Here is a 72,089-nt window from a genome sequence, read left to right on the forward strand (position 1 = left end):
TACGTAACTGCTACTGGATAATGCATAAATGTCACCCCTCTATCTAAGCCCCAGCCACCTTAATGGGAATCTAAAGGCTGGGCTATTTACCCAGTTACTTACTACAGTTTTTTGAATTTAAGTCCACCAAGCTTCCTGGTTAGAACTGACTCTTCAGGATAGACCATACAAAAGACCAACAATTTTTTTCCTTTCCTGAACTATTAAGTAAATAATTTAATTCATTACTAGTGATATGCTACAACTTACTTATGCCTTTTCATAGGTGTCTTTGGGTTCCGTACAATCTCCATTCTTTAGAGGCTGGGGGAATTACATGACTCACAGGCAAATGATGATGTCACTGGAAGAACATTGATGTCATACAGCAGCTTGGATTTGTCAAAAGTGCTGCACAATTTCCCCAATGCAATCCAGAGACACATGGTAGGTAATGAAGACATTTATGAGAGGTGGAAATAGGACCACATAGGCTGAAGCATGTGACCAATGATCACTTGCATGCAAGAAGGAGAATAAGGCATATCAGTCAGGAAAAAATATGATTGGAAGTTGGTCACATATTGAGAGTGACAGATAACCCATTGGTACTCATGAAATGTTAGAAGACCTAGAAGAAATCTTCTAGTGCATTAAGTGGAGCTAGTGGATGATTTTGGGGGGAAGACATAGATAAGAAATGAACAAGATGAGAAGAAGCTGATGGGCTATACTTAGTATAATTGAAGGGAGTACTCACATCCGTGAAATCATGGATCCTTTGACAATGTAGACAATTTCCAAAGTTCTCAATTTACATGGATCCAAGTTCATATCTTAGAGATTCCTCAATAATTGATACTCTTGGATTCATGGTTGCCCTCATCTCTTTGGGAATATCTGAATTTGACCAATTTTTAGCTTCTCCCTAGAGATATTCAGTTCCTCTGGAAAGCAACTGAGGGTACAAAGACATGGAGCATAGACCAACTTTTATAAACACACAACAAAGAATCTAGGATGGACTTGAGCTAATAGACAATCCAGGAAATGTTCTTTGGTGTCATCCACATTCCCCAGGGACCCAGAGAGTTGTCCCAGACTTATAGAACCACCATGAGTTTATTGGTCAGTCATGTCCAACTCCTTATGACCCCATTTGGGGTTTCTTGGCAAAAAATACTGGAGTGGTTTGTCATTTCCTTCTCCAGCTCATTTTACAAATGAGGAAACTGAGACAAACAGGGTTAAATTACTTGCCTGCCCAGGGTCACACAGCCAATAAGTATCTGAGGTTACATTTGAATTCAGGAAGATGAGTCTTCCTGATTCTAAGCCCTGTGTTCTATCCACTGTGCTGCCTAGCTTCCCCATGAGGTTGAGGGCCTCTCTTAAGCAAGAAAAACACTCTGGATCACTAAAGAATCATTACCTAGTCCCTGGTTCTGCACAATCCATATTGTTTATAGTAGCACTGAAGGACAAGATCCAAGTTTCCTCTTCCACACAATGAGTTTGTGCCTTAATGCTCCTTGATTCTGGTTGGCATGGTTTCTAGCTTGAAGTAGAACTCCTCCATCATGGTGCCACTGACATTGCTCAGCAGAGTATTTTTGTCCTTTGTCTGATGCCCATTGCTTTCGTGCACAGCTGCTACTGCCATCTTTTCCCCCTTCTTCAGGATAGTGTTTCATCTCTTGCAAAGAGATAGCCTGGGTCAATATGCCTTTGGACTAGTTAACACTATTTCCCTCTTTTGTTGGTTAACGTTCTACCCAGTTAACACACAGAAGGGCCACTCAGGCATCTATTAAGATGTTTTGACTAACTTGGTTCAACTGCTTGAACCTAGTTCTTTGGCCCTACCTAAGATAAGGTGACTCACTTGTACAATTTATTTAAAATAGATGATGACATATTGACCTTGTTTCCTCTCTCATTGATGAATGAGAGATCTCTGTGGGCGTTTGTAGAATGGTGGAGATATCTCTGTGGTCTGATGCTCTGTCTACTACTTCCAATGGTAGATACTTGACCAGTTAGCAGTCACTCACTATAGGAGATGAAGACTGAGGAGCTGGTAAGATACCAGAATTTCCTAAAGGAAGCTCTTTTCATTAACCACAGTTCTGGTAGTATCTACAACATCTCTCAGTTCTTGAACAGCAACATCAGATCGTACATCTTGAATAGTAGATCTCATAGGTAGCTTAAACTTGACATGTCTCAGACCGAACTCATTATCTTTCCCACCATGTCCTTTCTTCCTAACTACCCTGTTACTGTAGAGGGCACCATCATCGTCCCAGTCACTTAGGCTCAAAACCCAGGTGTCATTCTCCACTTCTCTCTCTCTTTCCCCTGCCCCCAAGTCCTGTTGGTTCCATCTTTGCTATGTCTCACCTATGTCCCCCCCTTCTCTCCTCTCACACTACATCACAATGGTATAGGTCTTCATCCTCTCACTCACAGACTATTTCAATAGCCTTCTGGTTAATCTCCCTGGCTCAAGTCTCTTTTCATTCCCCATTCAGCTGTCAGAATGATCTTCCTAAAGTGCAGATCTGACTATGTTACCATTTTATTTGATAAACTCCAATTACCCTATTACCTCCAGGACCCCGTTTGACTTTCAAAACCCTTCATTATTTGGACTTTTCCTACCTTAACAGGCTTCTTAGACCTTACTTCCCTCCACACACTCTTCAGTCCAGCAACACTGAACTCCTTGCTGTTTTAAACAGAAGATGTTCCGTCTCTTGACTTCAGGCACTTCTCTAGCTGTCCCTTTCCCTTGGAAAGCTCTTCTTTTTAATTTCTTCTTCCTCTTAACCTAACCATTTGAGTTCTGCTAGTCACTTAACCTCAGGCTACCTCTGTTTTCCTAACTATAAAATGAGGACACTAATAGCACCTACCTCCCTGGGGTAGTTGTGAAGATAATATAATAGGAGCAGGCATTGAATGAATGCTTGTTCCCTTCCTCTCCCCACCACCCACCCCTGACCCTTTTAGACCTTTAGCTTCTTTTGCTGCCTAGTTCAGACCCTATGCAAAGGATTCCCAGAACCCTTCAGTTATGGATACACCCTCCTACTCACATTATCTTGTATTTACTTCTCTGTTTTCCTGTTGTATCCCTTATGTAAGATCATTAGGGGTAGGGATTTTTGCTTTTGTGTTTGTCTGTATTCCCAGATCTACATATAGTTCTTTCGTATAATGTTCAAAATAAATAATGCACATTTGCTGGATTGAATTTGTTGTTGGATTGAATTGGAGGTCTCAATTCAAGTAGGTGCCTTATTCAAAAGGAATAAGAAAGATAAAAGGTAGTGAGTGTCAGGGGAGGTCAAGTGCAGAGAAGAACTATATATTAAGAAGATAATATTCACAAAGGAAATCCAGGAACCAGAGCAGGAAAAGCATAGTAAAGACTATTCAGCTGAAGATCAGAGGTAAAAACAGAAATGAGATCAAAGTGTAGATCACCTGGACAGAAAGAGGAGATAGATGGGATGTTTGGGAAACAGATCACAACCCTAACATGGAGCTATGAGAGGATAGTAATAGGGGATTTCAGTGATCCAGACATCTGCTAGAACTCTCTCTACTAAAAACAGGACAGTTAGTAATTTCCTGACTTTAATGATTATGTCACTCTTTGAAAGGTGGAGAAACCAATAAAGGGAACTTCCATGCTAGGCCTGATTCTCACCAATAGGAAGGAACTGGATATTTGGGTCTAAATGAGGTGAACCTTGTGGGTAAATAACCACTCCATCTTAGAATTTGCAATAGAGGAGAAAAGGAAAGCTAGCCAGAGTCTGACATGCATCCCTGATTATGTTATGGTAGGATTCCATAGCCTAAAATTCTACAGAGGAAACCTGGAGAGATGGACTGTTCTGAGGGATGAAATTCTATAGATAAGAAGAGAAATATTTTAATTAAAGATGAAAAGTCCAAATAATGAAGGGCTTTGAAAGTCAAACGGGGTCCTGGAGGTAATAGGGTAATTGGAGTTTATCAAATAAAATGGTAACATAGTCAGATCTGCACTTTAGGAAGATCATTCTGACAGCTGAATGGGGAATGAAAAGAGACTTGAGCCAGGGAGATTAACCAGAAGGCTATTGAAATAGTCTGTGAGTGAGAGGATGAAGACCTATACCATTGTGATGCAGTGTGAGAGGAGAGAAGGGGGGGATATAGGTGAGACATAGCAAAGATGGAACCAACAGGACTTAGGGGCAGGGGAAAGAGAGAGAAGTGGAGAATGACACCTGGGTTTTGAGACCTGGCTAAAGAGACTAATGTGGATACGTAGGGACTTCATCAATCCGTGTAGATTTATTTTTAAATGTATTATTATCTTTTGTTTTTAGATTTTCTTTATTTCCAAATATATGTCTTCTCCCTTCCCTATCCACAATGCCATCTCTTGTCACAACAAATAAATAAGAAAGGGAAAAAAAAAACAGTTCTGCAAAACTGAACTACAGAGCCAGGCAGTATGTTCAATATTCCATACACATATTCTCCCACAAAAGAAAATTTTTTTCTCATTTCTCCTTTGGAGATAACTTGGTCATGACAATTACACAGTGTATGTTTCTTTGTGTTGTTGTTGTTTATTTTGTCATTTACATTGCTGGAGTCATCATGTTTATCGTTTTCCCAGTTCTCCTTATTTCACTTTACATCAGTTTGTGTAAGTCTTTCCAAGTATGCTTCTCTGAATTCTTTGTGTTAATTGTTTCTTATGGCACAATCATATTCCATTACTTTCATGTATCACAATTTTAGTTCAGTGATTCGAGAATCTATTGGAGCCTACTTTGTTTGCTGCTACCACACCCACCTACCCCCTCACCCCACCCCCAAATATTGCTGTAAATATTTTGGGATTTTTCCAACCTCCTTTCAGTGGAATTTCTGGGTTAAAGGGTGTAAACCTTTTCATTCTTTTTTAAGCATACTTTCAAATTGCTTTCCAGAATAATTCAGGGGTGGGGAACCTTCGGTCTCAAGGCTACATGTGGCCCTCTAGGTCCTCAAGTGTGGCTCTTTGAATCCAAACTTCACAGAATAAATTGGGACAAAGGCATGGCTGTATCCACAGTATATTGGTGTACTTGGCTTTCCACAGCTGAGCTACCCTTCCCTTCAAAAAGTGGTTTTCCCTTTTAATACAAGTGGGAAGGGGTGAGTATATCTTGTCAGTTCCAACATCTATAGTTTGGTTGTATTATGGCTGTATTCTTTATAACTCATCTTTTTTGAGGCATCCTAATAATTTAAAAAATAAATGAAAAGTTGAATATAAGCAAACTATCAGATTTTTTTAAAAAAATGTACATATCACCAAATAGCTCAATTGCCTGAATTTTGAACTTTTAAACTAATCATTTTGAATAAGCTTTTGAGACATCTCCTTTACCAAGATATGGCAAAAAGTTGAAAAAAAAATACAGTGGGGCTGCCTTTTGTTTCTTGATAACCACACCTCACCTTTCATCCCATGAGCTCAAAGCCTTTCCTCAGACTCATTAATTCTTAACCTTTCTTTGAGGCCAGTGGATGTCAAGTATTATTAGCCCCATTTTAAATATTATGAAACTAAGGAAAGCAAAGATGTCTATTGACTCAGACATGTTCACACAGGGAGATAGGGCAGAACTAAGTGAGGGGGCAAGTTCAGCTTTCCTTCTCTCCAGGGCACCTAGCCAAGCAGCTTCTCAACTGTGCTTGAAATTAAGGAACTTGAGTGGGGTGGGGCTCCAGGAATGTGACATTGAAAGAAGAATCATGTCTTTTCTTCATGTGTTCTTCATTCAGACTGCTCTTCAGAGGGCAGAGACTGTATCTTATTTCCTCATGTTTTAGAACCTAAGTATTAATAAATTATATTTCTATAGAACTTTCTTGTTCATAAGGTACTTTTACTTACATTCATTTTTAACCCAATAAGAACTTATTAAGCACCTACTCTGTGCATGGAACTGCTTTAAGCATTGAAATTTAAAGGTGAAAAGTTACACGCTGCCTTCTATTAGAGGAGAGGCAGCTTGGCACAGTGGAGAGAGAGCTGGCCTTGAAGTCAGAAAGACCTGGGTTCAAATCCCATTTCTGACACGTACCGAATAACTTTGGCCAAGTCACTTAACTTCTCAGGGGTCTAGGCAATTCTCCAAATCTATAAGTTGCAGAGAATTTGTAGACCTCATTCGTAAAGGGAGCTCCCTATACCAATGAAATTACAAGTCCAGTCCCTGCCCTGCTATTTTCTATCAAAGAATGAGTTTAATGTGAGGAGGGAATACCGCATACAGAAATATGCAAATGAGGCCACATATTATAGAAGGAGAAGTGATTTCTGGACTAAATGATTTAAGAGTTTTGAGGAGGAAGAGGCTGCTTTTAGCTGTGGAGATGTCTGAGACAGCTTCATGGAGAAAGTAGCACCTGAGCTGACCCTCCTAGGGAAAGATGCCAAGATGTAGAAATGAAGAGAAGGTGCACTCCAGGTAAGAAAGAGAGCCTACGGGAATGGAGGAAGGGGAAGGAGCACAGGACAACATGGGAAACATCAGCTCCTAGTTCAGTTTGGGTAAAATGTAGCACATGGGAAGTGGCATGGGGGAAATCATCCTGTAACGGTGGGTTAGTCAGTCCTGGAAGGGTTTCAGTGTTAGACAAAGGAGTTCATATTTTGATCCCATGGTAATGAGGTAGGGAGGAGCTACTCAAGCATGAGCAGAGGAATGAAGTGATCAGACTTGTGCATTCAGAATACTATTTTGGCAGCTCTATTGTAGAGGGGTGAGACTTGCAAAGGCGTGCTGGAGCCAGAACCAGTTCATTCTGGCTAGAGAGAGCTGATTGTTAAATTTTCAGTGTGAGCATTTATATCTCAAAAATTGAAAAACACGACAGGACAAACAAATCATGGCTTGATTTATTTGTTTTTGTCAAATATCTAGACTTAAGAAAGTGTTAGAGGAAATATAGATTATTTAACATAGAATTTAAAATACTTAATGTAGGTTAAGTTTAAAAAGTACATAATGGGTACATCGTGGAGGCAGGGAGTGGCAGGGCAAAACTGATTGTTAAGCATTTACCAGCATGCCCTTGGGTGAAAATAAAAGCAAGGAAACCAGCTAGAAGTCTATGTCACAGTGGTTCAGATGAGAAGCGATGAGGGCTTGAACTAAGGTGGTGACAGTATGAGTGGAGAAGAGATATTGTGGAAGTCACACCATTCAGATTTGGTGACTGATCAGATGGAGAACAGGAAGGAAGGAGAACGAGAGGAAAGAGACAAAGATGACTGAGTTTTAAGCAAGGGTGATGGAAGAATGGTAGTGCCATGAAAGGGAAAGCAGAAGTTGGGCTGGGGGAGTTTTATAGGAAAGACTAAGTTCAGACATGTTGAATATGAGAGGCTTGCAGGACATCTAGGTGAAGACGGATAGTAGGTTGACAAATGAAGGCTTGGATGTCAGGGGAAAGATAGGAACTAGATGGTAGATAATAGGAGTCATCTGCATAGGAATGGAACTGTGAACAGATAAGAACTGAGAAGAAATGTTCAAAGAGAAGAGGCCTAGGATAGCACTTTGAAGGGTGGCCACACTTGGGGAGGAAGAATGTATACTGAAGGGAGGATATCAAGAAGAAGTAGTCAGAAAAAGGAGAACCAAGATGCAGCAGTGTGAGAAAAGCCGAGCAGTGGCAGGGGGTGGGGGTGAGGTGTAAGGGAGGGGGATGAGAAGGGGGTCAGTTAGTGTCAGGAGATGCCAAAACTTCAAAGAAGGGAAAGGCTGAGAAAAGGTCATCAGATTTAGCAAATAAGAATTATTTGAAGTTTCAGGGAAGTTTCAGTACAGTGGTGAGGTTGGAAGCTAGCTTGCAAGATGTTAAGGAGTGAAAGGTTGGTAAGGATGTGGAAATAGCACAGATCGGTCTTTCTATGAGTTTATCGGTGAAATGGAAGACAGAGAGGAGACAATAGTTTGAATCTATGGCAGGGTCAAAGGAAGGTTATTTTAGGAATAGAGAAGACTCAAGAATGTAGGCAACAATGAATGAACCATTAGATGGGGAGAAACTGAAGAAGACAGTGGAGGGAGAATGAGAGAGAGAGAGAGAGAGAGAGAGAGAGAGAGAGAGAGAGAGAGAGAGAGAGAGAGAGAGAGAGAGAATGATCTAAATTGCAAAAGCCCACAAGCAATAGGAGAGAATAGCACCAAAGATACAAATAGAAGGATTAGTCTTGACCAACTCTTCCACAGAGAAAGAAGTAAAGGAAAAGAGGATATGTAAAGACATAGAGAGGTTTTTAGATATAGAAGAGAAGAGGTAAATGAGCTCATGATGGGTGACTCAATCCTCTTCGTAAGTAGACAAAGTTATTTGCTGACAGGTAGAACTGAAAGCCTGAGGGGAGAAAAAAAGAGTCACTGTTAGGAGGCAGCTAGGTGGTTCAGTGGATAGAGTGCTAGGCCTGGAGTCAGGAAGACCTGAGTTCAAATCTGGCATCAGATACTCACTAGCTGCATGACCCTGGGCAAGTCACTTAACCTCTGTTTGCATTAATCCACTGGAGAAGGAAATGACAAACCACTCCAGCATCTTTGCCAAGAAAGCCCCAAATAGGGTCATGAAGAGTCAGACATAACAACAGCAACCAGGGGAGAGGAATTTTTAAGACAAGTGGATATTCCTGAGCACAGGGATTAGAGGAACAGGAGGTAGGAATTTGTTAGACATTGAGCAGGAAAGGTATATGGAGAAGCTGGTAGAGTCAGTAGGTCTGCAGGTTCTAATTAGAACAGAATGTCTGTATGAAGGGGCCTCTGCTGCTGATATCCCCCACATAGAGCACACACTCTTGATTGTAGCAGGAGAGACAAGAGCTGAGGCTTATAGTATACAGGAGGAGATGAAGGAGCCCTCTGTCAAAGGAATGGAAATTCAGTAGAAGGTCTAAGTCAAATAAATTCTGTAGGCTCACAGACACAGAGACTAGGACAATCTGAAACTGATTAATTTAAAACACTGTAGAGAAATGAGTCACCAGGCCCAACTATATTATATCTCAGGTTTCTGAAAGAATTGGTAGCTGTGATTGCCAACCTACAGTCCAAGATCTTTAAAAAATGATAGAGGGTAGAAAAAGTGCTGCAGTATTAGAGATAAGAAACTTGCTGTCCCCAGGGTAATAGGAGAGGATAGATTTTTCAAGTTATAGATTTGTGAATTTAACTTCAATTTCTAGAAAATTTTTGAATTATTAATTAAATTAATGGGTTTTTATTAGTATGAGCCAGAATGAGTTCATCAGGAATAGGTTATGTCAGACTAATAGTCAGTCAATAAATATTTATTAAGAACCTACTTTGTGCCAGGCACAAAGGGTTAAGTGCTAGGGAAACAAAGAAAAGCAAAAGATAGCTCCTGCCCTCAAGGAGCTCACAGTCTAATGGGGAACACAACATGCAAACAACAATGTACAAATAAACCACAGACAGGATAAATTGAGGATAATCAATAGAGGGAAGGTGTTGGCTTTAAGAAGAATCAAGAGAGACTTCCTATAAAGGATAGGATTTTAGTTGGGACTGGAAAGAAGCGAGGGAAGCCAGAAGATAGAAATGAGGCGCTAACACCATTTCCTTTAGCAGCAGGTTTACTTATCTGACAGATTGTTATAGATGTACTCTACCTAGAGTTTTTTTGCAGTTTAGGTGAAGTCTCTAACAATAGCATTTTGGACAAGATGAAGAGTTACGCAGGCTTGAGGATAGATGACATAATGAGATAAATTAAGGATTAGTTGAATGGATGGACCCCAATGGAATTTCTTTAGTCATTCAATGTCAGTTGGGAATAGAGGTTTTGGGAAAGCCCAAAGTCTCTGTCCTTGGCTCTATGCTACTTATCATTTTGATCAATGACCTGAAGACGTAAATGGCATACTTATCGAATTTGCAAATGATGTAATGCTCATAGGCAAAGCAAATACCTCTAGACAATCAACAAAATAATAAATCAAGTCCTGATTTGGAGTAGTTGCTGATTTCCAAGGTGTAACTGCTCACACTCAAAATTTAACAATCTCAGCCCAATGAGCTGGCTCCAACAAACTTCCCCAAAATGAAGGTCGTTAAGCAGAGATTGAATAACTTGTATTGTGGTGTAGTTAGAAGGGTCTTCTGACAGTTAGGGCATAGGTTGGACTAGATGATCTCTGAAGTACCCCTACCCCTGAAATTATGTAATTAAAAAAATGCCAAGGGCTACAAAAAGATCAAGGAAGGTCAAGGAAGATGAGGCTTAAGAAAGACCCATTGGATGTGGCAGATAATAAGAGGTCCTTGATGACCTTTGAGAGAGCAGTTTCAGGAGAGTGGTAGGGACAGAAATCAGGCTTTTAGGAGCTTGAGAAGTGCGTGGGTGGTTAGGAAGTGAAGGCAGTGAGAATACTCTACTCCTAAAAGTTTAGCAATGAAGGGGAGGAGAGATATAGGACAATAGCTTGGGGGGTATTTCATTTAATTATCACAACCCTGTGAAGTAGGTAGAATGGTAATTATGATCTTCATTTTATAGATGAGGAAACTGAACTCATAGAGGTTAAATGATTGGCCTAAGGTCATCCAGACAATAATTGGCATTTTTCGTATGAATACGTGTCTTCTAGTGTTGGGTTCATAGATTTCATTTCTCACTATTGTGATAGGCAAGACCCAGCGATTCCATATAAATTTTCAAGTTGTTCATTGTATGTTATCATTTGAAATACAAATGGGGGTATCAATCTGCAGGATCCCCAAACTGGATGGCTCATTGCATCATTCAGACATTGAGCAATATGCGTTGCAGAAATGGTCCTTTCCTCCATCCTATCACAGCTGTTTATAGTCAGGATTAGTAAAATGTGAGAAATAAAGGAAAGAGGGCAAAAGGGCAAGTCATATTTTTTTCAAAATATGGAGGTAAGGGAGAAATAGACCAAGTAGGTGGAGAATGGCATTTCTCAAAAGCAGAAGATAGTGAGGCAGTGAGCCAAAGAAGACCAGAGTGGCAGAAGTGGATGGGATAGCAGTGAACAATTGAATCTATCCGCCTTATTTGTCTTTTGGGTCCATTCCTTTCCCTTCCTCCAATTCAACAGTTCAATTCAATAAACATTAATTAAGAGCAGGGTGTGAGACATTTTTGCATAATGCCAAAAGTAGTTCAGTGGATAAAGAGTGGAATCAGGAAGACCTGAGTTCAAATTCTGCCTCAGACACTTACTAATTGTGTGATCTTGCACAGTCATTTAACCTCTATTTGCCTCAGTTTTCTTCATCTGTAGACTAATGATGGCATCTACCTCTCCAGGTTGTAGTAAAGATCACATAAAGTGCTTTGCAAGCCTTAAAGTGCTATATAAATGCTATCTATTATTACTAGTTATTAAGTCCCTGGCCTCCAGGAGTTTACATTCTAGGAAAGGAGAGCATATAATGGTGCACAGGTAAATAAATACAAAGTATACACAAAGGAATTTCAGTGGAGAGTGCTATTAATTGAGAGGTTCAGGAAAGGCCTCCTGTGGGAGGTGACCCCTGAGCAGGCCTTTGAAGGTTAGGCAGGCATCCTACAAGACAGAGGTGAGGAAGGAGTGTGTTCCAGACACAGGAGACCATTTCTGCATTATAAGGGTACAGTTAGCAGGCCAGTTGGCCTGGAATGGAGAGAGTATAATGGGGAGTGATATAAAATTTGACTGCAAAGGTAGATGACAGCCAGACTGTAGAGGGCTTTAAATATGACAAGTGAATTTGATGAGAGGTGACATGAGTTAAGGCTTCCTACTACCATCTTCACCTTCGTTTCATCTCAAGGCAACCCATCCCATTTTTGGACCACTCTAATTAGTACAAAATCTCTCTCTCTGTAACTTCTACCTATAGCCTGTTCTGCCTTAGTCTTCTCTTGTCCAGTCTAAATCCATTCTTCAATTAATTGTTATAAGGCATTACCTTGAGGTCTGTCATCATTCTGATTGCCTTCCTGTGGACAACTACTAATGCCCTCCACTCCAAAATTATCTTCTATTACTATGCATGTATGTATATAGTAATGCAAGATAATATACTACAAAATAATATACTTCACTCCCAGTTCCTATGTTTTTAAGATCTGTTGAGATGTCAGAAAGGGGATAAACTAGGGGCACTGCAGTTGTGCCATGGGCATGAAAACATTTATGAGAGAAGGGACTCTATAGGAAAGGAGGGAGCTTGAGAACGACAGTCCTGTTGGCCATGAAGATGGAGACGGTGAATGGGATCTGGGGCAATATACGTGCTAATAATCAAGATATAACACGCTTCACCAAAAAGGGAACAAAAAATGGTTCCTGAGCTTCTGTGAAATAAAGAAACCTGAAAACCAAGGAACATAGAACAAATGACAGAAAAATAGCAGTACTTGAGACTTCTTATAATTTTAGCTGAGGAGAGCTGAGGATAGAGGATGGTGAGTCATGCTCTTCAGAAGCCATCAGTCACTCTGGTGTAATTTGAGTTTCTTTTAAGGCCTGGCTTGGACACAGGAGATAGGGGAGTTCAAAGCCCTCTGCTGGTTGCTGAGCACTTAGTGGTATTAGTGCTGCAGACTTTGCTAAAGGCAATCAGACCGCCCCCAGACAGAGAACATCACGCCTTAGCGCATCTTCCTTTTGTCAGACTGAACAACCAGCCCGAAGGATTTATATCATCAGGTATTCAAAATTAAGGTAGGGGAAAGGGGAGGAGATAGGAAGAATAGAGAGCCAGGTTCATGTCTTTTGGTGACAAATCAGAGTTTATTAGCTAAGAAATCATCCATTTTCCTTTATTCAGTACAACAAATACCTCTTACATATCTGCTGTGAATAAAACATTGTTCTAGTTGCTAGGAAGATAGGGATAGGAGAGAACCTGTGATTTCATTGACATGGGAAATCCTGGGTAAGAAAACTGTCTCTACCAATGCAAATTGGCAATTATAGACTTAGAGAGATGCCTAGAGCCCGGAGGGGTCAAGTGACTTGTCACACAGGGTCACATAGCCAATGTGTGTCAGGCATGGAACATGAACCCAAGTCTTGCAGGGTCCAAGGCAAACTCTCTATCCACTACACCAAGCTGCCTTTCTGCTGGGGGAGAAATTCAGTTAAATAAGGCACAGTTCCTGCCCTTGTAGAGCTCAGAGTCTTGTTTGGGGGGGAATATGACAAACGTGTAATATAGTCTAGTCTAGTATATAGTATAATAAGTATAGTATAAAAGAATATAAAATCACAGACTCTTGGATTTGGAAGGGACCTCAAACAGTATCCAAGAAGTCTTCTGTAAAACATACCGAACAAGTGGGCATCTAGCCTTCCCATGAAGATTAGGGAGAAGGGGTACCTATTTCCTTGCAAGGCAACCCTTTCCATTTTGGACCACTCTAATTGGAACAAAATCTTCCTCTCTACAACTTCTACCTATATCCCTTATTTTGGCTCTTTGGAACCAAATGGAACATAAATAGTCCTCCAGATACCTGAGGACATCTATCATGTTTCCTCTTTACCTTCTCTTGTTCAATCTAAGTCCATTCTTCAATAAATTGTTGTAGGTCATTATCTCAAGGTCTTTCATCATTCTGGCTGCCTTCCTGTGGATAATCACTAATGTCCTCCCCTCCAAAATTATCTTCCATTACTATGCATATATGTATATGGTAATACAAGATAATGTACTACATATATAATGTACTTATTGTATATGTTGCTTCCCCTAAACAACTGTGAGCTCCTTGAAATCAGAGACTGTTTCATTTTTGTCTTTGTATAAACATTAGCTAGCACAGTGCCTGGAACAGAATTGTTGTTCATCCTTCATTTCAAAGAGACCAATGACATCATGGATAATGTTTTGACTTATGAGAAAATTGGATTTAAGTGAGGCAGGGTTGCACAGTTATCAGCCTCACTCTCTTCCTGAGTCATCAAAGTCCAGTAGCAAAATGAAAGTAACATGGCCTTTGCATCTTCCATGCCTGACCAAGTTCTAAACACTCCGCAGCATCTGTGTCAGCCACTTTGACGACCATTGGAACAAATTGTGCTTATCCTCTCATTCTGTGAGGTGGGGTGTGTGTGTGAGGGGGGGGGGGGTCTTCATATGCTTGGGCTAGACATCTCCTTATCTCACCAATGGGTCTGAGGCCTGTTGATTGCCCTCAATCTGGTTTAGCCCTTCTGCCAAGACAGTTTTACTGGGGTGTAGCTGCTACACATGTTACAGCATCTACATGTTACACAAAGTAGACGCTTAATAAATACTTTTTAATTAATTGATAGAGCGACACTCTCCAGCTTTTCAATATCATCTGACCTGTTATTTAGCCAGACTTCCCTCGACTTTTAAATGTAAAAAAACTCCGTGGCTGGTTTTCTTTAACTCATGAGAAATGGACAAAAATAGGGCATCGTGTAATACTAACAGCTGTATTCAGGCTGAATGAAACATCTGGGAGCATTAGCATTTTACCTTTACTATATAATTTCTCACTCCTTTGTTATACTTGTGCTAATCTTGACACTTAGTGCAGGCATAACTTGCCTTATGAATTGATGTGTTTCTGAAGATTTCTATATGAATTATAGTTTTAATAATGTATCACCATATCCTCCTACTGATTGAAATCATCATTTCACAGATACCTATTGCTGTGGGGTGTCAACATGACATGTTGATGTTCTGAAAGAGTCCAGAGAATATGATCTAGGCAAGAGGGGAAAGACTGACTAATATATACAAGAGTCAAGCAAAGCGAACCTCACCACCACAACAGGTGCAAAAGATTTAGTGAACAGCAGCAACAATGATGTTAAAAACAGACCATTTCCTCTGTATTTTCAATGCCAAGAGCTTTCTCCCTGATCTTGTTCCATTACTTTTCTCTGGCTTTGGCCCTTTGAGCCCTAAAGGGGTGTGTTGGTAACCCGGAGCAACCCTAAAATGCCTACGTGGGGATTCAAGGTGACTTCCGGGCTAACCTAAAAAGCAAATTTGTTCTGCAAAGGGAAGTACTAGGATCATGGCTTATACACACACAGATTTCATTTGGACATAAGAGAAAGTTTTCTAAGTGTTAAGAACTATCTAAAAGTAGAATGAGCTTATTTGGGAGGTAGTGAGTTTTCTACCACTGAGGATCTTTAAGAGACTGGATACCTTATAAACATCACTGATCTTCTAAAGGGTATGTCCATATTTCTCATATGCATTTTATATTGAGCACTGTATGTTATCCTTAGCACTTGTGTTTTTAACAAGCCACAACAAAATGGACAAAACTTTTCTCATCATAATTTTCCATCAGGAAGTCACTAAATGTCAATACCGATCAACACAGTTTTCCCATAAACTGACCTTGACCTCCAGGAATCTAACAGGACTAGATGAGCTTTGCTAAAGTCAGTCCAGATAAATTCTTTTCTGTGAAGCCAGGCAACAGTGCCACATGACTGCCTAAAAAGCTAATCCACTGTGGCTTACATGGGAATAGCCATAGTGTCCAGGGATAAGGAAGAGATAGTCTTCCTGTGCCCTACCCTGCTTAGAACACATCTGGAGTTGCGTGTCCATTTATGGGCATCCTTTTTTTAAGAAGGACATCATTAAACTGGAGAGTGTCCAGAGGAGAGCCAGCAGATTGGTGAAGAGTCTCCAGTTCAGACCATAAGAGGGTCAGTGAAAGAAATTAGTGGTATTTAGCCTGAAGGACAGACTTGGGGCACATCAAAGCCATCTTCAAAGTATTTGAAGAGTTGTCACTTGGAAGAGTAATTAAACTGGTTCTGTTGGTCTTTGAGGGCAGAACTGATATTAATGGGTGGAAGTTGCTTAAGGGCAAATTTCAGCCTGTAGTAAAGAAAAGCTTTCTAATAATTGGAGCCATCTGAAAGTGAAATGGGTATTTGAAAGTGGTAGTGGATTTCCCCCTCAGTGTGGGCTTTCAGGAAAGTCTGAGTGACTGGTTGTTGCTTATCTCCTTCAGCGAATTCTTGTTCAGGTACCGGTTGGGTGAGAATTGGGCCTTCCTACTCTGAAAGTCTATAAGTATCAGTCTAGCTACTATTAAATACTGAAGTGGCATGGGGCATAGTAAAGAATTGAGTCTGCTTTGCCCCTCACTGATTTACTTTGTGTCTCTGGACAAGTTTCTCTATCTTTGCATGCATCAGTTCTTCCCCTTGGTGAATTTAGGTTAAATTTAACCTAAAAATTAATTAAATTAATTAAAATTAACTAGGATTTTGTGGATGAAAGTGTTATGCCCACCAGTCTAATGAAGAAGGGCAGCAGTGTAGATAACCTTGGGTTCCAGTCCCAGTTCTATGCCCTGTGGCTATAAGATTCCCCAGCAATGTACTTTTTCTCTCCAAGCCTCAGCTTCCTCACCTATGAAACCAAGGTGATACTTGTACTACCTGTCTCACAGTACTGTCATAAGGAATTCATTTTTTTAAACCTTTAAAAAGTGCTAAAGAAATCTAAGACAACGATAATACAAATCCCAAATACTAGATTATTCAAAACTTATTTGTATTTGCATGTACAAAAAATTCCTTTCCTAATTTTATTTTGTTGAGGATGATGTTGAAATTTGCATTCCTCAAAGATACACCATCCTGCCAGCCAAAGGAAAAGGAGATCCAGAACTCTCAGGGAGCAGGGGGAAGCCTGCAGGGAATTAAAATTTGCTCCTGATGAAGCCATTTGCACATAGTGGGCATACAGTCTATGTTTGCTGGGTGGGATTGATAACTCACAGGCAGATAGCCAAAAGCTAATAATGAGGAGAAGGAAGAACCAAGAGCAAATGGAGACCAGCAGAAATCAGAATCCGGACTTTTATTCATAGGCTGGGCGCTGTGGACACTGAGTTTTGCTGCCTCCCTTGCCAAAAGCCTCTGCATGCTCCAGTGCCCTTGTCCCTAAATAAGCCTCTCCTGTAGCATCTCATTTTTAATAAAAGGTCCTGAAATACTTCATGTAACAAAAGTGGGGGGATAGCTAGGTGGCGCAGTGGATAGAGGCACCGGCCCTGAAGTCAGGAGGACCTGAGCTCAAATCTGGCCTCAGACCAAACACTTGGCACTTACTAACTGTGTGACCCTGGGCAAGTCACTTAACCCCAATTGCCTAAAAAAAAAAGTGGGATGAGGCTTTGGCATGGTGGAGGATCATGCCTATAAGATGGCACTTTCTGGGCATTTGGGGGCAGGCAAAGCTGTTGAGGTTTTCACACCTAGGATGCCAAGTCCAGCCATGTCCAACCATCTATCTGCTGCCTGTCTCAGTCAGGAGAGACATGAGCAGCTCAGGGCCAAGCACATAGATCATTCATGGAGGACTTGAAGTTACTACTGCTGAAAACAAGCCCCTTGTGATCTAGCCTGGATATCCCATCTTGGGTGGAAGTGGAAAACATGCTTAGCATCAAAGAGATCCTACAGATGAGAAAACTGAGGCAAACAGGGTTAAGTGACTTGCCCAGGGTCACACAGCTAGTTGAATTGTTTCAGTAGTGTCTGACTCTCCATGACTCCATTTGGGGTTTTCTTAGCAAAGAAACTAGACTGGTTTGCCATTTCTTTCTCTAACTCATTTTACAAATGAGGAAATTGAGGCAAACAGGGTTAAGTGACTTGCCCAGGATCACACAGCTAGTAAATCTCTGAGGCCAGATTTGAACTCAGGAAGATGAGTCTTCCTGACTTTAGGCCTAGCATTCTATCCCCTACACTTCTTAAGGTGAAGCTATCACTGATTAGTAGACGTACGAAATCACCAGAGGAGCAGCCTATAGAAATGGAGAACAGGTGGTAAGATTTATGGGGTAGAATTTTTAGGGATGGTGCTGTCAAAGACTGGTACAATCATACCATGAACAGTATGGTATAGTGCTAAAAATGCAGGACCAAGTGTCAGGAGACTCAGATCCAGATCCTGGCTCTGACACTTTCAAACTGTATGACCTCGGGCATGACCTTCATGTCTATGAGACTAAGTTCTCTTATCTGTTTAATGGTCAATAATCTCTGAACTATCTACCTCACAGATTTGTTAAGAGAATATGGTTCTTTAAATTTTAAAACTCTGTAGAAACATGAGTCAGTATTGACATCAGTTGGAGTCAAAAAAGAGAAGATGGAGAGGAAGATCAAATTTATCCCAATAAGAAATCACCAAAGCTATCTCACCAGCCCCTGGGTAAATGCTAAAAATGCACTCTGCCTCAGGTTTGAAGTGTGGAAAAAATGGAGAGGAAGAGAGACTTATTGCTAGAGGCAGCTCAGAAGCGACTGAGTTTAACTCCCATATTTTACAGATAAGGAAATTGAGGCCTAGGGAAATGAAGTGACCTGCCTAAGGTCACCCAGCAACAGAGGGAGGAGTTTAATCCTGGTTCTTTGGCTCTATTATCAATGCTCTTTCCACCGAACCACACTGAGTTATGGTGGGGAGGGGCCTTAGAGATCATCTAATACAACCTTTATAATTTTACAGATAAAAGAAAAATAAGGACAAGTTAAATGACTCCTCTAAGGTAACACAATTAGTAAGTATCAGAGATACTACAGAGATCAAACCCAGGTCCTCCAACTCCAAGTCTCAGCTAAAATCCCACCTTCTACAGGAAGCCTTTTCTGACCCCTCCGTTAAGAATTTACGATTTTTCTCTCTGTCTCTGTGATTTGTTTGTACATACTTATTCAAACGTTGTCTCCCCTGTCAGTTTGCCAAAGCCTAAAGAACAGGGACTCTCTTTTTCCTTTCTTTGTAATCCCCAGCTCGGTGGGTGCAGTAGATGGAGTGTGGGCCTGGAATCAGGAAGACCTGAGTTCAAATTTGACCCCAGATACTTACTAGCTGTGTGACCTTGGGCAAGTCACTTAACCCTGTTTGCCTCAGTTTCCTCATCTGTAAAATGAGCTGGAGAAGGCAGTGGTAAACTGCTATAGTATCTAGAGTTGGACATGACTGAACAAGTAATCCCCAGAGGCCTGGCACAGAGTAAGTGCCTAATAAATATTTATAGACTGACTGACTTTCGATTTTGCCATACTGGTTCTATGCAAGTAGCAATAGGTAAGAGCAGGTATTTAAAGGATGGTTTCTGACTCTTCCTTCCCTTTACCCCTGGCTATCCTTCACTGCACAGGAAGATAACAGAGAAACAAATTGGCCCCTAAGCAATGGAATGAAATAAACCCTCCAGAAAAGTCCTGATACTGTTCCCTATACCCTTCAAGGCCTTCACTGTGATAGTTCGATCATGGAGATGCAGAAGAAACCCTGGTTAGTAATTCACATGAATCAGGATTCTACTGGACTTTTCTACTGAACCATTCCCAAGAGCTTTTTTCATTTGGATGATGACAATTATTTTCCCTTTTTTCTTCTAATGGGGTGACTGGTCTTTTCTTAAAACTATAAACCACCAGTTTCATGCCTTCTCAAAGGACACAGGGTTATCAAACTACTGCCTGGTAGAATGGAAAGAAAATGAGATTGGCTATCAGAAAGCCCAAGTTTAAATCCTAACTTCGGTATACAAGTAGCTAGATGACCTTGGGTGAGTTATTTGGCCTGAGTTTCCTCAATGAAGGGGTTCTATTCATTGTGTTCTAAGAGCCCTTCCAGCCCTAACATTGCTATAATATGACCCTGTCCAGTTTGGAGGAGAATGGTGTCAGAAGCTAATGATGATATGATATATATATACATTATATATGATAATAATATATTCATGCACTTTCTGTTATAATTCTGTAGCCACAGAATAAGAACTGGGTTAGCTTTGAGCTGCCAAGAGAGGAGTTATTTTTGTTGCCCTGTTAGATGGCTATAGTAGCCAAAGGAGCCTTTAAAAAAAAAAAAGTATCTCCTATAATTATGTGCTGAGAGCCTGCTTTGGGCAGGGCACTCAGCTAGATGCCATGGAGGATACGTTGATATAGAAGACATGGTCACTGGCCCAAAGGAGCTTAAAATCCCTTTGGGAAGCCAAGAAATGCCCATATGAAAAATAAACTAACAATGCCAGACAGCATATGATACATGAGAAATGAAAAGATAATAATTACTATGGAAGTTCAGAGAAGAGAGAGCATATTGTAGGTTAAGGTAGCCAAGGCAGCCTTCATGGAAGAAGAGGGATTTGAACTGGGTCTTGAACAATAGATAGGATCAGGACGGGGAAAATGTCATGATTTAGTAGAAAGAGCTCTGGACTTGGAGCCAGGGACCTTATTCTGAACCCCTCATCTATCACTTATTAAATGTGTGCCTGTGGGCAAATCAGAGAGGCAGACCTCTCTGAGCCTTAGTTTTCTCCTCTATAAAATGGGTCTGATATCTTTGGTACTGCCCAGCTCACAGGGTTGTTCTGGGGGAAGAGCTTTGTAACCCTTACAATGCTATAGATTTCTGAGTTATGACAGTTATAAGAAAGTCTCATTGTGGTCTAATTCTCAATGAAGACTCAGCAGGGGAAATCCATTTTCTTTAGCTTGGTATACAATGACAACAATGACAAAAAGGTTTCTCATAAGATATCCACGTATGTATCCTTCTTGAGGGTTTTTATTGCTCAAGGGCCAAAGCACTTTTGGTATTCAGCAAACAGGGACACAGGAGAACAGCTTTTCAAAGGGAGAGAATTCTGAAGGTGAAGCCTTTGAGAGGCTTCATAACTGGTGGGGGTATGGAAGGGGGCTCCATTCCTAAGGGAAGAGGGGCTTCCTGGGGGCTGGAATAGCTATAGATTTCTCCTGAGAAGAAAAAGGTGATAAACAATTACCCTCTCTCCCTCTCTCTTTTTTTTCTGCCCTCCCCATGGATAATTGAGCTGTTACCCCGAGTACTGAGGAAAGTACAGTCTTTATTTTTCAGAATTCATTTAGGCCTGTGAATGATTTCCCAAGTGAAGTCTCCGGCTGCATTTTCTGAGTCATCTCTGATTGCTTTGAAAATGGTTCTGATGTCAAAGACCAGGCATTGTAGTAGGTGGGGAGCTAGAGACAGCCTGGGAATGGCCGTTTACCTTCTTAATTAGCAGCATGGAAAAACAGTAACCTCGGAGAGATTTAAGAAAGAAGAAACATTTAGTCCAAGGGAAAAGTCAGACCTAATCCCTCCTCCTATTACTGAACCCTAATTCTTTCCCCACTGTGATCTGCATTCCCTGTCCTCATCTTTCCTCCATCCTGTCCCACTTGGTCCCATCCAATCCAAATCCACTGGGCTATCTCTGCCTTCTGATTCAACAGGGCCATTTGAGATGCAGTCACTTAAAAGTTAGAATTGCTTCTACAGGGAAAAAAAAAAACAATTTCCAAAATTACCTAGGAGCTATGACTAAGAGGTTTTGCACAGTAGGGTTTCAGTGGTGTTTTTATTTTTTCTTATTTTGACTAAAAGGGAAAAAAAACAAATCTAAAATTAGCCCTTGGTGGTTTTTCTTTTTTTCTTTTCTTTTTAATTTAGGGCTTTGTGAACATGAGATTTTTTTTTTTTGCAAGAAGCAATATTACAATTCCTTGACATTTTCATTGCTGGTTCTTGACATATTTAGTAGGGCTTTAAAGGTCTTCTTAGCAAGAAGGAAAAAGAAATGACCATTCCCAAAGCACCATATGTTTTCAATTGCTATCTCAGATACTGGAAGCCAGGCCTGGGCTTACATCTTGCAGCCCAGGATCATTTCTTGGGGAAAGGTGGGTCTCCTTTACTAAAATGCTTATTAGGACCTCAGGATGAACTCAATTCAATTTAACTTAATTCAGCTTGACAAACATTTATTAAGCATCTACTGCATATACATACACTGCAATTAACAAACGATAAACAAATATTTCTGCTGAGCCCCTTATATAAAAGGTTAGGTACAGAAGAGAACACAAGGAAATATGAAACCAGGTGGGTGCAGGCCTGCTTTTCAGTTGCCCACAATCTAGCTGCAAGAATATGCACATAAAAAGAGAGCTAACAATATGTGGTGGTAAATGAGGAATGTAAGCAATAAGCCCTGCAGTACTTCAAAGGAAGAAAAGCTCCTTGTGGGCTGAGGTGACCCGGGAGAACTCTAGGGAGGGGCTAAGAAGGGAAGGGAAGAGAAGAGAAGAAGCATTTATTAAGCACCTACCAAATGCCAGACCCTGTGCTAAGCACTTTACAAATACTATCTCATTTGCTCCTCACTTGATCCTTGAAAAATGAATGAAGTAGAGAGAGAAATTCTAGATGAAAGCAATGTCTTGTGTAAAGGCATGGGAGTAGGAATTTTCATGCCACCTCTGGAAGATCGTGAGTAGACTAGTCCAGCTGAAGTGGAAGGGAGTGAGGGAGTTAGGGAGAGGAGCAATGGTTAGCAGGATGTAAGGATGGAAACATATATTGGATTTAGATCTTAGATGGCCGTGAAAATTCAAACTTGATATTGTAGGCAATGGGTAGCCATTAAAAGTTTTTGAATGGAGGCAGCTAGGTGGTGCAGTGGATAGAGCACTAGCCCTGGATTCAGGAGGACCTGAGTTCAAATCTGGCCTCAGACACATAGCACTTATTAGCTGTGTGACTCTGGGCAAGTCACTTAACCCCATTGCTTGCCAAATATTAAAAAAAAAAAGTATTTGAATAGGGGAATGCATGATCAAGTGTTTAAGGAGGGCAGACTGAAAAGAAAGGGATTGGAGAAGGTGAGATCAATTAAGAGGAGTAACATTTGCATGGAGTAGATGAGGAAGGTAACCACCAGAATCTTAAGAAAGAGATGGGTGGAAGAGATATCATGAAAGAAGACTTAATGGGGCCTTGGTAATTGATTGGATGTGAGGGGCCAGGGTAAGAAAGGCTAGACAAAGGGACAGCTAAGTGATGCAGAGAATAGAGCACTAGCCCTGGAGTCAGGAGGACCCGAGTTCAAATTCGACCTCAGACACTTGGCACTTCCTAGCTGAGTGTGTGACCCTGGACAAATCACTTACCAAAAAAAAAAAAAAACAAACTACGGAAAATGCTATGTCTGAGGACTGGGGCAAGGCAGGAGGGTAAGAAATCCCTCTTTTCTAAAAAAACTCACTTTATTCCTTTGGTCTTCCCTGGTTGATAGAAGCTTGAGAAATAGCTTAGGGGGACTTGTCCATTTCCATGCAGTAGGGCATCTCATCCACCAACCCCAAATGCTACCTTGCCACTAAGCCCTATTTGACAATGCAGGCAGGATGTTGGACTGTGGGGTGCAAATAAATCTGTTGCATGCAAAATAATATGATGAATTTTAATGGACTTCATTCCTGGAAGGTTGGGGAGGAACTTTTATGTTGGGAAGGACAGTGGAACTCCTTCTGTAGGAGTTTAGGATGGGGGCTAAGGGGGCAAGGTAAAAGATTAAAACAGTTATTGGTTTGGGGTAATTCAGAGCCTTCCCTAACAAAGGACTAAGTAACTTCTTGAGGTCTCTTTCAGTCTATAATGGATGTTCTGGGAGGCCTCTCATGAAACTCTCTGTTTGATGTGAAAGGAGAGGGATCATTTCTAAAGATGACAGATTAGTCTTGGTTCCAGTCTTCTTCCTTCTTGGAAGCACCTTTCTCTGGGAGGGAGCCAATCAATGTCTGTTATAATGTGGGCTTCTTTGACATAAATTCCATTTTCTTCCAGAATCTGACTCCTTCTATAGAGCGGACCCCTGAGAACCTCCTCTGAGATGATTGTTTTTGCCTCCCTTTTTCATGAGGTGGTATATTTAAGTCAGGGACACTTTGATAATTCGTAATGATGCTTCTAGAAGGGAGAGAGGGGGAGCTGCTGGCTTATTTACAAAACCCACAGCTTTTATACAGAATAAAAAAACATCTTTTCCTAAATTGCAAGCACAGCCCCAAGGACCAGACTGTCAGAAAACAGAAAAGTAATTAAATCAACAAGGAAGCAGTAAAGAGAAGATGTTTGGAAGAGTGAATCAATATTAGTTCTTTTTCCACTCACCTTTCACGTTCAAAACACAAAACAAAACAAAACAAAAACCTCTGAAAATAAACAGAATAAATAGAAATTCTGAAAAATCAAAGAAGAGGTAAACAAAATTGAGAACAAAAGTTGAATTAAGAAACAAAAGGAGGAGCTGGTCTTTTGAAAAGACTAATAAACTAGAAAAATTCTTAGCTAATTTGAAACAAACAAACAAACAAAAGGAAAACAAAGATGCTATGGACCAAAGGTGTCAAATACACTTCCCTCTGGCTGCATGTAGCCCATAATACTCCTGAATGTAGCCTGAACCACATTAAAATGTAATTAGGAAATATGTAACAAAGCAAATGAAAATAAAATAAAACATAGCTAAAGTTAATATGTGGGTCAGGATGCGGCCACAGGGATCCTTATGTACAATTTAATGGCCCCCATTTTTATTTGAGTTTGACATCACTGCATTCAAATTCTATAAATATTTCAAAGCCCAGCTTTCTCAAAGGAGAGGTATCCTAATTCTTTCCTAAAACTAATCCTTCTATACTGTGCCCTTGTTCCCATCCCTTCCTGCCTTCTCCAAGACTTCGCTCCAATGGTAACCACTTCTTTCTCATATGTCTTCAATCTCTTCTTCTATATTTCTGCCTATTTGTCTACAGATAAGTCTTACTTGGTTAGGCAATCAACAATGAGCAGAGGAAGGAAATGTATGCCAGACACTGTGCTAAGGATTGAGGATACAGAGAAAGGAAAAAATATGGTCCTTTTCCTCAAGGAGCTCATCTCCTAATGGGGGAAATAACATGCAAATAACATATAAAGTCTATACAGAGTAAATGAAAGACGATCTCAGAGAGAAGAGATTAGCAGTAGAGGGTGAAGTGGGAGATGGGATTAGAAAAGGCCTCCCTAATCATAAAAAAAAGACTTGAGCCTTCTACCCATGTACCTACTAACTTATCTTTTTCTTTCCTTTCACTGCCAAACTTTTTACAGTTTGAGAAAACTGAGGCAGACAGAGGTTAAGTGACTTGCTCAGGGTCACACAGCTTGTAAGTGTATAAGGCCAGATTTGAACTGTTCTTAACCCTGAACTCTAGACTTAGCACTCTATCTACCATCTATACTCTACTCTATCTATAGCTAGTTGCCTCTGAACTAAGGGAGAGGACAGTTTTAATAAGGAAAGAATAGGTCAGTAGTGTTAAATGCTACAGAATGGTCAAAGAAAATTTGAATGGAGAAAATACCACTGGATTTGAAGATAGGGATTTCGTTGATGATCTCTTAGAGAGAACAGCTTAAGGAGTGCAGTGAAGGACAAACCATATTATCCCAGGGAAGAAGAAAGTGAGTGGGAAGGAAGTGGAGGGAGTTGACTTAGACCATTTATTTCAGAAATTCCTAATGAGCTGTGAATCATAGAGGACCCACCATGGTTGCTATTTGAAGGCTCCCACGAATTTATTTCAGGGTTGAAGTGAGCTTATGCTAACCTTAATGCCAGTGATTCTTTTTATTATTCAGGGGGAATGGGAGAAATACCGTATAACTCTTCAAGCAGGGCCAGGCCAAGCATTGGGCTAGCACAGAGTGACGTCTCTGTTCCTATCCCCTTTCTCATTGACATTACCTCTCAGCACCAGATTTCCCAAACTCTGCCACTCCACCTCCTCTTCTGTTCCACTGCCTTTGAAGAAAGCCATAACCAGAGGGGAGCAGGCCAAAGGGAGCAGGGGGATGACAAAACACAACAGAAATGTCAGCTGTATATGTCAGCTATTACCTCCCCAGTTTCCTCATGCACCATCCATGCAAACCAGCTGTTTGGCTGCCCAGTGGGGGTGACATTGCTTCTCTGGGAATAGGAACTTGGAGCAAACTTGGCTAATGCAATTTATATCAACCATGTTACACTGATCTGTGACTGCAATGTCATTCCCACTTGTTTCTTGCACTGGTCTGTGGTGGTAGACGGAGTGAGGAACAACCCAGGTCAGCTCCAACATCGTGAAAACTCAGGCACCAAAATTATCATAACAGGGAAAGAAACTTGAGGCCAAGGGTCCTCCACTACCACCTCTCAGAGAGTTGCACCTGTCAGCCTCTTCTACTATTCTATACTCAATCTCCTCATGCCCTATAATGAATGAATGAATGGAAGAATACAAGAAGCCTTTTTCTACTCAACATTGTACTAGGTACTAGGAATACCAATATAAAAGTTAATCAGTCCCTGAGCTCAAGGAATTTCTATTCAAATATGAAGAAACAACATGTATATACAAATTGTAGTCAGAAATGGGCATTTTAATTTGGAAAATTAAGGAAACCATGACCCACCCTTTTGAGAAGTAATGACAGAATCAACTTGCTTATAGTCTATTCTTTTCACCACGTGTCTGCTAGTACACTCATCTGCCTTCTCACTCTGCTTTCTCCACACTAAGGCCAATATCTTTTACTAATGAAGTAAATATGGCTTTGATTCTCTCTCTCAGAACCAGGATGCTATATCTGCCCTTCAGGGTTCTAGAATACCCTGTGGAGGTTCTGGGATGTCTCTTCTGTACTACCATTGGTTTGAGCCCCCCTACCATGACTATGTCCTCTCACCATTGTTAGCATCTAACTATTAGCACCTCAGTTCCATTTAATTACAACATGCCTCTTAGTTTTCAAAGGGATATTTATTTCAAAGATATAACAAGAACAAACACACAGAAATCTCCCCCAGTATTTCAAAGTATTCTCAACCCTAGACCACCCCATTCTCTGGGGGGAACAGGTTCAACACTTAGCTCAGTTCTTACATGGCATTGGTTCCATCAAGTTCACATCCAAAGGTGGCATCACTGCTGGATGAATCCTTTTCATAGCTACTCCTGGGCTAGGGTTCTGAAGGTTCTGATATGGTCCTTGGGGTATCAATTCTATACTGGGTCTGGAACCCAGACTCTGGAATTTTAGGGTGCTGGAATTCTCTCTGAACCTTCCCAACTTTACACAATCAGAGGCACAATCTCCTTCTCCTAAAAGGGAAAGGAACAAACATTGTATGTCAAGCATATATATATTGCACTTAGAATGGAGAAGGTCCCACAGTCTCTCTCCCCTTATAACATGATCTTCTGCCAGATGCCACAGGTGGATGAGTCACTGACAGAAACAAAAAAGACATGACTAACATTGATAGGCCTTTGGCTGAAGGTTAATAACCAAGGGGCAGCTAGGTGGCGCAGTGGATAGAGGCACCGGCCCTGAAGTCAGGAGGTCCTGAGTTCAAATCTGGCCTCAGACCAAACACTTGACACTTACTAGCTGTGTGACCCTGGGCAAGTCACTTAATCCAATTGCCTAAAAAAAAAAAGGCTAATAACCTTTAGAGCCAATCAAAGAGCCTCCTTTTCCAGAAGCCATGACAGAATGTCCATGTATATTCCATAGTGTCTTCAAGGCACTTCATTCCTCATTATTACAATTGTCTCTAAAACAAGCTCACCTAACTACTCCTCGTGGATAGATACTATCTAAGGCATATTGCACACATTGCAGACCCCCATTACAGCAACTTCCATACACTGAAGGTTTTACTTCTTCCTGCCACTTCAAGATATGCCACAGAACTATAATCAGTCACAGCCCTCTTCAGCTACTACCATGGCAGCAAGAACTATGGAGTAAACTGTGTGTAACCACGGGTAAGTCACTTAAACTCTCAAGGTTTAATCCTTATATATGTTTTAGTGGGCCCATTTCTTTTGAGTTGACCTCTACACTATGTCACACCACCAAAACAAAGAAGACATTTAATAGGGATATATGTAAAGGCTCCCTGCAGGTGTGCCTTGACTTAGTAAATCATATTAACATTTTTGTTGTATCTTTATATATTTTGTTAACTATTTCTCAATTCTATTTTAATCTGGTTCTGCTGAACTTTCAGGTAGTGTGGGTCAGGTATCAGACCCTCAAATAGAATGGTAGACCAGGAAAACAGAAGTTCAAAGCTCACTTCTGTATCTAATCTCTATCACTGATCCATCGCTCTATTTCTTAGACAGTACCAGATTATTTTCATGATTACCACTTTATAATATGATTTGAAATCTGGGGCTGCTAGGCCACCTACCTTCATTTTTTTTTTATTGATTTTCTTCTATTCTTGACCTTTTGTTCTTCCAGATGAACTTTGTTATGATTCTTTCTGGCTCTATAAAATAATTCTTTTGTAGTTTGATTGGTATAGCACTGAATAAGTAAACTGATTTAGGTAGAATTATAACTTATTGTATTGGCTTGGCCTAGCCATTAGTAATGAATATTGCTCCATTTCTTTGGACATGTCTTTATCTGTATGAAAAGTGTTTTATAATTGTGTTCATATAGTTCTTGGGTTCTTTTTGGCACTCTCAAGTATTTTATATTGTCTACAGTTATCTTAAATGACATTTCTCTTTTTAGCTTTTCCTGTTGAATTTTGTCAGTTGCTGATGATTTATGTGTGTTTGTTTTATATCCTGCAACTTTGCTAAAGTCGTCAACTATTTTTTTTAGTTTATATTCTAGGGTTCTCCAAGTGTACCATTATATTGTATGCAAAGAGTGATAGTTTTATTTCCTTGTTGTCTATTCTAATTCCTGCAATTTCTTTTCTTGTCCTATTGCTATATCTACCATTTCTAGTACAATTGAACAATAGCAGTAATAATGGACATGCTTGCTTCATGAACCCTAATCTCACTGAGAAGGTTTCTATTTTATCTTCATTACAAATAATGTTTGATCTTAGTTTTAGATAGATACTACTTATGATTTTAAGAAGAGCTCCATTTATTCCTGTCCTTTCTAGTATTTTTAATAGGAACGGGTATTGAATTTTGGGAGTTTTTTCTTCATATATGGATATAATCATATGCTTTTTGTTGTTTTTGTTATTGATATAATCAATTATGCTTACATTTTTTCCTAATTTTAAACCAGACATGCATTTCTGGTATAATGAATTTCTGGTATAACTCAGCTATGACCATCTGGTCATAATATATGATCTTCGTGACATATTACTGTGGTTTCCTTGCTAGCATTTTATTTAGAAAATTATGTCAATATTAATTAAGGAAACTGGTCTATAGTTTTCTTTCTCTCTTTTTGCTTTCCCTGGTTTAGGTATCAAAGTCATGTTTGTGTCATAGAGGGAATTTTGTAGGACTCCTTCTTTACCTATTTTTTCAAATAATTTATACAGTATTGGAATTAATTGTTCTTTAAATGTTTGGTATATACCTACCAAAACAAATTCAGGAACTATATGAGCATAATTATAAAACATTTTGTATACAAATAAAATAAAGTTTAAGTAATTGGAGAAATATTAGTTATTCATGGGTAAGCAGAGTCAATAAAATAAAAATTACAGTTTTACCTAAACTAATTTATTTATCCAATGCTATCCCAATTAAATTACCAAAAAATAATTTTACCAAGCTAGAAAAAAATGACAAAATTAATTTGGAAGAACAAAAAGTCAAGAATATCAAAGGAATTAATGTAAGGGAAAAATGTGAAGGAAAGTTGTTTAGCAGTACCAGATATTAAACTATACTGTAAGGCAGTAATTATCAAAACTATTCAGTACTATTTAGGAATTTAGGAAATAGAAAGATAGGTCAGTGGAATAGAGTAGACATACAATACACAGTAGCAAATGGTTATAGTAACTTTGTGTTTGACAAATGTAAAGATTTAAGGTCTGGGGATAAGAATTCATTATTTAGTAAAAATTGTTAAGAAAGCTGGAAAACAGTCTGGCAGAAATTGGACATAGACCAATATCTTACACCATTTACCAAGATAAAGTAAAAGTGGATCCACAACTGGATATAAAGAGAGATATTTAGAAGAACATAGAACATATTACCTATTAGACTTCTGGATAGGAGAACAATTTATAAAGAAATAAGAGTTAGAGACCATCGTGAAGTCTAAAATGGATAATTTCAATTACATTACATTAAAAAGGTTTTGTACAAGTAAAACCAATGTGGCCAAGATTAGAAGGAAAATAGAAAATTTTATAGTTCCTCAAATTAAAGTCTCATGTCTCAAATATATAAAGAACTTTGTCAAATTCATTAAAATATGGGTCATTCCTCGGTTGATAAATAGTCAAAGGATATGAACAGGTAGTTTTTGATGAAGAGATCAAAACTGTATGTAGTCGTATGAAAAATGCCCTAAATCACTGTTGATCAGAGAAATGCAAATTAAAACAACTTTGAGACATCATCTTACACATATCAGATTGTCCAAAATGATAGAAGAGGAAAGTGACAAATGTTAGAGGGGATGTGGAAAAATTAAGACACTAAGTCACTGTTGGTGGAACTGTGAACTGATCCAGCCACTTTGAAAGCAATCTCAAATTATGCCCAAAATATTATAGAACTGTGTATACCCTTTGACACAGCAATATCACTATTTGGTCTGTTTCTCAAGGTATTAGGGGAAAGGAAAAGAACTTATATGTTCTAAAATATTTATACTATTTCTCTTAGTGGTGGCAAAAAAACAGGAAATTGAAGGGGATGCCTTTCAATTGGGGAATGGCTAAACAAGTTTTGGTACATGATTGTGATGGAATATTACCATGCTATAAGAAGTGATGAACTGGTTGATTTTTAGAAAAACATGGAAAGACTTGCGTGAAATAATAAAGAGTGAAATAAGCAGAACCAAGAGAATATTGTACATAGTAACAGCAATACTGTTCTAAGAACAACTTTGAATGACTAAGTCATTTTGTGTATTATAAATACTCAAATCAACTTCAAAGGACATATCCTCCCTTAGATAGAAGGAAGATACTATTCACATCCAGAGAAAGAACTGATAAATAGAAATATATACAGTATAGTTTTGCATAAATACATATGTGTCTAATAGTAGCCTTTTCTAGGGTGGGGTAGGAGGGAAGGAGAAAAAAAGTAAAAAGTACACAACAGAGAGCAACAACAACAACAAACAAAACTTAGAGGGAAGCACAGAAAAGCAGGGTAGAGGGGCAGCTAGGTAGTGCAGTGGATAGAGTACTGGCCCTGAAGTCAGGAGGACCTGAGTTCAAATCCAGCCTCAGAGCAAACACTTGACACTTACTAGCTGTGTGATCCTAAGCAAGTTGCTTAACCCTGATTGCCTAAAAAAGAAAGAAAGAAAAGCAGGGTAGCTTTGAAAACTATGTGGAAAAAAAGTAAACTGTGAAATGGAAATTCATGGTTTTATATTGAATCCTCTTTTATGTTATATTATACACATGGGAATATTCTTTTTTATATTTAAGTTCAAAATTAATAATAAAAATTTTTAAAAAGAAAACAAATGGTTGGTAGAATTCACCTGTAAATCTTTCTGGTCCTGAGATCTTTTTTTCTTTGGGAGCTCATTTATGACTTATTCAATTTCTTTTTCTAAGATAAGGCAATCTAAATATTCTATTTCCTATTCTATTAATCTGGGCAGTTTATATCTTTGTAAACATTCATACATTTCACTTAGATTGTCAGTTTTATTGTCCCATAATTGGGCAAAATAGTTCCTAATAATTGCTTTGATTTAATTTTCATCAGTTGTGTATTTACCTTTTTTTTCAATACCAGTAATATTTTTAATTAAATTGACCAATGGTTTATCCATTTTATTGTTTTTTAATAAAACTCTTAGTTTTACTAGTTAATTTTTTGTTCCAATTTTATTAATCTCTCCTTTGATTTTCAGGATTTTTATGCTGGTATTTAATTGGAGGGGAGGGCTTAATTTGTTCTTTTTGTAGGTTTTTTTTTTTTCAGTTACATGCCCAATTTATTGAACTGATTTTTCTCTCTTTCAGTGATGTAAGTGTTTGGAGATACAATTTTTTTCCCTAAGCACTGCTTTGGCGTCATCTCACAAATTTTGGTATGTTGTCTCATTATTGTCATTTTCTTTAATGAAACTATTGATCAATTCTATAATTTGTTTTTTGAACCACTCATTCTTTAGGATTAAATTATTTGATTTCCAATTAATTTTTAATCTATGCTTCCAATGACCTTTATTGAGGGTAATTGTTATTATATTAGGCCTGAAAGGGGTACATTTAATATTTCTACTTTTCTGCTTTTGTTTGAGAGGCTTTAATGCCCTAATACATAATCAATTTTTGTGAAAGTGTCATATACCAATGAGAAAAAAAGGCATACTCCTTTGTATTCCTATCTAATATCCTCCAGATGTCCATCATATCTAACTTTTCTAAAATTATATTCATCTCCTTAACTTTTCATATTTATTTTGTGGTTAGATTTATCTAGATCTGAGAGGAGTAAGTTGAGGTCCCCTACTAGCTTAGTTTTCATGTCTATTTCCTTCAGTCACTCATTTCATTTTTCCTTTAAGAATCTGGGTGCTGTGCCATTTGGTGCACATCTGTTTAGTGGTTATATTACTTCATTGTGTTCATTGTTATCTCGGTTCTGCTCCATCCAGCCTTTACTTGAAGAATACCAATGATGAACAACTGACTGCCTTCAACAGAGGCCCATTCTACTTTTAGATAGCTCCAAATATTAGAAATTTTTTCCTTACAACATGCAAATATTTTCTTCTTTTCAACTTCCACTCATTGCTCTTAGCTCTGCCCTGTGGGAATAAATAGAACAAGTCTAATCTCTCTTCCATGTGTAGATAACTATCATGTTCCGTTTGTCTTTTCATCTTTAATCTCAATAAATATCCTTAGTTACCTCAACTGATCATTGTATGGCAGGATCTCAAAGGCCCTTTATCATTCCAGTGCCTTTCCTCTATATTCTCTCCAATTTATGATTAACTTTCCAAATGTAGACCAATGTTATGAGAGTTGCCGTAAAGAAAATGACTATCACAAGTATATTCTTTTTTTTTTGTTTTGTACACAGTACATGTCACTTTGCATCAGCTTCTGTAAGTCTTTTTACTTCATTAATTTATTTATTTTTAGTTTTCAACATTCACTTCTATAAGATTTTGAGTTCTAAATTTTCTCCCCCTCTTTCCCCCTCCCCTCCCCAAGGTGGCATGCAATCTGATACAGGCTATACATATACATTCATATTTTCACATTAGTCATATTGTAAAGAAGAATTAGAACCAATGGGAGAAACCAAGAGAAAGAAGAAACAAAAGAGAGCAAATAATATGCTTCGATCTGCATTCAGACTCCATAGTTCTTTTTCTGGATGTGGATAGTATTTTCCATAATGAGTCTTTTTACAAGTGTATTCTTTCTGAGAACTGACTCGTTTTGGTCCCACAGAACATGTTACTATAGGAGAGAATTCTGGAAAGAAAAGTAAAAGAAAGAGTTTCACATTTCGGGCTTGCTACACAAAAAGGGAGACAGCAAAGGTGGGATGTTCTGGCCTGTGTACTTTGTCCTCCAGGCCTTGAGACCCTGACAGTTCCTTTTGTGGATGATGGTTTCAGGAAGTTGAGAAGTGATTTTTTCCCTCTCCTCTATCCTGCATAGAATTAATGGGACATGCTGATGAGATTGCAGAGCAGGCCAAGAGAGCTTATATCCACCAGTCTTTGACTCTTAAAAGGAAACTTAGCTAGAAGCTCATCTTTTTTATTAAACCTAACACCCCTTGGCAACAGATTGGATATGGTAGGTGAGAGAGTGAGGAAGTAAGAATGACACGTAGATAGTTAATGTGAGTTAACCTGGTGTCCTTGATGGTAATAGGAAAGTATGGAAGAGGAGAACATTCAGGAAAGAAAAATAATGAGTTCAGTTTTGGACATGCTGAATTTAAGTTGTTTACAGGATATCCAGTTTGCGCTGTCTAATAAGCGGTTGAAGATGCAAAACTGGAGGTCAGCAGAGAGGATAGGGCTGAATAAGTCAACTTGAGAGCCATTAACATAGAGATGATAATTGAATTCATAGGAGCTGATGAGATCTCTAAGTGAAATACTATAGAAGAAGAAGGAAAGAGGGCCAAGATAGAGCCTTGTAGGACATTTAAGGTTAGCATGTATGACCTTGATGAAAATCCAACAATGGATACTGAGCCAGAAACAGGAGCATTCAGACAGGTTGTGGGGGCAGGGACCAGGAGAGAGTAGTATCATGAAAACCTAGAGAGATGAGAATATTGAGGAAAAGAGGGTGAACAACAGTATCAAAGGTTCACAGTCAAGCAGGATGAAGATTAAGAAACGGTCATTAAATTTGTCACTTAAGACATTAGTAGTAACTTTGGAGAGAGCAGGTCCAATGGAATGAAGTCAAAAGCCAGAATGTAGAGAATTCAAAAGAGAATGAGAAGAAAGGAAGTGAAGGCACCCATTCTAGAAGGCCTTCTCAAGGAGTTTAGCCACAAAAAGAGGAGAGATAAGGGCCGATAGTTAATGGGGATGAATGCAAAGTGAGGCTTTTTTGAAGTTGGGGAAGACAGTAGAGAAGCAGCTAGTATACATGGAGAGAGATTAAGGAGAAGTAAGAGTGAGGGTGACAGAGGGGGGGAGATCTGCTGGAGAAGACAAAAGGGCCACCTCTTCACATAAAATGGGGTAAAGAAAGAGATGTTGGTGGAAGGCATCTGGGGGGTGGGAGATGAGGAGGGAAGATGAGGGACCTCTCAGTGAATGCCCTCAGTTTTCTCAGTAAAATATGAGGCAAGGTTCTAAATTAAGGGGATAAGAGGATTAAAGAGGGTTAGCAAACTGGTACTGCATTTACTAAGCAAGAAAATTGCTTAAAAGTTGGAAAGATGGTTTAACATCCAAAACAAGACCCAGCCAGAGCTTGCCAGTAGGGTTAGAGGAATGAACACAGTAATTCAGATGTCTGACCAGGGAAGAGGACAGTGGGATTATCAGTTCCCTAACCTTAGAAGTTATGCCTCACTGGATGCAGCTTAAGCCTTCTTCATTGACATATCACACTGTGAATCTTCTTGAGCTTGCAGTCTATTAAAACGCAGATCTTTTTTCAGATGATCTACTATTTACCCAGTGCAGTAGAGTGGGAATAGATTACTGCTAATATAGCAGCTGATCAGTGGCATTTTTCATCTCAAGATGATCTGACCATGTTGGATCTCAAGTCAAACTCTCTGAAGGTTTGTTTTCTCTGAAGTTCCTTTTTCCCATTTTGTGAGCTGCTCCTGCTTATAATCTTTCTGTCTTCCTCCTGTCAAACGAGCTTGTACTCTGAATCAGTGTTATTTATCCTCAGCTGCCACTTCTCTCTCTGCCTGGCAAATAGAACAATTGTTTGCTGCATGAGGTGGTTTCTGACCTCTTTGATCTCCTTTTAGTAGGTATTGCTTTTTATTAGTTAAATTTTTCTAAAAAATGCAAAGTCACAGTCAGTGTCCTTACATTTGTCCATTTCCCATTTTCTGAACTGGACTTTGTTTAAATAGGTCACAATATATGATAACATTCAATATCCTCTCATCGGAATCTTTTCTTCTAACTTACTGTTTTCTCTGGCCTGCAATGATCAGACTGCACACAGATAGCTGATTCTGAAAGGACCATTAGATCTGTAACCAGTCATTTCCTGTCTCTTAAGCTATCTTCAATTTCATGGAAATGCATAGACTAAAAATGTGAGGCAGGACCTTTTCACTCCCAAACCACCAGGGTGCCCACACACAGCTATTATGTTTCTTCCCTTTGTAATTGCTTTCCTTCCTCTGACAGAATAGAAACCTTTCTGAGACATGGAATCCAAGTTGAGGTAGTGGGTGGTCTGACACATCCGCCTCCAAGCTCCTTAATAAATTCACTTTGGACCTTGGCAGGCAGCCTGAAGCCCCTGCTTTGGGACTTCAGTCCTTTGGGTTAAGGCATTGTCTCAATAAAAATCCCCTTTAAAAATGCAAATACCTCTTATAAGGATAACATTTTAAGCCATTATCAGCTAGCAAAATCTTTTCATTAATTTCTTCACTCTCCCCTCCATCCCCAGGTTAGAAAGTCAGGCAAACAAGATTGCATAACTCTGACAGAAATAAAAAGATGACAAAAATATCTTAATTTAAGCTTAGCACAGTTGCTCAGTACATAGTAGGAGCTATTTGTTGATAAATTGGAGGAGTAGGGAGGAACAGTTCTAGATCATAGGTATCTAAGACTCTGGTGTTATTGGGACAACTGAGGCAGGGGACATAGTGGAATCAACCAGGGACCATGACAACATTCTAGTACAAGGGAGAAGGAAGGAGTGCATGTAACTTTTAATTAAAGAGTGACACTTTGGGGATTCAGGTTGAGTTAGGCAAATAGCTCCCTAATTACTCTCTTGCTCCCAGATCTAGTACAGATTGCTGGCTTGAATTTCTGCTTCAGTAACCAGTTTTCCACTTCTTCCTCAAACTGCTGGATGCTAGTATAATAAAGAAACCCTAATAGCAAATGGTCTGGCCCTTTGGTTTACAACTGCTTGAATTTCAGTTTGGATTTACCCTTCTCCCAAGGAAGGGATCATTTCTTCCTGGCCCCACTATTTCTTCCAAGAACTGGCACAGGGCACATGCTAGCTCTTCCCTAGGCAGGATATAACACCATGGTCTGGATAAGACGATTTAGAGAAAGGCAGCAGAGAGCCCTGGACAGCCTGATGCTTTATGAAAGAGAGTCAAGAAGCATTTATTAAGCTCTTACTATATTCCAGGCACTATACTAAGTACAGGGTGAGAAGGATATGTGTGTGGGATGGAAGGCTGTGTCTGTTGGGGTACAGAGGAAGGAAGAGAAAAGGGGGAAGAGGTGATTTGAAAAGGAGAAGAGGATTTTGAACTGGTAGGAAGGAGAAGGGAATCAAAGGAAATCTTTGTCTATTTTTTTTTCATTTTGCAAAGGCTATATATTAAAGCTGACAAAGTCATGATAATTAAACTATCTATATCATACTGAAAGCAAATCTCTGGCAAAGAGTCATAATGAGAAACACGATAAATGAGATTCATGTTTTGGATAGGGTGGGACTAGATAAGACCAATTCTACCTCTAAGACTATATGACTCTAAGATGAATTTAGAAACAGAAACAAGAACAAGTAGGAGGAAATGAAAGTTTCTTCAACAAACAAGATGATGCCTCAGTGTGGGAAATTCCCTCCACCCACTGAAACTGTCTATACTTAGACAAATCCTAGGGAGTTGCCTGAGACAAATAAAGGTTAAGTAGTTGACCCCGAGCCACACAGTTTTTAAAATGTCAGAGTTAAGATCTGAACCCATGTCTTCCTGACTCTCAGACCAATCTGACCATTAATGATCTGTCCATTATGTCACAGTGCCTCTAAATAAAAATAAGTGAGAGGAAATAAACTCAACATATTCAAAAAACAGCCCAGTTCAATAAAACTTGCATTAGTGTTTACCATGTGCAGCAATGTCACTCTCATTATGGATGCATAAATGAATATCTTTGTACCTTCCCAAACCACACTACCACATTCATTGTCTCAGAATTTTAACCAGTTTTCCTGATTGCCTTAGGCTTCCAATTAATTTGCAACGGGACACTCTTTTATTTGGTTCCTTAAACTACTAACACTGAACACCAATCAGATATCCTAGCCCTCACCCATGATGATCAATCCATATGCGTGTGTTAAGCACCTACTTTGTCTGACAGTGTACTAGGTGCTAGGGACATGAAGACAAAGCATGAAACAATCTCTACTCTCAAAAAGCTATCATGTGAAGGAAATGAAGGTTCCAGTGCTTCACCAAATTAAGGAGAGTGACAAGAACTTGGTGTATTCTGGATGTGCCAATTCCAGAGGGTGACCTCTCAAAGGACTTCTGATTTCCTTCTTCCTGATGTAACCTGAGGTCATCATGAGGCTGTATATTTATCTGTAAGATTATGAAGGATTATAGAATCATAGATCTGGATCTGGAAGCATTCTGAGAGGTCATTTAGTCCAACCCTTTGATTTTATAGATGAGGAAACTGAGGCCAGGGAGTTTAAGTGACTTGCTCAATCTGTCATATAGGTAGTAAATTATTGATGCCTGTCTGGATTTATCCTTGATTATCCCCACCCATCTCTTTGTGTCTCATTTTGGACCTCATGCCCTCTGGAGTGTGAATCAAAGCATGCTGTAATAAAAACCTATTGGTTTTTAGCATTACTGGATGATATTTTTCTTTGAAAGCTTCTAAGTCCCAAAATGTAGCTGCAATGGACTGAGGCATCAATCTATTGCAAACATAACTAACTATACTAGAATCTAGCTCAAATTTCTCTGTCTTGTCATTCTTTCAATCATTTATTGAACCAATATTCATCAGACTCTTACTTTGTGTAAAAATCCTGCTGATGTCTTACCATGGCATGGAAATGGCCAGGAATTCTTAGAGTTTATGCCAACATAAGTACATTGCTGGAATGCCTTGGAGAATGGTCTGAGAAACAGACTGAATCTGCTTTGCATGAATCAGTCTGGCTATTACATTGGCCACTTGGTGGAGAATTCTTTGACCACAGCAACTCACAAGACAAAGAAAAGTGTAAAATTGCCCCCCACCCATGCCAGTGACAAAAAGGGGCCAAAAGGATCTTAGGAATTGTGTTTTTTAGAACATCTGTAGGCTTTAACGTTAACCATCAGTACTCTAAATGGGAGATCCTTATTTGATTACTGAATTAATATGCCACTGGAGGAACTGAATTGAATCCATCTTGATTTTCTCTCCATAAATAAAAACAGACAGAAAGTTAAAGGGACGGCTCACTGCTTCTTCTTGGAGAGACAGATAAAAGAGTTGGCAAAGTTGATTTTATTGTATCCAAAGGTAAGAGGAAACATAATTCTGTGGAATATTTTGTCTATGATAATATATGTGAAAAGACCATTAGGAAAATAATTGAAACCTAATGCAACATTGTTTGTTGCATAGAATAAAGAGGTAGAGAAATTTGATGAAGGATACAGTAAGACCCTCCAGCCAAAATCCACACAAACTTTCATTCTTTGTGACTTCAATGCAAAGGTGGGAATATGTGAAGATAGTGAAATATAAGGAATGGTAGAGGCCAGAGATTTTCATATTATTTAAAAGTCTCATGCTTACATATCATTAATGTTTTCTTTTAGAAAATAATCAGCAGGTGCTCAATATGACAAACAGTGAGTACACCCAAAACAAAAAAATGAAATCTATTATATTAAAATGACAGGAAATAACATGCTGCTGATGAGGGGAGTCATGCCTGATTCAGTTGTTAATGTATAGTGAGATCATCAGCTTGTCAGAGCAAAGATTAAAATTAGTAAGAAACTAAAAGGAAGAATAAAAAAGGAGGAAAAGTATGTCAGACAACTCAAACAACTGAATCATAACCTATTCAAATATCTTATTGATCATTAAAGGCATGATATGAATGGAAGAAACGACATAGACACTAACTGTAATAAATTCATACAGAGGCTTAACTGGCATTCATTAGTTGTCCTAATGAGACCAAAAGAACCTAAAAAGTACATTAGCCATCAAAATTTGACTTAGTTGACAAGCAGAGAGATGTGACAGCTAGAGTTAAAAACAAGTTCATTATTGTGTGAACTCATTTTTAATAGTTCTCCATTCTTATGGAGAAGCATGGCAGAATATTAATGAGCAATATCACCTCATAAAGAGAAGCAATGGAAGATACAAACAGTTAAAAGAAACCTTGGCAAAGGACCCAACTAAGTAAAGCTGGATGGCAATGTGATACAATGGAAAAAACAGTGTATTACAATGGAAAAAACAGTGTATTTGGAGTCGGTGGACGTGGATTCAAATTTTAGCTCTGCCACTTGTTACCTCAGCAAGGCCCAATTCAGAGAAGTCTATGCTCACCAAAGGTGCTATTATCATTGAGGATATCAAGAGAAGAGTACAGGTTGAAGAGGAACTCCCTATAGATCGTGAGGTCTGTGAGGTACTCCTGTTTGTCGTCACCTTGTGCCCCAGACCCTTGAAGAGCCCCCTGAATAAGATCCATGACTCTGCAGGAGTCTGGCCTAATCATCCATACAGGGAAAAAATAATTAAAACAAAAATAAATATTGTCAGTATTATGGCACACAGTTAAATTCAACATACATATCTTAGATAGCCTACATCAGATTGCTTACTGTCTCAGGGAGAGGAGAGGGGAGGGAAGGTGGGAGAGATTTTGGAGCTCAATTTTTTAAAAAATGAATGTTAAAACTTATTTTTATATGTAATTGAGGGAAAATATCATTTAAAAAAGAAGAAAATGGACAGTGAGTTAGACCTAGAATTAAATGGGAGGAGAAGAGTATGCTGGATTGCATTTGGAAAACTGCAAAGCTCCTTTAATGATCCCTAAATTTCTCTCTAAAAGAAAGGATTGTCTTTTTAAAAGCAATATTTTACTGGTTTTGTTGTATAGCTGTGAGTCATGTAATACTACAATCTCTGAGGAATTAAAAATGTGTATGAGTCAGAGGGCAATGGAGAAGTGCATAATGAATGTGAGGAGGCTGAAACATATAATCAACGAGAAACTATGAAAAAGAACTAAGAAAAGGTTATCGTCAAAGTAATATATGATTGAAAAAAGTACGTAGCTTGGTCTTATGGCAAAAATATGGAATAACTGTTAGAAGACCTCTGTGCTGCACTATCTGCATGACGTCAAGAGAAAGTGAAGAAGGCACATGGGGTGTTGAACTCATGGGACAACACTGGCAGGAGATTCATAGGGTGGGCAGTCATTGATGAGTTGCAATCTTCACCACTGAAGGGAAGTCACATTTATGATATATCCATTTGACCATTTGAATATACATGATATGTTTGAGAAATGTATGTCTCTTTGGGTCATCCTGAGATTTTGTCCAATCATTTGTAGAACTCAGAATATAGTATGTCTACCCCATTCCCCCCATCTACTAGTCTAGGAACCTTAACACAAAAGGGAATGAGAGTAGTTTCAGATTTGTTATCCTAAGCTGGCTTTTATTGATCCCCAATTTTATTCCTAAGTGTTCAGAAACCACATATTTACTAATTTATCTGGAATCTTATCAGGAATCAATGTCAATATCATTGGTCTGTGCTTTCTGGAATCCACATTTTACTCCTTTTTGAAAATCAATACTTTGTCCATCTCAATTCTCATTGCACCTTTCCCATTTTCTGTATAGAGTCATCTGCTGTGTGTCCCACGCACGCACATGCCTCTAAATCCTCTAATGACCCAGAGGATCTATCTGGACTCTCATGCCTGGCTTTCCCTACCATCCTAACTGTGGCCTAAGCCAGGTTCACAGCACCATAACTTCATGACTAAGGTATTCATCTTTTAAAACAAAGTTGGTGATACTGACCTAGACAGAATTATCATCTTTGTAAATAAATTGAGCTAGTATCAGATTTGTTAGGCAGAGAATTAAATTTTAGCTAAATATGACCAAGGTAAGTTACAGTATCCATGAGGACATTATCAGAGATTCTCCCACTGGGCGTATATTGTCATCATCATTGTTAACTTCTATATGGTGCTTTAAGGTTTATGAACCACTCTACACATATTACCTCATGTAATCCTCACGACCCTGGGAAGTAGGTGCAATTAATATTCCCATTTTACAGAGGAGGAAACTAAGACAGAGGGTAAGTAACTTGCTTAAGGTCCCACCCAACATTCACGCAGATATCAATTAATAACTATTTGTTGAACACTTGCTCTCTGCAAGGTACTAGGGTAGGGATAGTGGGGTTAGAGATATAATAAACAAAGTCCCTGTAGGATACTATAGAGAGGATTCTTATTCAGTTTGGGTTGGAGATACAAGATCACAGGATCACAGCTGAAAGGCATATCTGAGGTCTTTTAGTCCAACCTCCTTAGGTTATAGATGAGGAAACTGTGTAACAATAGAAGTTCCTTAGAACTCTGAGAACTCTCTTGAATACTTAAAGACCAACACTTAAGAAAAACATGATCCACAATGGGGAAGATTCATGTTTACAAAAAGTATTAAAAAGAATCCTTGAACCAAATTCAAGTGTAATGTTATTACTGGTTTTAAAGGAGATAATGTATATGGAGTACTCCGCAAATCTTAAAGTGTTATGCAAATATCACTATTATCATTATTATTCAAACATGCCTACAAAGGAAGATTCTGAGGAGAGTCTTTCTGTAAAAGGTATTATTTAACATCATCTTCTCAGTAAGTTAATAAACAATTATTAAGTACCTACCAAGTGCCAGATGACTTAGTGCTGAGGACACAAAGAATGGCCGGGGCTAGTACCTGACCTCGAGGAGCTTACAATCTAATGGGGAAGAGGACACATTAAAAAAAAAAAGCTGAAAAGGGAGAGGTAGTATCTTGCACTAGAAGCATGAGGAAAAGTCCAGAGGAAAGCAGCCTGTTGGGAAATTATGAGGCAGATGCCATGGGAGCCCTCCTTAAATGGAGCCTCTTTGATGTCCACTCTCCACCCCAGGGAGGGAGGGGCACCCCAGGGGCAGGGGGAACTGAGGAATAGTGTGTTTTAAAGTTGATGTGATCTTGCAGGAAGATGAGTTTCTGGAAACAATGAAGAAGTCCAGCAGAGTAACCAGGTGACCTATGTTACCTACTGTGTAAACATAAGAAAAGTAAAAGATGTAATCTCTGCCCTCAAGGAGAGGTAGCAGTCTACTCCCGGATTCCTGTCACACATTCATGAAGAACTTAAATAATATCAATTGCTTACTGTTAACACAGCACGTCACAATTATGGAACACTACCCGGTTGGTTCATCACAACAGCCTTCTGAATGTACTATGGCAATTATTGTGGAGGTACAATGTTCAGGAGAGTGGGATCAGAATGATGAAAAGTCTAGAAACCATAGGAAGAAACCATGCATCTTTAGTGTGGAGGAAAAGAGAGGTCTCAGTGGGATTATGATATATTTAAACAGCTGACATATGGAAGAAAGATTAGATTTGCTCTGCTTGGATTTTAGACCAGTGGTCTCCAAACTTTTTAGATCACATATCCCTGTCAGAAATAAATAAATAAACAAATAATGTTGAACATACCCCCCCATGTATGTATAAATATTTATAAATTATGTATGTGCGCTATTTTATAGATAGTATACTCACTCTTTCCTACTGGAAACCAAAAAAAAAAAATGGAGAGGAACACCAGACTCTTACTGATCACTGCCCTGGAGCACAGAGTCGACTCCAGATGGCTCTGGAGGTGATCAGGAGGGCAGAGGTGGGTATGCTGGAGTGGGGGTGGGAGTGGGGAACTGTAGCACTTTCTGAATGGCTGCTGCTTTGGGTGTCTGGGCATTAATCAGGTAATAAATGTTCTAAAGCATAATTGCTGGGACCTGAGAAATTGGAACCTAAATAACAGTGGGAGGTGTCTAGGGGGATAATGGGTGAAGAGTAGATATGATTGTGTTTGAATTGATTCCCAGAATGGGCCATTGCAGGGAGGATAGGATTCAATCCATATTCCTCCCTTCTACTGGGTTGATCACACAACCCTTAGAGCCTTGATATGACTCCTACTTTGAAGACCAATGATGTAGAGGGCAGAACTGGGGTCAATGAGTGAACCTGAGGAAGAGCTTCCTAATAATTAGAAAAATGGGCTGTCTCAGAAGGTAGTGAGACCCCTTCCCCATTGGAAGTCCTCAAGCAGGTGTTGGGAGACTGCTTTTAGAGGAGATTTCTGTTCAGGTATGCATTGACTATATGGCCTCTGGAATCAAGGCATGCCCTGAGAAAAACTGGGCAGTATCAGAGAGTCAGCCATAGCTATGGGTAAGAGAGAGGCAGTAAAAAGTTGGAATTAGAGTCAGAGTAGAACAGCAAAAAAGAGCACTAGATTGGGAGTGTGGGGACTTAGGTTCAAAACCTGGCTCTACTGGTGCAGTGGATAGAGCACTGGTCCTTGAGTCAGAAGGATCTGAGTTCAAATGCTGCCTCAGACACTTGACACGTACTGGCTGTGTGACCCTGGGCAGGTCACTTAACCCTGATTGCCTTATAAAAAAAGAAAACAACGAAAACCTGGCTCTAATGCTTCCTACTACTTGCATGACTTTGAGCAAATCATTTTACTTAGTTTCTCAGTTTTCTCATCTGTTAATGAGAAATTAGGAGGTTGGACTGGGTGATCTCCATGGCCTTTCCAGTTCTACTACCATGTGGGCAAACCAACAACTCACAATATTTAATCATACATAGTGATGAGACTCCTGGGATTTTTAAATGTCGTGAAATTATTCCCTCCCTAGCAGTGCAAATACAACCCTGTCTGCAACCTCCAACAGTTCTGTCTAGTAAACGGTTTCAGTCACTGGGGCTGATTTGCAGGCACTCCCAAAGGAAATCTGAGGGCAACCCTATTTTTTCAGAGAGCTTCCCACATGGGCAGAAATGTTTAACAAGAAATAGGGATATGGGAGCACACTTTTTTGGTGATCTCTGTCTCTCTCTGTCTCTGTGTCTCTCTCTTTGTATCTCTCTGACTCTCTGTCTCTCTGTCTCTTGTCTCTCTGTTCTGTCTCTGTGATTATCTGTCTCTCTCTGTCTCTCTGTTTCTGTCTTTCACTGTCTCTTTGTTTCTCTCTGTATCTTTCTGTCTCTCTCTCTCTCTGTCTCCTTCCCTTCTTCCCTCTCTCCTTCCTCTCTCCCTCCCTGCCCCCCTGTGGCTACAGAAGGGGAAGGGACTAAGGGGATGAATTGGTCTGGCTGAGGAAAGATGTACGAAAAGAGAGGAGAGAGCTGGAGGAGGGACAAGTGCTAAGGATTAGAGATAAAAAATACAAGCAAGCGAAACTATTCCTGCTACTAAGGCACATACAATCTAAGGAGAGTGAGAAGAACACCATAATGGAAGAGGAAGATAAAGGAGATACTGGCTGTGGGAGCCAATGCTGTCACCAACTTTGTATCCCACATGGGGGAGAGGGGGAAAGGAACAAGGATTTATTCAGAATCTCCTGTGTGCCAGGTGGGGTGTGTGGGGTGTTTGGCGAGGACTGGAACCTCTGGTGTGAGGGCTGCTGAGTCCTTTTCAGGGCTGCTTATCCACCTTTGGTGTCCACCTGTCACCCAACTCTCACCTGTGGCTCCGAGAAGCTGTAGTGTGCCTAGCAGCCATACCCCCATAAAAAACACCTTGGCAATTAGGTTAAATCAGGTTGAGGGTAACAGACAGGTCTGTCAATGAGTTAGGGAAATGTCTACCCCAAGCATAGAAAGACTTCCTCCATTGGAATGGGCAGATGAGCACAATTTGTTCCAATGGCCGTGAAAGCAGCTAAAGCAGGTGCTGTGGATCATTTGGAATTTGGTCAGACTTTGAAGACGACCAAGGTCATCCACTGTATCCTGGGCCATCACTAGTCATCTTGACTTTTGTCCTGGCACTGGACTTTGATGACTCTTGAAGAGAGAGTGAGGCAGATGACTTTGCACAACCTTGCCTCACTTAAATTCAATTCACATGCGGGTGAAGACATCACCCATCATCCAACAGCACCCCCACATCATGGTGTCATTGGTCCTCTTTGAAAACAAAAGATGAACAACAATTATCTGCCAGGCACTGTGCTAAGCACTAAAAATAGCATCTCATTTGATGCTCCCAACAACCCTATGAGGTAGCCACCCATATTTTAGAGTTGAAAAAACTGAAACAGATTAAAAAACTTATCCAGGGTCACACAGCTAGTAAGTGTTTGAGACTGGATTTGAATTCAGGTCTTCCTGACTCCTGGTCCAGTGTTCTATCCTCAAAGCTATCTTGTGGATTTGCTTCCATTAATATTGTTCAAAATCTAAATTAGCTTTCCCTAAATATTGCTACTAACTCCACTTTAAAACTCTTTCAACAGGTACCAAATCTAATCTTCCAGTTCCACAGACCCTTCCCTTCATCACCAGCCATTCATCATAAAGTTTTGCTGCATTGTGGCACCCAAGGACTTCCTAGAATGTTCAAAAAGATCAATAGATCAACAAGCATATATTAAGCACCTAGTATGTGCCAGGGGACACTAGGTGCTGGAGATAAGAAGAATCTCTATTTAAAAGTTTATATCTCTATACCATTGACTTTTAAAAAGTGCCCCAACCCCACCCACCATTTCTACATAAAACCCTGAACCCTTTGCTTTCTAGTATAATGGGGGTTGCACCTCATGGACAGAGTTATCCTGCCTACTTCTCAATGACCAGGTGGGCTGGCTCAATGCTTGATTCAGGAGCTTATTGGGGTGATGGAGCAATCCTCTTATTGTGAGTTCTTTACCCTGATGAGACTAACAAGGGAAGGGCTGCATCAGTTTAAAGAGGAGAGACAGCTTCCAGCTCTCTGTCTCTGTCTCTCCTTTTCCATCTCTCTGTCTCTGTCTCTCTATCTCTTCCTTTCTGTCTCTGGAACGTATGACCAATAGTTCTCTCTCCTTGAATTTCCCATGGAGGGTGGGTGAAGAAAGGAAGCTCATCCTACCACAATCAGCTACTGCTCCCACAAAACGACTAGAGCAAGGCTCAGCTAGGTGAGCTTAAGCCTCAGATTCTGGCTGCTTCTTTTGCTTTGAATTTCTTTGCCTGAATGTAGGTGACTGAGCAGCAATCCTAAAATGGACATATCCAGCCTTGGAGGTCACCTCATGAACTCAAGAGGATCCTTAGTCAGTATGAGAAATATTTTTCTTATATCTGTTTCTGGGCTTCTTGAAGAAGACAATCGCCAGCCAGAGTATGAGAGCAAGTCCTGGGCTGACTTACCAGAAGATGTGGATCTAGAAGGAATTGTTTAGACAGTGTAGAGCCAAGGTGAAATATAAAATGTCTATTCATCTGTCCATGAAACTGCATCATGTCTGTGTTTTAAGTATCAACCTCCTGGGAGAGTATAATAGCAGCTATATTAATATATCCATTTCAAGTCTTTTGTCAATGCATGATTGCAAATCTTGTGTATGCTAAGTATGTCTTTTGTGCAGAGGAAATAAAGCTGGTCTGTACCTTATCTATAATCTACATTTTTGCCTTTCTATTCCTCTCTTTTGGGGCAACCCTAGATATGATCCAAAACCTAAGCTATAAGTAATGTTTTTCTGGGATGTCAGGTTGGGAGAATAAAGTCAGGGTGCTGACTCTTCTTTTCAGTGATCGTGTTCCCTTGGAATTAAATCTGGTTAACACATCGATGGGTCTAGAGCAAAGGAGCTCCTCAATGGAGAGGGCAAGGGCACAATAATAATGAAAGTTTGACAGCAAATGACAGAAATTTTCATGTACAATGTAGTTTAGAATCTAGTCAATATATCTCCAACTGTACTTTCATAGAATAAAGCCAGGGAATTCATGGAGCCCAGCAGGTACAGGACTACTGGTTTGGAAGTCAGGAAGGCCTGAGTTTGACTCCTACCTCAGACACTTACTAGCAATGTAACTTCAGACAAATCACTTAACTTCTTTGGGCCTCAGTTTCCTCATCTTCCCTCATCTATAAAGTGAGGGGGGTTGGACTCAATGACCTCTAAGATCCTTTCCAGCTCTAAATCTATAACCCTATCAATGCATACAGTTGCTGTCCTAGCTATAGTCTGACTGTTTTTAACCTTTTGGCAAAAAAGGTAGTTGTGGGGTAAGACTTTAACATTTAGTGTGCAAGGAATAAGTGGCAAGATTGCACCTACCTGCTATGTCCTAACGGTAGAATCCAAATTCTCACATTTTACTGCTGGGACAACAGAGAGAAATTCAGAAACATACTCTGTGCCTTTACATTCCAGTGTCAGTCTACAAGAGCTAACTGGGATGGGAAGAGTGTTGACATTTCAGCTGCCCTACTTACCTTGGAAAGGGTGGAGAAGCAAAATGCACCAGGTTTGAGTGCTGAGAAACCCCAAGCTGGCGAGAATAGAGCAAAGGGAATTCAGAGTGGTTTATCTGGTTGGAAAATTCTTTGAGCAAAACAGTCTGGCTTTGCTTCTGGAGACTGTAATCCAGGACAGGAAAGGAGGTAAACAACAGGATTGCCCTCTCCATTTGGTTTTCTTCCCATGCGCTCTTAGCTAATTGCTCTGTGTTAAGGGGGAAACCTGTTGTGCCCATGGCAGGAAAAGAAGATGAAAGTCAAATCAACCTTTTCAGTACAAATACCAACAAAGCTGTGCTTTGCACATAGTAGGCACTCAATAAATGTCTGTCAGTAATTGTAGTAACATTTTTGTAGAGGCTGAGTCTTGGGAGCCAAGCAGATGTCCATCAGTTGGAAAATGGATGGACAAATTATGGTGTTGAATACAACAGAATATCTATCATTGCCCTTTAAGAACTGAAGAATGTAAAGAATTTAGAGAAGCATGGGAAGACTTGGATGTACTATCAAGTGAAGGGAGCAGAACCCGAGAAACAATATATGCAACAACTCGAATAATGTAAATAAAGACAATGTTCAAAGGAAGCCAAACTCTGAGTAACTGGGGGGAAAAGTTTTGACTGGTCCTAGAAACGAGGTCATGAAATAAACTTCCCTCCACAGGGCTTGGTAGTGTCAAAAATGTGAGGAATTCATTTAGAACAAAGTAGAACAAAGACAAGGCCTAATATTTCAATGTGTCTTTGCCTCCTACTTAGCCCTCCCTCTAGTCTATGCTCAGAATGACTGGTGGGAAGATGATTTAAGGACACCTCAGGGAAGTTAGTTTTCCAAGATCTGTTCCTAAATTGGTTGGGTGGTCTTGTCAAATCCCCTCAGACTCAGAAACGCTAGGAATGGGAATCCAGAGGTTGTTCTGACATTGTTTTCCAAAACTCTGGTTTATAGTCATACTCCCCTTGCTGTCCTTCAGTCATTTCAGTCACGCCCAACTCTCTCGGACCTCATTTGGAGTTTTCTTGACAAAGATACTAGAGTGGTTTGCATTTTCTTCTCCAACTCATTTTACAGATGAGGAAACTGAGGCAAACAGGGTTAAGTGACTTGCCCAGGGTCACATAGCTATAAGTGTGTGAGGCCAGGTTTTAATTCAGGATGATGAGTCTTCCTGACTGCAGGCCTGGCACTCTATCCACTGAACCACCCAGCTGCCCTGTCATACCCCCTTGGAACCCAGGAAACAAAACAGGCCTGTCAGAGGGGTGACTCACCACCAATTTCCCTTCATGTAAGCTGGTTGCCATGAGAACTACATTCCTCTCACCTCTTTATCAGGCTAGAGCTGAGAAGTATAGGGTTCTTTTGACTTATTCCATTGGTCTTCAACCAGAGTTGATGCCTGCAGAGTCCAATGCAATTCAGCAAGCATTTATTAAGCACACACCATGTGCCAGTGATATTGGGATACAAAGATAAAACAAAAAAGTCTCTGCCATCAAGAAACTTGTATTTGATTGGGAAGAATAAATAAATAAATAAATAAACGGCTGAGGACATACATACAAGATAATTTTAGCGGGGCAGGGACCACAACCAACGAAGCATATCAGGAAAAGCTTCCAGTAGGAAAGGGTGCGTGAGCTGAGCCTTGAAGGAAGCCAAGGATTCTAAGAAGCTGGGGTGAGAGGGAATGTGTTTGAGGGATGAGGGACAGCCTGCAAGAAAGCAAACAAGTGGGGCAGCTAGGTGGCCCAGTGGATAGAGCACAGGCCCTGGAGTCAGGAGGACCTGAGTTCAAATCCCACTTCAGACACATAACACTCACTAGCTGTGGGACTCTGGACTCTTAACTCCAAATGCCTCTTTAAAAAAATAAAAAGCAAACAAGTGGGAGATGGACTGCTGAATTCAAGCAAGATAAAGTAGGACAGTTTGGCTGGAATGTAGAAGCCCTCATTTGTTCAAGCTGAATGCAAGCTGACATTCATGAGAGACAAATAATAGGTAATTGTAAATAGGTAGATATTGGCTCTTAAATGGCACGTTCTTCATCATATAGATATTATGTCTACCTATATCACCTGACCCCACCCATGTATTTTTTTTTTTTGCTAAAACAAGACACAACACGGGTATAAGGGGAAAATCCCCTCTCGGTAGGAGAGTTGGTAAGGGTGTTAGGATCAGGTAAAAATAGTTTGGGCATAAAACAAAAAGACAAAAATAAACATTCCTGGTCCTGTTTGTCATTGTTCAGTCATTTCAGTCATGTCCAACTCTTTGTGACCCTATCTGGGGTTTTCTTGGCAGTGATTTGCCTTTTCCTTCTCCAGCTCATTTTACAGATAAGGAAATTGAGGCAAAGAGGATTAAGTGACTCGCCCAGGGTGACACAATTGGTAAGTATCTGAGGTCAGATTTAAACTCCCAAAGATGAGTCTTCCTGACTTCAGGCCTGGCACTCTATCCACTGTGCCACCTAGCTGCCCCCAGCAACAACAACAAAGAATGGTTTTGGCATTAAAGGGAAAAAAAGGTAAAAATTCACTTTGCTGAATTGTGTTTCCAGGGGATGTAATTCCTATCTTTGATTTGTGTGTTTTCAGGTTTGCAAAGCTGGCCCAGGGGAGTGCAGAGAACTTCCCTTCCTCTGGGGTCCCCACAACCATGACAGTCTATCGAGGGCTCCACCCTTCCCTACCCTCCTCACAGTTTCTCCTTTGCCAGATCCCTGCCTGTTCCAACTCAGGCAGTCAAATAAGAGAAGAGGTGGGTGGTTAAGTAATTTATTTGTACTTGCATGCTTAATTTAAATCATACATAGCTCACTAAATAGGAGCTTTTGGCTCTCAGAGAAGACATGCAAACCCTTTTGTCTGGGAGCCTTTCCATCTGTAAAGATGCCCACCACTAAGCCGAAAGTAAAAACTCAGCAATTCATGTCCCATTTAGACACCAGTGGGTTCTGGGCATGTTCTCGATCTGGCCAAAAGCATTTCTGTTTTATCCTTATTTCTTTGGTATTCCCTTCCTCCCGGACCAGCACATGTTTATTTAAAGTTTAAGGTCTGCTGGGACTTGTAGGTAGAGAAACACCGTAGGTTACAAGCACAAAGAAGGCCTTCAGCCATTTGCTTCTTTGTCCACGAGCCTCAAATCTAAGTGGTTCTCCTTAGAGCTTTCCTTATACGCTGCACACAGTGAGCGCCTATTGTGGACCATTAACTGGCTGCCAGACTTACTGACTTGCCCCATGCTAGCATCAGCAGATAACATGGTTAGTGTGGGTCATGGCTCACATCCAAGTATTTGGCTGAGGCATTTGGAGACACCTTGAGAAAATGTCCTGAACGGGTGTTTTGGACAAGCCTAACATCCCATTTAAAGGAGAAGAGCTTGAAGTTTTCTTCAGGTTTTTTTTAGCTTGGCCTCTGCAATCTGGCCCAGTCTGTTTACAGATTGGGACTGATCCAGGATGGGAGGTCAAAAAAAGTGCAGCTTCATACATAATGTATGTTGAATTGGAATAAGGACCCCATTATACTCTACTTTCTCTTGCCTTCTATGAAGCTCCACCAACCATAGGCTCTATGATTTGTACTTGAAACAAGAAAGAAGCAAATATCCAGCTTTCTGCAATTTTAAGTTGCTTCAATTATGAAGACATCTGTAGGTGGGCTCCCTCACTCTCCAGGTCTGAATATTGGGCAAACCTGGGCAAATTCACCCATATCTTTAGTTTCTCCCTTCACTCTGGTTAGGGAGGAAGAAAATAATATGCAAAACAAATAAGATATTCTACAGGAGAAAAAATTCTAAAGGAAATGAATAGTGTTGGAACAGCTAATAAACTGCTTACCTATTTCCAGAGGCAAATTTCTTTACTTGATATTGAAGATCTTTGTTGTCTTCTCCATCAGAATGCAAGCTCTCTGAGAATAAAGATTGTTTTATTTATTTTATATAATAATATCTGTATAAACTATATATATCCTATAGCATTATATGGTAATATGTCATTATGGCATTTATATAAGGCTTTAAGGTTTTGTCAAACCCTTTACATACATGTAATCTCATTTGATATTCATAACAACTCTGTGAGGTAAGTGCTATTGTTATCTCCATTTTACAGATGAGGAAATTGAACCTGAAAGAGGTTAAGTTATTTGCCTAGGGTCACACAGCTGGTGAATGTCTAAAGAAGAATTTGAACTCAGATCTTATGGACTCTAAATCCAAGCACAGTGCCTGGCACACAGTAGGCACTCTATAAGTACTTATTTCCTTCCCATTGAGAAATACCTGTTAGACTCTATTTTCATTAATTTAATACATGTTTTTCTCCTTATGTTGCCTTTCAGAATACAAATTCCCCCAAGTTAGAGAACGCATTTTGAGTGTCTGACCCTCCAAATGTTCCCTTGTGTATTATTAGAATGTTGAAAGGTCAGAAACCCAGACACAGAGATTGCTCAATTTATCAATAGCAAGTCCCAGACATCCATGTCTTCCACATTTTGGGCAAGGCCATATTCATTTTATTTTCAGTAGGTCATCTTCTCCCTGGCCCTGAAGGATGTGAGGTCCCATTTCCCACATCTCACCTACTTTTCCAAGTCTTCCCTGAGGAATCAAGGATATCTCCTAATCCAGAGCAAAATTTACTTTGCTTATCCTTGTGCCAGACCTGAAGAAGAAGGCTGCAGGATCCACTGAAATTTCAGTGCAAAGATACACAGCATGACCTCATAGCATGAGAAACAAAATGGCAGCCCAGACCTCCTAATGTAACATTTCAAAGCATCATGCAGACAAATACTATTCTCCCCCAGAAGACTGCAGATTATAGGCCTTCTTCTTTGAGGGTTAGTCAGATCCTCCCGGAGCCCTAGCTACTTCTCTCTGGCTGTAACTGTTCTTCTGTGGGCTCTCCAACCCTGGCCATTTTACAGATAAGGAAACTAAGGCTTTGAGGTACCACAGCTAGTAAGTGGCAGAGCCAGGATTCATCAGACCTTGTGCTCATTCTAACACCCTGCCTCAGATAGTTTTATTCTTTATAGGCTAATCATCTGTTCTCAGAGGCACCCAGGGCAAGGTGCTGGTGCTTAGGGCTCAGGTATACCAACTTAGGCAGATGTTAGGGCACCAAAGAAGGAGAGCTCAAGGCTTGCTAAAAAGCCATGCGTCAGGAGGCCAAAACAAACAGAGTAAATGTGACTGCTGTCTCTCAAACTGAATGTAGACCCAACAGTCACAATGGATGGGGTGGGAGTGGGGGTAGAGGAAGGGGAGCGAAAACCCACAAGCTGGGTAAGATTGTAAAGCAGGCTTTATGCTTATTACTCAACCAACATAGATTCCATGTGAATTATGCCCAAGGCAGCGTACCAAGAGCTACAGGAGATGCATTGTTCCTGTCCTTCAAGGAGCTCATTTCTATGGCGTTGGACAATTTACCAAGGACTCCCTCAATAAGGATTTGTAAGATAACTGGACAAGTATTATCATACACATTATACAAATTAAGAAACTGGGACTTAGAAAGATTAAGTAATTTCCATAAGTTTGGTAAAAACAAGACTCACCCAGTCTTTCAGATTCCATTTCCAGTCTTCTTTCCACTTTAAATTTGCACTCTAAAGGGGGCCTTAACCCAAAGCACTGCTTTTAACTGTGTTAATTTCAGACTTAACAGGCTAGTGGGGAAGATATTTTAGGCAACTAAAAAAAATTTCACACTCCAAGATATCAATCACCTCTCCTAACCAAAGTTTTCATAAAAATGGAGGGAACCTAAGGAGAAATTCTAAACAGACTTATGCTGAGGCATTGAGGAAAGAAGAGTTGCAGACCTACTCTCTAGAGTGCTTTCTTTTATGCTGCAGAAGCCCACCCTTTAACTACTTTGGGGAGATCTTTGGGTAGCCAAAGCTAGCACTTCTCCGGGATTCTTGTAGGGTTCCAGAAATCCTCCAGTTCTTCAGATTCTTAAAGGAACACACGGACCTGATTTCACACACACGCCCAATAGCACCAACGCCTTCACCTTTTTTTGAGGATGAGGAAGTTGGGGATCACTCTAAAGCAGGCCTGCACAACCTGCTGCCGGCAAGGCTTACAGCCCTCGGAGCACTTGTGGAAGACCAAAGGATTTCCTCTGCATACAAAAGATGTTTTCCTCTACATTTTTCGTGGGCCGCCTGAAAACCTTCGGCATGCCAGGGCCGTAAGCGCCCAAGGGCAGCAGGTTGTACAGGCCTGCTCTAAAGCTTCAATTCCCTTAAATAAGTGTTCTGGGGAAAAGTTGCCATATCTGGGAAATCAAGGGAGGTGGTACGAGTATGGTGAAACAGAGGGCCTTGGGATCAAAAAAAAGTAACCAAATCCAAGGTATTTTAAAATGAATAAATTTTTGACTTTCTCCCCTTACATGCAAAATTACACGTAGAATTTTGGGTTTTGGGTTCTTTGTTTTGTTTTGTTTTGTTTAGCATTAAGCCTGTCTTTTCACAGAAAAATTTAAAAATGGCCCTAGGCTCCTAAGTATTTATGAAATAACTGTAGTTGTTTGTTCTTATTAGAATTTGCTAAAGTCTCTGTGACCAGATGATTTTTCTTTGTGTACTCTGGGCATGTAGACATAATGCTCCATCCTGTGTATTTCTCTGGATATCCCCAGTGACCCATTGCTGACATAGTAACAAAGCCATGGGCCTATCCCGGGTGAGGGAAACATCCCAGAGCTTAGCTGTTGTCCGGAGACTCTGATGGTGCTGACACTAAGGAAGATCCGTCTAGTCAGGGGAAAAGCATGAGAGCTGAGGGCAGCATTTCCTCTGGAAAGAGACCCAGAAAGCATTACTGGGTAGCTGGAGCCAAGGGGTCACAGACTAAGAGATCAAACTCCAGGGGGAACCAGGTACCGAGCTGTCACTGCCAATCTGTGGGATTTGTTTATTCCATTCCCATGGCCTGCGGGGCTGTTCTTATGGGCAGTCTTGTCCCCTGCCAGTCTGCTTGAGCCCCTGTTAATCCCCTGCAGCTGTGCTGGCAACAGAGTCCAGACAGCCTCCACCCACTTTTAGCAAAATTCTAACCAGCCCAGTAAGCTTTTTGCTGGTAAAAGAGATTGAAATCTTGGTTAAAATGAAAATTTGGGATGATTTCAAGTGACTAGAGCCTGCCCTAAGCAATACTGTAAACGAGATGGCTTATCTTGATGTCATGTAGTGGTCAGAGGACTGGACTTGGAGTCATGAAGACAGGGATCTGAATCTTACTATATTTGCTAGCTGATGGCCCTAAGCTAATCACTTAACCTCAGTCTTCATCTGTAAAATATGGATAATTGTAGTATTTATCTCATAAGACTGTTGAAGGGATCATATCAGATAATAGTGCTATAAAAAGTCAACTCCCAATATTACTTATCTGCCGTATTCTTCCTCTCTCAGAGCTTACTTCTGAATTCCTTTCTCTTCCTCCACCATTTCTGCCATCCATACCAGTTATGATAAGCTCTCTCATACTAAGCTGTTCAAGCTGTCAGAAATCCTTAACTGTGGCTAGATGTGGGAGTCGAGAAGACTTCAATCCTGACACTTGCTAGCTGTCACTTAATCCCTCTAAGCCTCAGTTTCCTCATCTGTAAAAGGAGTGGACTGGATTGAATGACCTCTGAGGTCCTTTTTGGCTTAAAACCTATGATCCCAGTCTAGTCCCTGGAGATAGCTTTTTTTCCAGCCAATAAATCCCCAATATGATTTCCCATGATGCATGTTTAATCATACTCTCTTCTGTATTGTGTAGCCATTGCTATTATCTCATCAGGATGATTCAAAGGAGTCAAATTGGATAAAACTGCCCAGGGATACTGGAATGGAGGAATCAACCAACCAAAGAAACAAAACAAAAGAAAACAAAATTACCCAAACTTTACAAATGACTGCCCTGGGCCTGTTTCCCATCTTCCAGGGTTCCCCTCAACTTAAAAAGGAGCCTCTCCTCTTTCTTTATTTCTAAAACCTACTACACATCTCTTCCTTATCATTGTCACTAATGTTAATTTGAGTAAAGGTGTGTCCCTGTCCCAGAGAGGGCAGCAAGAGTGATGACGGTGAAAGGATACCATTCCAACAAAGACATGTGCAACAAAAGCAGCAGGAAAGACATGAGGTTTGGGGGTTTTTTTGTTTTGGGGTTTTTTTTTTTGCAGATGGGAGGTTTTATTTTTGGGCACTTTGCTTTTTTTCATCTTCTCTGTGTGCCCGGAAGGTTCTGGCATTGAGCCCTCTGGACATCTAGGCTGGGGCTGCTAGGCCATGATGCCAAACATGACAAATTGGAGAGAGTGGGGCTAGCTATGGGGTGAAAGGTAGAAAAAGAAGCAGAGATGGTTCTTCTCCTCCCACTCCTTCTACCCTACTTCTCTCTGTCCTCTAAAGAAAAGAAACTAAAAATTGAGGTTCCAGAGTGATTTTCTCCAATTACAAAGTCTTTCAATGAAATTAAACCCTGCAAAGAAAAACAATTTTACTCCTACATCCAGTCAGGAAAGGAGGACAACAGGCTTGCCATCTGGGAGACTCAGAGCCATAACTAGGGCAAGGCTGTCCCAGGGTGCCAGATTTGTAGGACAATGAGAGCTCTTGAAGTCTTTCAGCAGTATAGAATGAGTCTATCTAGCACTTAGTTCACCAGACTAATTTACTAAAATAGGAATTTTTAAAAATACTAGTGAACAAGTTGGGCTAAATTCTTCCACACCTTGTCCTGCTTCCCATCTCTTTCATTGAAGGGAAGCTTTGGGCTCACTTGCCCTAAGTATGGTTTTCAACAGGAATCTGATCCTGACAAAAACGTTCTTAGCTATGGCCCTGGGTCGGTTAATATTAAATTTAAAGAGAGACAGTAATTGTGAAACAAGAAGACTAGGGAAATCAAAGTTGGTGTCCAATGGGCCACTCTCTGTAGCTATGTGCAAGCTATACCAAACTTAAGCTGCCTCCAGCTGAACCTTAGCCCATGGAGATGTCATTTTGTGAAGAAGCCGTTAGTTCATAGAAACAAACATTTGGAACCAGAAATCCATTATGTGAAAGTAAATGTATCTGAACAGGATTATTAGGGATGTACAAACCCAGGGGTGTCTAGGGTTTGGCTACATATCATGTCCCATTTTTCAAAGGCTCCTGGAGAGGCAAAATTCAAAACGTATTTCTGCATAGCAACTTTCCTGTTTGGTTTCAAATCCATGTGTTTCTTGAGGAACTGACTCCCCTGGGCCTGTTTCCTTTTTTACAGGGTTCCCCCCAACCAAAGATCCATCTGCTGATTGGGGTTCTTATATATAAAAGAAGAACCAAAGCACAGCCTTGTAAGATTATAGGATCAGAAATCTGGAGCTGGTAGGGACCTTAGAGGACATTAAGTCTAACACCTTCATTTTACAAGAACTGAGGTCCAGAAAAGATAAATTACATGGCCAAGGTCACATAGATAATATGTGGCAGAGCTAGGGTTTTAACTAAGGTTCTCTCACTCCAAGCCAGCACTTGAGTTAATAAGTACTTCCCTCTAGCATGGATTTGATTATGCTAGAAGTCATTGTTGTTGTTTGTCCTTCCCTTTGTTCTTGAACAGGACCATGACATCAGGAAGGAGATGTAACAACTTGCAAGTGAATTGGATTTAAGTGAAGTAGGGCTGTGCAAAGTCACCAGCCTCACTCTCTCCTCTTGAGCCATCTAGGTCCAGTGGCAAAGCACAGATCAGAATGCCTGGAGATGGCCCCAGATGCAGTGGGAGGCCTTGGCCTTTTTAAGCTAAGGTCTTTCCAAGATCTCAGCTTGTCTGAGGCAACAACCATTCAATGATTAAGGCTAGGTAAGAAACGAGGCAAAAAAAAAATGGCCTCTTTTACCTGAGTAAAAAAAAAAAATTAATCTGGGAGGGGAAGACCCTCAGTGTTTCTGGTCAAACAGAAATAATTGCTATTTACATTAACTCTGAGCCATCAGAATCCAAACAATGACCACGTGAAGCTTGGACTGGAACTCTTTGTTGGCTAATCAATGAAAGCCAGAGTGATTTGGGTGTAAGGCATGGTCCATAAAAAGAAATCTAGCCCATAAATGCCAAGATATCTTGCTAGGTTTCAGAATTCAAAATTTATATTACTTTGGGCAGAGCACCTGCAGGTAAGGGCAAGATTCCCTATGTGGACAGAGGGAGAAGAGGGAAGGAAGGAAGGAAGGAAGGAAGGAAGGAAGGAAGGAAGGAAGGAAGGAAGGAAGGAAGGAAGGAAGGAAGGAAGGAGCTGTGTTGCTCAACAGGAACTGGCCAGTTGGGTCCCCAGTGGGGCAGCTATTATTATTTATAGGTTGCTGTTTGTTCTTCATTCTAGAAGAGGACCAATGACATCAGGAAGGAGATGTCATGACTTGCAAGTGAATTGAATTTAAGTGAGGGAAAGGTGTGCAAAGCCACCAGCCTCACTCTCTCCTCTTGAGCCATCTGGGTCCAGTGGCAAGATATAAATCAAGATGACTGAAGATGGCCCCCATACTAGAAGTCAGTGATGTGATGAAGGAGGTACCTGTGACATAAAAGATGTTATTGGTGGTGGTGAGTTGTTTCATGTCCAACTCTTCATGATCCCATTTGGGATTTTATTGGCAAAGATACTACAGTAGTTTGCCATTTCCTTCTCCAGTTTCTTTTACAGATGTGGAACTGAGACAAACAAGGTTGGGTGACTTGCCCAGGGTCACATAGCTAGTATGTGCCTGCAGCCAGATTTGAATTCAGGAAGATGAGTCTTCCTGACTCCAGACCTGACACTCTATCTACTGTGCTGCCTAGCTGCCCCTTGACATTAAAAAAAAATACTCCGATAAAATACTGCAACTGATTTTCCCTGTGGTAATGGATATTGGTCTTGTTGCTCAATAGTTATGCTTGCGTTTAGTAATAGAAAGCCTAACAACGCAGATATTCTTTATTTGACAGGGAACAGGTTGTACAGTAGTTCTCAAAATTCACTGAGTCATTGAGGTCCCAGTTGCCCTACAATCTCTCCATCATCCTCACCCACTTTTTCCAAGATCATCCTACCATTAATCTTTCCATTGTGATGACTAGGTTATTCAGAATCCTGCCACCAATGTGGATCCCCATGAATACCAACAGAAGAAAAATGAAAGCAAAAAAGGCAGAGTGTAATGGGTTTTCTTCAGGCACCCTGCCTGCCCAGCTTTCGTGAGGTGTACCTACCTTAGGTGTAGGTCTGACCTAGGAGCCAGGCACTATTTCCATGGCTGTCTGAAACTCAAAATCCAGAGGGTTGCAGTAGATTCTAGTCATGAGTAAACCTTCTACCACCCACTACCAGTCACCATCCACCACTCAATATTCTTGAGTACATTCTTTGGCTTTAGCTGATGTGACTTATACTGGATCTGGTTTTCTGGAGTCTTCCTTAAGAGCTATTCTACTTTCAAAGTCTTTGCCTGAGCCAATTCAAATGCTCTTCCTTCACAAGATTGTTCCAGACCCATTTTACCTACTGCCGGCTCGTGTTAATGTCATGTCACATGACAACAATCCAAAAGATTTCAACCCAGGGCTCACTCACTAATGTGGACATCAAAACCACCAAGTTCCCGAAACTCCCAAGTGCTTTGAAGTTGTTCAGGGGTTGTTAAAGTCTTCTCTACAGTTTCTGAGTATTTGAAATAGGAAGGGGGGGGTAAGTGGTTTGAGACATAAATTATTTAATCTCTTAATTTTCTTCTTCCTCAACTGTTTGCTGAGCATGGGGTCAGAGCTCACAGCTCTCAGAGACCTCAAGGCTGTTCTTCACTCATCTTTCCCAAATGCACTCATCAAGGAGAAAAATGACTTAATTAGAAAAGATGAAAAGCTTGGTAGAAACCCTAGTCCAGCTCCCTAAAAGCAATTTTCTGTTTCATTTGACCAAGGTTCTTGGCAGCATCCAAATTTCTAATCCTGCTTAATCACACTAAGAGCTTTAATCCAGGCTCCTTGATTTATCTGCACATACCTTCACCCTTCACCCCACCCCCCAACTCCTCTTGAGCCTCCCTCTCTCTGCACATCCCAGAGAGCTACCCTCTAAAGGATCCTTGTTTGACATTTAAAGCCAAACTATCTCAGATCAATCTTAAATCAACAAATAATGCTATTTGCTATGTGCACAGTATTGGAATCTACTGGGACTTTGGAGAATACTAAGATAAATAAGACAGTAGTCACTTTGTGCTCAAATAACTCACAAACTAAAGAGAGGGAGGGAGAGGATTAAGACTTAAAAAATAGAAAAGCTAACTAAAAATATAAATGCATGGATGTTAAATGTTAAGATGTAATATAAGCAGAATAAAAGGATTTCAGAGTTTGTATGGGATTCCATAGCTGAGAATGATTCGTCTCGACTACACATTCAATAAATGGCCACTTAGGCTCTGTTGGAAGAACCTACAATGAAGAGAGACCAGCTTCTTTCCTAGGCAACCCATTCCTCTATTGGAAAGTTTCAATTGTTAGGAAGATTTTCCTGATCTCAAGCCTAAATTTGCCCCTTTGCTACTTCTACTCTTTACTCCTAGTTTTGCCCCATAGCCAGATAGAACTGGGTCTAATGGAACAGGTCAATCCTTCCTCCATAATATGGCCATTCAAAATACTTGAACACAGATATCATATCCCCACTCAGTTTTCTTCTTTCCATGTTAAACATTCCCTTCAATTGATCCTCATTTAACATGCTCTCAAGGCTCTTCACTCTGTCCCTCCCCTCTCTTACTCTTCTCTGTATTGTTCTCCATCTTCTGATCCTGTGATCCTCACAACAGAATAAAATAACCCAGATGTGATCCAAACAGGCCAGAGTACAGAGGCACTATCTCCTTTTTATTCTTGGAAGCCATAAATCAATGAGTGAGTATTTTTTAAGCTCCTACTATGTGCCAGGCACCATGCTAGGCACTGAGGAGACAAAGACAAAAGTGAAACAATCCCTGCCCTCTAGGAGCTTACTTTCAAATTCAAGACACAATATGCAAACAGAAAAACATCTACAAAATGAAGTCTATGAGCTCCTGAAGGTGGGGACTGTCTTTGGGCATTGTTTGTATCCCCCGTATTTTGCACAGTGTTTGGCACATAGTAGGTGCTTACTAATGCTTATTGACTGACTACCTCTGTTAATGCAACTCAAGATCCCATTAGTTTTTTTTTTACATCACACTATTGACACATATTGAGTTTCAATGTACTAAAACCCACAGACATCTTTCATACAAAAAACATAACTCCCCCATATTGTACTTGTGAAGTTAAATTTTTAGCCCAAGTGCAAGATTTTTCCATTTGTCCCCATTGAACTGCGTATTCATATCCTCTGACCATTTATCAGCTGTGGAATATCTTTTATTCCTAATAATAGCTAATATTTATATAGCACTACATGCCAGGCATTGCTCTTTGTTATGTTTTTTTTGTTCTACAAAGTAATACTTTAGTAGTTGAATTGGTACAGCACTGAATAAGTACATTAATTTAGATAGTATTATAATTTTCATTCTATTGTCTCAGCCAACCCATAAACAATTAATATTTATCTCATTGTTGAGATCTATTGCTGTAAGGAATGTTCAGTAGTAGTATGCATTAAGTTCCTGGGTTTGTCCTGGTAGGTAGACTCCAAATATTATATACATTTTGTAGTGATTCTGAATGGAATTTTGCATTCTGTTTTTTTCGTGCTAGGCTTTGTTGGTAATATGTGCTGATTTTTATGCAAATTTATTTTATACCTACAATTTTGCTGAAGTGATTCTTTCTGTTACTTTTAGTTGACTCTCTAGGGTACTTAAAGAACCCTAGAACCTTATCATGTCATCTACAAAAAGAGATAACTTTGTTTTCTCTTTGCCTATAATTATTCAGGGGAATAATTAGCTAAGACTCAGAATGTTCACCTTGATCTCAGTCAATTTTGAGTCCAATTCTGAGACTTGACCCAGTATTTGGACATCCATTACTAGCTGCTCTTGCCTCTACTTCCTCCCAAGCAGCAACAAACAGCCTTCCTGGGGGCAAATATAACTGAGGGAACCAGCGGCCTCACGTGTTTTGTTTTGGTTTTTTTATCCCACTTGGATGTTCTCATGAGATTAGTTAATGTTTCTTGAGGAATCAGTGAACATAAAAGATTTTTGTGCTTGTATGGCCAATGCCAGAGAAAAGTCTGTTTGTGCTTAAGGCCCTGAGGAAGTTATTCGGCCCAGTGAGTTAACTGTTTTGGGTTGCCTTGATCCCCGTAAGAGTGCCAAGGTTACTAAGGCAGTGAGGTGGCAGCCTCTTTAGTTCTGGCTAGGCCTACTTATGTTGACCCTCAGGGCAGTGTTAATGTTTACACCCAATTCTTTTTCTTCCCTGAATTTTACAAAACATCAAATGTCAGGCCCCACCTGCCTTGAGAATTTGTCTCTCCTCCCCCTCCATCCTGTTGTTGTTGTTGTTTTTGTTTTAATGACTGATTTAAGAAAAGAGATGGGTGACCTCTTCTTGGCCGTCTCTCTCTACTAATATTTCTCACCTAGATTCTAGAGGAATATTCCTTGATGAGGTCATTATTTGTAGGAGGTAGAGGTACTGTTTGGATAAGGAGGGATGGGGAAGCATTGAATTCTACTGATAGCTCTGTCAACAAGTAGTTGTGTGATATTAGAGAAGTTCTTGGATTTCTCTGAGCCTCAGTTTCTCCAACTATAAGATGAGGGCATTGTGCTAGATGATCTCTGAACATTCTTTCAATTCTATGATCCTGCGATGCCAGAAAACAGACCCTTCTGTGTTTCAGCTCACACATAAACACAAGAGGATAATTTTAGTAGCAGTGGGCCCCAGGGAGCAAGGGAACCTAGGGGCAGGAATTCCAATTTCTGATCTGCAGGCTGAGGCTGTAATTGATAAAAAAAAAAAATCACACACTCATCAAGTTGGAACCTTAAAAATTACAGGCCAATACTCTTATTGTATAGGTGAGAAAACTGAGGCCCATAGAGATGGTACAGTTTGCATAAGGACAAGCACAGGATAGTGCCAAAACCTAGACTAGAACCTGAATCTTCTTCCCAGTATACTGCTCTTTCCAGCATAGAACCTTGATATCCTCAGCTTAGATTATAAACTCTTCAATGTCAGAGGGTGAACCTCTGTAGTTCCTTTCCTAAAGAGGGGCCCTGATGATAGAATGAGGACTACAACCGATACTTTCTGATGATGGTGAAGATGGTAGATTTTGTTAGTGGGGATAAAGACACAACTTGAAAATCAGGTGATTCATTTGGAGAACATGCATTTGTGGCTAGAAACTGAGACACCACGAGGTTTAATGACTAGCCCAAAATGATATGTCAAAGGGAGGCAAAAGCAAGAGCTGAGACCAGAGCTTACCTATTATCATGCTCTAGTTTACAAAGCCATATTTCCCTTTGAGAGGCAGTGTAGTGTAGAACTAAAAAACTGGCCTTGAGACCAGGAAGGTCTAGATTTTAAGTCTCACCTCTGAAATAGACTCCCTGTGTGACTGTAGAAAAGTCACTCAACTTTCAGTGCTCCAGGAAAACCTTTTAAGTTGCAGAGAGGGAGCTGATGTTCATCAATAGAGTTTCTTCACCCAGAAGTTTCCTATACTAATAAAATCACATTTCCAGTCCCTCTTTCTTCTTCTCAAGAAGGTGTGTCAATCAGCCCCAGCTGTGGTGCCAGGCAGGTTCAATGGCTGGATCCACAGTGCCTCACTCTTACTGAACCTGGAATAGGACCCCTCCTTTGAAATTGGGTAAGCTTCTCACAATCTGATGACTCTGGAGGAGAGAGTGAGGCTGATGACTTTGCACAGCCCTTCCTCACTTAAATCCAATGCACTTACAAGTTAAGATATCACCCAGCTGATGTCATTGTTTTTTTTTCCCCAAAATGAAGGACCACCACCCACCACCACCACCAACAGCAACAATAGGTCCCTGAGATCCTGGATTTCCTTGAAGCTCAGGTATCAACCAGGTATGCCTTCCTGTAAATCTTAGGGACTTCTGTCGCCTCCCCTAAAGGTATTTGCATCTTGAACCTACTCTCTGTGGAATCAGATGCTTTGGATTCAGTTAAATGAATTATACAACTAGCAAAAGGCACCTGAGGCCTTTAGGAATGACAGAAAGACCTTCCCAGTGTCCCTAAATTCACATCTAAAAAAGGCTGCCTTTTGAACATTTGCACACCATAGACCTTGGCATCAGTAATCCTGTTTATTGATAAATACACTAATATAAGTAGTATCTATTGGTGGACTATGAATTTGATGTGAGTCAGAAGTATGACAGGGCAACCTAAAATCTAACATGACCTTGGGCTTCATTAACAGAAGCATAGCATGCAGGCCTAGGGAACCTCTGCCCTGGTTATATCATACTCATAGAACCATCCTTAGTTCTACATTTTAGAAAGAACATTGACAAGTTGGATGGTACTCAGGGGAGGGTGACTGGAATGTTGAAGGACTCTAACATCATGCTATAATGGAATGGGTTGGAGATACTGCAAATGCAATATCTAGATAATACCTAGATAAGAAAAGACTTAGAAAGGATTTGATAGCTGACTTCAAGTATTTGAAAGGCTATCTCCTGAAAGAAGGTTTCAACTTATTCTGCTTGGCTTTCAGAGGACAAAAGTAGGAGCAGGGAATTAGAACAAGGCAAAATTTTGATTTGATATAAGGACACACTTCCAGAGGCAGTATTGGTCAGTGGAAAGAATGATGGATTTGGACCTGGATCCAAATCCTGACTCTTCTATTTATTATCTGTGTGACATTGGGCCAGACATTCAGCTTCTCTGGGCCTCAGTTTCCTGATTTATAAAATGAGTAGGGCTGGACTGGATAGTGGTCCAAAGCCTCTCATTCTATAAAGAGAAAAGGACTGAAAATGCCAACAATTAAGGAAGAGGCAACAGAGGTCACTGAGACACATTTCGGTTCAAGATCACTGATCTTATGATTCTACTTTGAGTTATCCCAAGGTGGAATGAGCTTCTTCCATTTCTTCTCACTGGAGGTCTTCCAGAAGCAGCAGGATAAACACTCTCATGTATCACATTGAGAGGATTCTTTTTCAAGTATAGGTTGAACTAGATGACCTCTGAGGTCCCTTCCAACCTTAAGATCCTGCAGTACCATAATGCTTTGGTACAGATTGCTGATTCAGACCTTGAAAGGCAGGAGCAAGGCAGGTTCTCTGACCCCAAGATGTTTACAGTTTAGTGGGATAGATATGATGCACACACAAATAAGTCTGCTAAAAATAATAGTAGAAAGGATGATAAAAAAACAGAATGGAAAAATGGAAAAACCTCTTCCACATGAATCAGCAGCCTTGGGTTCATGTCCAGGCTCCAACACTAACTGCAGTACCTTGGACAAATCAAATCTCTCTAGCCTGAGATTTCCCATCTATGAGATATGGATAATGACATGTGCCTATTGCAATACTAGTACCTCATATATTTATTTGGTATTGTAAGGTCTACAAACTATTTTCCTCACAACAAACCTCCAGAATAGGTAGTGTACATGTAAAATCTGCTCAGCTTTTTGAGTGGAAATAGGCATTACATATTTTTAACCCCATTTTACTGATGAAGAAACTGAAACACTGGGAAGTTAAATGATTTACACATGATCACACAGCTACTAAGTATCTAGCAATAATAATAGCTAACCTATTTATATATTACAATATGGCACATATATTTATTGTATATAATACAATCTATTAATATATTACATATATCAATATATAACCTATAATAATATAGCATCTATTCTGTACCAAACGCTGTGCAAAATACTTCATAATTATTATCTCATTTGATCTTCACAACAACCCTGGAAGCAGGTGTTATTATTTTCATCCCCATTTTATAAATGAGGAAACTGAGGCAAACAGGCTTAAGTGACTTGCCTAGGGTCACACAGCTAGTAAAGTGTCTAAGGCCAGATTTGAACTCAAGAATTCCTGACTCCAGGCCTGGTGCTCTGTATACTATGGCACTTGTCTGAGGTGGGATATGAATACAGTTTTCTTGATTCCAAATCTATCCACTCTGTCAAGTTTTTGTGAAGAAAGACCCTTGTGAACTTTGATGGACTCTGTAATGTGAGCTATTATTATTGTGAACATTCAGAGGGGAGAAAGAACTATTGCGGTCAGGAAGACCGGGAAAGGCTTCCTGAAAGGTGTAGCCTTTGAGCTGGGCCTTCCAGGATAGATGGGATTTCAACAAGTAGATGTTGCAGAAAGGCATTCCATCTGAGAAAGGGTTCAGAGTCAAAATATGTGAGGCATATTTGAGGAATAGTAAGCGATTCAGTTTGGTTGGATGGGAAATGATATTAGATTAAAATGGAAAGGTACATGAAGTCAGATTGTGGAGCGCCTATGGGCATATCAGAGCAAGGATTCTGTATCTTGATTTTTTTAATTTTAGTTTTATTTTTGGAGGCAATCGGGAGCCACCAAAGGTTTATAAGCAGGGCAGTGATGTGCATTAGGAAAATTAATGCTGTTGTGTAATCCATTGTGGAGGGTGAATGAAAGGTAGAGGGACTGGTTAAGAAGCTATTATAATAGAGAAATAAAAGGTAATAATCTGTACTGTGGTGGTGGCAGTGGGAACAGAGAAAAGGGCACAAGTGGGAGAAATTTTGCAGAGATAAAATCAATGAATTGGCAACTGATTAGATGGAAGGGGGAATGTAGAGGGAAGAGTTAAATCTCTTAGAATTGGTTGCTGAAAAGGGATAATCTGCATAATAAAAAGAGAGGTGAATTCTCCTCCTAGCTCTACTCTTTATTAGCTGTGTGATCTCTGGCAAATCACTTCACTCCTTTGGCCTCAGCTTTTCATCTATAAAAATGAGAGAGCTATGCTGGATGATCTCCTTCCAGCTCTAAAATTCTGGGATTTGACCACAGCTAAGTTTAGTAGCAAAGAGAACAAAACCATCCAAGAAATATCCCCAAACAAAATCCACTCTTTATCCTCCTTTAATCCCCATGCCAACATACGCCTTTGGCTCATAGATTAACTTAGGTCGTGGTGGTCTGATTTCACAAAGAAGGTTTCCACTCCTTTATCATCACTAGCCTCCCCATTAAGAAAGATTATTTAATGTCTACTCTATGTAAGGTACCAGGTTCTGGTTGTGGAATGTTTCTGGAAAACAATCAGCAAAGACATCTCTGAGCTCCCAAATCTGTCCTTATTGGTGTGGCTTTAGTTAACATTGTGAAACTTAATAAAACAAATGAACAAGCAAAAAAAAAACCCCAATGTAACTAGTTCTAGTGAAAATTTTAATGCTAGGCCCCTTTTCAATGAAATGCTTTGACTTCAGGCCCCATACAATAAAAAAGAAAATGGAAAACACAGATGCAGAGTCGGATGAAAAGAGAAAGCGCAAAGGGGAAAAAAGTGTTGATGAGGCTAGGTACAAAACATAATGGGGTCTTGACTTTTTTTCTCAAAACCTTTTTTTTAACTTGATAATAATCACCAATACAACCAGTTAAGCTTGCTTTCCACTAGTTATATTTAAATAAATAAATTTCAATTTGTAAAATATCTCCATAGTCCAGTCACTTTCTCTACATCATAGATTCTTTGTTAGACCATTCATTTGCTTTCATTTTTCCTCTCAAATGGTCACAGTATGTACTCCTTAATTTAGGTTCTGTCTTTTCCATTTTGTATTATTTTATATCTTTCCACATTTTTATATTTCTTATATTTGTGTATTTTAATTGTGTTGTTATCCTTTTACATTAATGTACCAAAAATGTTTTCAATCATTTGGAATTATTGGACATTTAAAATGCTTATTGGAGTTGCGGGGGGGCATTTTGGTTTTAGTGGGAGTTCTTTTTTTTCACTTGCAATGTTGTTATGAAAATCTATGAACAGATGGCTCTTTTTTGGTTGTTGTTGGGTATTTTTTAATAATACTTTCATAGTATATTCCCAACAGTGGAATTATTGAGTCAAAAGGGATGATTATTTCTATAACTCCCATTGTGTATAACCACATTCTTCTTCAAAAAAGATTTTACAAATATGTAATTCCTCAGCAATGAATGACTGTACTGCCTGTTTTTCAATAACTTTGTATGCATGTGAGTGGTTTGATTTTTTTTTTTAACAATTTGATGACCTGAAATGATTGTTAACAGGACTTGTTAAAGCATGATCCACAGAAATTTCTCCAGAAACCTGAAGTTTGGCCAAGAAAAATCTATAAATGTATTCCTATACTTGTTCTTTTATTTTTATCGTCATGGTTTTTGTCTGACTTCTACCTACTGTATATTCAAGAGAAGCAGTAGAATTCCTTGGAGCTGGAAAGTACCTTAGAAATCAGCTAGTCTAACCTTCTCATTTTATATTTGAAAGAAGTGAGACCCAAATAAGGTTAAAAAACTTGGTCAAAGTCACAAAGCAAGTTAATAGTAGAACCAGGACCAGGGCTCAGACACCAAGACTCCTAATATTAGTTGACATTTATATAACACCTTAAGGCTTACAAAGCATTTTTCTTATACTAAACCAGATATGTGGTATATGTAATCTTATTTTCAAATAAAATAATAGACATATTTGTAAAACTTAAAGTACTATATTAATGTCAGCTCTACTTGTTATTCCCATTTGACAGATGAGGAGACATGAAACTAAGAAAAGTCACTCAATTCATCTAATTTTATCCAGCCAGTAATTGTCAATATTGGGATTCAAGCTCCAGTCTTCTGGCCCCAAATCTAGAGCTAACCTCATGAGAAAGAGAAAAGGGAATCATACCTAAAAGGAACCACTATTATCATATGGCAAATGAAGACTGATTCTTGAGAGTCGTGTGCGTCTGTCTGGGAGGAACCTTTTTAGTCTGTGTTTGCTCCATCTCAGAATCACCTCATAAGTATTTACAATCTTGGTGCAGCCAAAGCTTTATTTATTTATTTGTTTGTTTATTTATTTATTTATTTGTTTGTTTGTTTGTTTGTTTGTTTAATTGCGTCTTTTCTCCAAGCGCTCCTGTAGGCTCCTGGCCAGGGTTTAATTGTCTTCTACAAGACCAACAATGTGACAGTCTAACTTTCTAATCAAGGACTTGAACCCAGACCCATGACCCCAAACCCAGAAAGAAAGGGTCCAGATTGAAGACCAAATATGGGTTTCATAAAGAAAAAAAAAATGACTGACTGAAAGGTTTTGTTTGTTTGCTTATCTTCTTTAGAAAACAGAACTCATATCATAGTGGACCAGTAAAATCTAAAATTACAAGCACACATTTTCCAAAGCTAGTGAATAACAAGGACATTTTAGTATTCTCCAAACTGAACCAATAATATGTTGGGGTAGAATCTCAGCTTATAAATCGGCACAGAAAGTTAGCAGGTGTAGAAGATAACAGGATCCACTCCTGGGCCTTTTTTTTTTTAATATCAAGGATCCATTGTCAGTTCTGGGGGACTTCAGCTTCTGGTATATGAACCATTCCTGGGCACGTGCCTTTGGGCGCAGAGCTTTTTCAACTTGCACTCTTTACTAAAATTTTCCTAATTCCTGAATCCCAGCTTAAAACACTGAGCATTCTGGTCCTTCCTGTTCCCAGGCTTGTATTTACTTTCAAATTTCACAGTGTCCACGAACAAACAAGCCAATCACTGATATTTACATAGCATTGTAAGGTTTGCAAAGTAATTTACAGAAATTATTTCATATGATCCTCCCAACACCCTGTGATGTATATATGAAAGGTAATCACCTTCATTTTACAGATGAAGAAGCTGAGACTCAGAAAGGTTAATAAACTTGCCTAGTGCTATTGCTAATAAATGTCTGAGGCAGGCTTTGAACCCAGGTCTTCCTCGTTCCAAGCATAGCATTCTTTCTAAATATTTGGAATCAAGAAAATTATCCCACTTCTAACTAGCCATGAGACTGCAGTTAAGCCATCTAAACTCCCTGAATGTCAGTTTCCTCACCAGCAAAATGGGAATGATGATATCTACAGGCAGTATTCTAACCCAGGTCTTCGTAATCCTAAATCTAGACTTTACCCACTGCATCTGATTCCCAGTTACCTGTCTGCTTTCCTCTGCTCCTGCTGCCAGTTCCAGGTGTCTTCTCCTAAGACTTTCATACCTTTCTGCCTCCAACCCCACACCTTCTACAAACTCCAGACTGTAAGACTATTTTTTTCTAAGGTTTACAAACATAAAGAAAGTATTTCTGTAAAATCAGAAAATGTACACTGGGATAAAGGAAATCTATCTAGCTCCACATTAATTGGTATAAAGTTATTTTCTTCTAAAGTTCCTCCTGTCTTTACTTGGACATTTGGATTTACCCTGGGCCGAGAGTGGCACACCAGTGTATTTACCTTTCTCTCTCTCATTCCTAGGTAACGATAATAATGACTCAAATTTATATAACTTTAAGATTTATAAAATGCTTTTCTCACAACATCCCAAATGGGGATAGTCTTCAAAAGACACTTAAATTGAATTTTGGATCTGTGCATCTGGCTTTTTGAGAAGCAGGTCCTTCTACCAAACCCTAACTCATTCTCAGCCAATCAGGAAGCCCTCATAGGAAGCATGTGGGAAATCCATTGTGTTCAATCTATAGCACTATGAAAATTCTCAGCTAATGAGATTTCTAACTTCATTGCTTCCCACCAAGAGAATGCCACTGGCAAGTCAAGAAGTTCCCATTATCTTAAAATGAGAATAATTTAATGCAAAACACAGGTCATCCTCAAAGTTCACAAAATTTCCCCTACCCTTTATACCAGCTCATAGAATTTTAATGTGGTTATAAAAACTTTTCTTCTCACCTGACATTACTCAATCTTCCACAGGTCAACAAATACTTATTTCCAAGGCTGACCCAGTCTGTGAAAGGGTGTGCTAAATATATGGGTGCCTAAGTCCAACATCAGCAGCACGACCTGCGGAAATGGAAGCTCCCCATTTCCCTTCATCTTTATCTCCACTCCTCTGATTGGTCTCTTCAGTTCCAGTCATACCCATATCCTTGTAGACCTTGACTCCTTCTCATGTTTGGCTACAGAGATCAGAATGAAGAACAATGGGTAAATAACAAGCTTAGACTTGGTGTCAGAGGTATTCCAAAGCAGAATGAGCGACCTCATTGGAATCCATCCCTTTGAATCCTTTCCAGACCATTCTAGCCCAAAATAATGTTTCTGTTTCTTGACTACCTCATAAGCCCCTGGCCATCACCAGTCATCTTGACTTTTATCTTGCCACTGGACTTCGATGACTCTGGAGGAGAGAGTGAGGCTGAGAACTTTGCCCAACTCTGCCTCACTTAAATCCAATTCATGCTCAGATTAAGACATCACACTGTGATGTCATTGGTCCTCTTCCATAATGAAGGACCACTACCACCATCAACAATATAAGCCTTTATTGTGTCTAACACACCACTAGCACTTGATTATACATTCTCTGACTTAGATCACACTCTCTTTCATGAATGCAAGTCTTATTTCCTCAGCAAGGAGAAAAAGAATTGAATCATAGGCTCTACTTAGGTCCCTGGTTGTATCTCCTACTAAAATTAGAGGCCTGTAGTTTTATCTGAGCAGGAACTCTTGGTATGGAAATTCCTCCACCACTGCATACCAGGATCTCTTTTGTATTTTATTGTGTTAGAGGGTTGCCTGGGCACTGAGATGTTGGGTGACTTGACATCCATCCCACAGCTAGAATATACCACAGGCAGGTCTTCTACCTGGGTTTTCCTGCCTCTAAAGCCTACTACCAACTGCACCCACATTGCTTCTCTATGTCTCATCATGCTAGACAAAAAACAGGTGCTCAATTAAATACGTGTTGAGCTGAAGTAATTTATCTTTCCCTCTCCTCTGCTTCTCTTGAAATTCAGGCTCCTGTGAGACCCCACTGCAGAAATTAGATC

At 39.9% G+C, this 72,089-nt stretch overlaps 1 long non-coding RNA gene across 2 annotated transcripts; it reads left to right on the top strand.

Moving 5' to 3' along the window:
* Positions 1-6,382: 6,382 nt before the first annotated feature.
* On the top strand, positions 6,383-47,129 carry LOC110218113 (uncharacterized). Of its 2 annotated transcripts, XR_013482852.1 has the most exons (6): positions 6,383-6,509; positions 27,618-27,763; positions 31,948-32,015; positions 38,819-38,903; positions 43,219-43,349; positions 45,988-47,129. It is a non-coding gene; the product is annotated as an uncharacterized LOC110218113 (long non-coding RNA). The 2 variants fall into 2 exon arrangements; XR_013482853.1 differs by lacking the exon at positions 27,618-27,763.
* Positions 47,130-72,089: the final 24,960 nt, after the last annotated feature.

The sequence above is a fragment of the Phascolarctos cinereus genome, unplaced genomic scaffold (assembly GCF_003287225.1).
Source record: "Phascolarctos cinereus isolate Bilbo 61053 unplaced genomic scaffold, phaCin_HiC Scaffold_726;HRSCAF=1367, whole genome shotgun sequence".
NCBI classification, from domain to species: domain Eukaryota; kingdom Metazoa; phylum Chordata; class Mammalia; order Diprotodontia; family Phascolarctidae; genus Phascolarctos; species Phascolarctos cinereus.